Raw genomic sequence first — 72,089 nt, forward strand, 5'->3', positions numbered from 1 at the left:
TACACCCCAGAAATGCTCATCCACACAACAAGCTACACTTGTTTCTCTTCATCCTCACATTATCCATTCTTCCCTTTATATTGATTATTTTGAGGAAAACCTCTCATCCAATTTGAAAAATTCTGTTACACCCTCACCATCCTCCTATCCCTTCATTCCCTTCCCCTGATTCCCCACTGCTCCTAACATCTGTTTCTGATTTCCCCTCACTATGCTCCTGTTTATCTTATCTAGGAAGTGGAACCAATCTGTAGGGTTGCTGGACCCGCCTGCACCCAATGGTATCTGTTTTCCTTTAGACAGTAAAGAAGCTTGATTGTCTCCCCTTCTGCTTCCTCTCTTCCCTCTTCAATTTGTACCCCTGACTCTAAATCCTTTCTGTCTGCTTCAAGGTAGCAACTGTCCTACTAACCCTACACAGATCTCTTGGTTCAACCTAATAATCTTGCCAGCCTTCAGACTATTTCTCTCCCCCACCACTACTAGGAGAAATTAACCAAATAAAAAGGTTTTTAGGCATTTCCAAAACACCAGGTATATTGGTTCCAAGCATTGGTAGCTTGTTTCAGGCTTGAGCAGTGAGGATGGTGAAAGAGCGCCCCGATCCTCTAGCTCTTTTACATCTGGGAATGATCAAGAATCCACAGTTATTTGAGCGGAGGGATCTCAAAGGGGCATTTAGCTTCATTCGTTCCTTGAGGTAGGCAGGTGCATCATCGTTGATGCATTTATGAGTCAAGAAACGGGCCGTAAAACAGATTCTAGCTGACACGTTCAGCCAGTGAAGGTTCTTCCTAGCCAGGGAGAAATGCCCCCTCCTTGGAATGTCACATGCACTGCTTCTTTTTGAGGAATTTGGAGTCGGTTTATAGCGTTTTTATTTGCCCCAATCAAGAGGACACTGCAATAGTCCAGGCAAGGCTTAACAATGGCTCAGACCACAGTGTGATGATTGTTACGGGACATGTGCGTCAGAGCCAAGGGAAGCTTCAAAATATACTCCTAAAGTCTTAACCATGCCGATAGTGTTTATACAGTTTCCCTCAATGTACATGTGGGTATACTGTGAACCAATTTAGCTCTGGCTTGTGTAGATCCAAATGTCATCAGCTCCGTCTTTGCACTATTCAGCCACATACAGTTACTGGACATCCATCTTTTTACCAAACCATGATTGAATCAGCCTTGTAATCTCCACTCAACTCCATCAGAAGTTGAGTGGCGTCGGCATAGTTCATAAAATTGAGTCCCTGGATGGTTAAGAGGTTGCAAAGGGGCTTTATGTAAATATTGAACATGAGGGAGACAAACAAGCTCCCTGTGGACCACCACAATGTATAGGTTCAATGTCAGAAGAGTCATCGCCCGAGCATACCCGTGACTTCCAATCACACGGACAGGAAGCCAATTCACGTTCTAGCTTTTCCAGAACACTCACCAATGGTGGATTAGGTATCAATTAGATGTTTGTGGTCAAGCAGGTCGAAGGCCGCTGGCAGGGTTAAGAGTATCAGCAGCCCAAGCCCACTTTTTTCCAAAACCTCAAGCATGTGTGTCTGGATATCTAGTAAGGCAGTTTCTGTTCTGTGGTTGGCTCGGAAACCAGATTGTTTACGATGTAGATTACCCAAAGCTTGAAGATGTTGTTGGAGCTGGATAGTTGCTATCTTGTCCACCACTTCGAATAGAAAGAGGGTGTTTTTAATGGGGCGCAAAATGTTAGGATCTCCTGGATTCAAACCAGATTTGTTTGGCAGCGGAATAACCACAAAGTGCTTGGGGTCAGGGAAAGAACTATGGGTGAAAGAGTCCATAACAAAATGAGTGAAGAAAATGGAATAGACTCCAGGGTAGCACAGAATACGTTTAGTGGGAAGAATCTCACAGATGAAGCAGGAGGTACGCGTGGAGTTGAGGAAGGTATGTATCTCTGTCTCAGATATTGATTTAAAGAAAAAACCTGAGACTTCTATATATCCCACTGCCTGAGTTTCCTTTTGAGAGTCAGTGATCAAAGAATTAGATATTCTGTTATGAACAGTTGTGATTTTGTTAGCAAAGGCAAGTTGTACCCTTCTACAGTCTTCGTTGGATGGAGTAAATTACTGGATTTGGCACAGGTTTCCTGAGATTTCTGTTCATCTCAAAGAGTTTCTTGACGTTATTTCCAGCCAACTCAATTTCGTTGTTATAAAAATTCCTTTTAGCCTCATAGATTTCGCTTGTGTAAGCGTTTTGTAGGGTTTTGCAAATTGCCGTATTCTCAGCAGTTTGATTTTGAACCCAACAACATTCAGCCTGCCTTTTTTTCATTTTTTAAAGTGGCCAGGACTGATGCAAACGAAGACTGTTGGCATGACTTATTTCTGACTGTCTTAGATTTTAGAGGGACAACTCTGTCTAGGAGGCAGTTTATGTGGGTGCTATATACAGTTACCAGTGTTTGGGGAGGGTCTCTATCCAAAGTAGTATCCATAATTATTTTAAGACATAGTTCCAGGTCATTTGGGGTAATTTTCAGATTTCTGCTTACAATAGTTTTAGGTAGATTGAGTACTCTGAGATGTTTACTCAGAAAAAAATATTATGCACTCCACGAAAGAAGAGTCAGACCAGGTACAAGCCCTAGTGTCTGCAATCTTCATGGAGACGTTTCTAGAGGCAATCCAATCTAGAATATGTCTGCCTGAGTGGGTCGGCTCAGTGTTGTGAATTATGAAATCCGAGCTTATCAAGAGTTTTTCCAGGTCTAGCGATTCCTTATCTACAGGGTCTCTCAACCACCGATTAAACTCTCTGAGTAGGATGGTACAGCAGTTGGATTTATCTCGGGGGCTAAGTCATCATTAAAATCAGGCATATTATCAAGTAGTCGATAGATCATAATCAAATGTACAGTAATTGGTGATGCTGTCGGGTCACCCTGAGCCTGCAGATTTTGACTAATATTATATATCTGATTTGTCAAGTTCTGTATACACCCCAATGAGGTCATTAACAATTAAATCCTCAAATGATCCTTCTGTTTGAAGTTTATTATCATGTCTCAGCTGGCACGCATTTCGACACTAGGTCGTTTTCAAGGCCAATGACACATTCTTATTCATTGAGTCCCGTTCATTGCGTTTTTTTTTTCTTAATAGTCAGTCTTCCAATAAGTGTATCTCCTTGGGGTTTCTTCTTGTACCTTTAACTCCTTAACTCATTCAGTGGTCTCCAAAAACGGTCCTGTTTCTATCGGATGAATCCTTTGTTACGTGATACCAAGTATACGGGCTGGTCCCTGGTGCCACACGCGTGTTCTACATTGTAGATTCAAAGAAGTGCTGGTTGGTATTTGCTAAAATGTCCCCCCCCCCTCCAGTTTCATGTGCACGTTTTTTACTGAAAAAGCTAAAGCCTGGAGGGGTAGCCAGACTTATTCTGGGACCATTTGAGTCCTTAAGCCAAGTTTCTGTAAAACACATCACATCCAGGTCTTAATCCTGAATGTAGTCATATATGTTAATAGCCTATTTGCTTAGGGAGAGGGTGTTCAAGAGTGACAATGTAATGTCAGAGAGTTTTAGGGAGGAGGTAACACTCCCTATCTTAATCATATTAGTGTTATAAGAAGTACTAACCAGAGAGGTCAAAGATACAAGACAATCCGGGGGCTGATCAACTGGAGCCCGTAAAATTGGAGTATCGCACAAATTGTTTGTTTGAGAATCTTTGAGAAAAATTGGTACGGGCTCCCTATCTGCAGTAAGCAAAGGTTCCAACTTGCCCAGGTCAGCTGAGCAATTAGAACCGGTCACGGGGGCAGAGAAAAGCAGGTTAGGTAAATTGCCCTCATTTAATCTTGGGTACGTTATAGTGCTTAGCGGAACTTGGTGCGCTGGCGTGTCAGCACAACACAAATTGCAAATATACTTTTCAACAATCCTCTCGCGCCTCTGTCTTTCGGCAGCGAGAAGCAAATCAAGTTCGACGTGGCGACCCATGGTTAGAAAAGTTCAGACACTAGCAAGCCACTAAGGCAGAAAGAGACTTACCAGGAGCCAACGTTTGAGAAAAGGAAAGCACAGGGCAGCAAATGGCATGTCCGGCACGGACCAGCGAAAACCAGCTTGCCCAGAAGCACCTGAAAGATTAACAATTACTGCCCAGGGGATGATGGGGAATGTAATCCACCAGACTACTCTTGCAATGAAAGTCTGGACAAGTTTATGAAGTGAGAGTGCTTTTTCTCTCTGCTAAAAGCACACAGGAAGTAAAAGGTTTCTTCTATTTTTCTAATTATTATACACATTGTTTATGAATTTTATATACTTTATTAAATTATGGTTTTGTGTTAACTATTGGTACGGTATGGTATTGGTGTGGGATTGTACAATTTACTTGTATTACATGTATGAAAAATAATTACAAATAAATAATTTGTTTAATGAGTATTAAACAAGAAAACAAATAGCTATAAAGAAAATGCATACACGGCTAAAGTAATTGCAACAGACCGAATAATATAGGCACAGAGCACCCATTTTTGTATACAGGTTAGCAGACTAGCAACTGTTGTGGGACTGAATCTGGGATCCCTAATTTGAGTTATTGGTTGTATATGGTGGGTTCAGTGTCACAGGGCATATTCCTTTAGAAAGTAGCGATAGTAATTACTATGAGAGAAAGGTGAGATTGTGACATCATGGAAGAAGATATATGTTTGGCTTTCATGGATCAATATGTATTAGAATTCTTATCCACTACTTCTATACCAACAGATGAGAAAGAGGCCATGCATTCCACAATTTGGGGTAAGATTATCTAATTAGAAAAGAGGGTGATACGGACTGAATAGCATGGAACAAAATGCTTGAATATGTGAGAAGTAAGACATTACCACAAGGAATGCTGGTGAGTGATGAAACCAGACTATTTTTAGATAATAAACCATTCCAACCAAAGTGGAACTATATAGTAAAAAGGTATTTTAGGGACAGGGTAATGCGCATCATAGATACAGTGAAGGAAGTTACTAGACCATTTCAAAAAAGGTAGCAGGCGCTCCTCTCCAGAAAGAACGTGGATTATAAGCTGTTCTGAGATGAGAGTTTGCAGCACATGCTTTTTGCTCACTGTACCTTTCACAGATGGGAAATATCCATTTGCATATTAGTCTTTGTCCCGCCCACATGGGCAGTCCAGCACCGAAATGCTATGGCAATTCCTCTCTGAACAAGAGTACCAAAAGCAATCCCATACACGTGTTTCCGCCTTGTTGGGCCTCATCAGTGAGGTGAAGCTTTGTCTCTCTGAGCACAGTGAGCAGGGAGTCCACGTCTGGTTGCCCCCAGGTAACTCAGGGTGACCAACCCCAAGTTCCTTGCAAACATTTCAAAAAAGGTAGCAAGCGCTCCTCTCCAGAAAGAACATGGCATGATAACCTGTTCTGAGATGAGAGTTTGCAGCACACGCTTTTTGCTCACTGTACCTTTCACAGATGGTACCTTTGTTGAATTTGTTGAAGGAACTTGGGGTTGGTCCCCCTAGGTTACCTGGGGGCAACCAGACGTGGACTCCCTGCTCACTTTGCTTAGAGAGGCTCAGCTTCACCTCACTGATGATGCCCAACAAGGCTGAAACACGTGTATGGGGTTGCTGGTGGTACTCTTGTCCAGAGAGGAATTGCCATAGCATTTCGGTGCTGGACTGCCCATGTGGGCTGGACAAAGACTGATATGCAAATGGATATTTCCCATCTGTGAAAGGTACAGTGAGCAAAAAGCAGATGGCTGCGAACTCTCAATGTGGTTAACAACCACTGAACAGGTTATCATGCCTTGTTCTTCCGAGAGAGGGGCGCCTGCTACCTTTGTTGAGGTTACTATACCAATTTAGGATAAATTGGACAAATCAGAAAAAGACTACATTACTTTAATTCTATTAGAAGCATTTTAAAGGCACCTGGATTTTTCACAGCGATAGAATGTATTATAACCAAAAAGGATTTAAAATGTTGTACATGAGAAAAGTTATTAATATGTTAAAGAGGATCATAAAACAAGTATACGAGAGAACAACGTGAAAACCTGTACAGCTTATGTAGCACAAGGTGTTCAGGTTTAGAGATACTTCATATAGCATTAGTGAAATGAAGGTACTATAAAAGGTGATTACAATGAGATTGGAAAATTGTAGAAGGGTCATCCACATCCACTGCCCTGGTAGACAGATTATGAATTATCACAAGTGGAAATTCATGTGAAAATATATGTTTGTGCAGCAGTCTGTTATTGTGTGGCCTGGTCAATTTTAAATATAGAGTGTGACAATTTGGCGTGCCTTTTGCAGTATAAGGCCTTCTGCGGCATAGCGAAGGAACCTGTAGTAAAAGTGTGGTCACAAAGAGGTGTCAACAAACATTTCTTGCAATCCCATTGTTTTCTCGATGAAATTGGGACACACCTTGGCATGGACTTCAGTTGGTTATGAAAGCAGTTGCACTTTAGGAACCAGCACACCTAATATCTACCCCACTAGCTAAGAATCAGGTTAGTCTGAGTTTAGAGATAATGGATTTCCTTGAATGGCAGAATTATTCCCATAATCCATTTAGATCCAGCCACCTCCTTTGGTCATCGAGTACCATGAAGAATAAGGGAATTCCCATTTAGGTCAGTCTGACCTGGCCAAAATCACTCCTTGCAAGAAATTCCAAATCTTGTTCAACCCTCTTAATACTCACTTGCAACTTTACTTGAGACCCTTTTTGACTACAGCTCTACTGGCCTACCTGCAGTCTCAGCATCTTTCTCAGCACAAGTTGATAGCAGCCCGACCTTCTGGCTTGGGATCCCAGCTCCCACTGTCCTGTCTGTGATTCGGCTCACATATAACGGTCCCTTTCACAGCAACCTTCAAAGCGCACCCAGGCTTGTCAACATGCCTTAGGCTCCGACAACACAGTTACAGCTTGGCTCTCATACACGAGGAAAGCCTCTCAAAAATTGAAAAACACAGCCCCAATTTTTCTTTTTCATAATCAGAGCCTGTTGTAGCTAAACCCTGTTCTTTTATAAATCTCAGCAATGCGATGGACAGAGCAGGCTCTGTCAAACCCCAGGCCACAGACTTATGCAGAAAACCTGGATGAAAAGCGCCCCATGCAAAATGCACCGGCCCACAAGCCTTGTGGAATCAGCAACAGCCAACAACCCATCATGGAATGAGCAATAAGCAAAACGGTGAGCCTCCCAACTTGCAGTCCCTTATAATGCCTTTCTCAAAACCTAGCCCAGGGCCTATCAATCCTATGGAAACTGCACATTCTACCCACCTATCTGCAGATGTCAATTCCTTTCCACAGCTCCTTTTGACTAAACATGTGGCAGACCCTTCAGGAATATTGCAGAGTCTTGTAGCACCACCTCACCCCCTCTGAATTTTGGCAAGATGCACCCATCGCTACCCTCACTTGGCAAGACAATGTTGCATGCCATCCTTTCTTCCTGTGCTTGCTCTGCACAAACAATGCACATTTATTTTCAAGGCCCTCTCATTTTGCCACATGGGGAAAATTGCCCTTTAATTTCTCTTTTTCTATTTCCTGCTTTTTCTGAATCTAATACTTTCAAGCCATGCACATGCTGCATTGTTAATATGTTAAAGCTTGAAGCCCCCAAATCAACGTCCCTTTTGTTCACCTCAATGTTACACATCGGTACTAGCATACTAAATCACATACACAGATAGCATGTTTTACAATGTGAGCATCACTTGAGACTAGTGACATTGTTGAAATTAGTGCACTTGCTTTTTCCTTACATGGTTCACATTAATGAAAGAACATGATCCATTCCTATTGCTGATAGAATGTGAAGCTCTGATGCTTACAATTCTTCTGCATCAATACTTTGAAAATCAAGAATGTATAGCACCTGATTAATTTCACAGGATAATATAAGCAATTGGATTTTCGTGCAGCCGAAGAATGTGTCTTTCAGAATAAGGTAATACAGGCAGAACTTCTAGAATGCCAACCAGTCAGAGCCTTTAGAAATATCAGTAAGGCAGAAGCATTGAGGGATTTGATTAGTAATAAATCCCTAGTCATTCATAAACCTGATAAGGGTGGAGCCATAGTGATTTTGAATTGGCAAGATGGTTTGGAAGATTTTTTTAAGACAATTGGCTAATTCATCCTCCTGTAGCCCAATAGATGTAAATCCTACGTCAAAATTGCAAGAGGTAATACATTCAAATGTTATAACCTCTAAAAATATTGTCTAGACATCAAGTCAAGGAATTGATTATTTAATACAGTATTATCTGAGAATACACTTATTCTATAGGGTTCCAAAAATAAATAAACAGCTGGATAGACCTCTCTATCATCCATTAGTTTCAGGAGTAGCATCACTGCTGGAACCACCTCAGCAATACACATATATATTTCAAGAAGACTTATATCTTCATGATGTTATATGTGAAGAATACAACTCGCTTGCTCAATGTATTATACAATAAAGAATGTATTGAACTAATCATTTGCTATTTGGTTTCGATATACTATCCTTTTATACTGAGATTACTTAACTATCCACATTAGTAGTAGTAAGAGCTACATTGGATACAGAGATGGGAATGGAAGACCTATCTAAGGAATTTGTATACAGGTGTACAGAAATAAGTTTTAAAAGAAAAGTATTTACAATGTCATGCTCACTTTATAAATAGATACAAGCGACAGGGATGGGTGCTATAGTTTCTAGAGTTGTAGCCAATTTGTATGTGAAAAAGATGCAATGTAACTCACTGTACTTGATGACCTTCAATAAAATAATAGTTTCAAAAAGAACGTTTGATGGAAAAATTGTATATAATGAAACCATCCTTACAGAAGTAATATTGTAAAATGGAAATGATTGACAGTTGGCATCATAATTGTTTGGAAAGGTACAACAATGAGAACAGAAGAATCCATACAGAAGTAAAACATTCAAGAAAGTCATCTGTAATTTAATTCTAATATTAAAGATCATCACATTGATTTTTTTGGCTTAACTATATTTGCCCAGGAAGGAGTTCTGAAAGTAAAATCTTTGACCATAAAGACGCAAAGGAATACTCTGCATCACCAATAACAGTGTACAGATAATCTTCCCTTTTGACAACTCTAGATACTAAAAAGAAATAGTTGCTACTAGTCTACGTACGACAAAGTAGTCAACCAATTAATTAGCAAATTATGAGATAGAGGATATCAAAAGTATAGTCTAGGAAGTACAGTCAAAAGAGCATGGACTTGTATTAGACAGACATTACAAGAACCACATAACAGGAGTAGAGAAGATGTTAATGACAGTAATACGAGGTATGCAGTGATAAAATCACGGCAAAAATGTCGCCTGTACAAAAAATTGCGACAAAATTGCTGTGGTTTGACTCGTTAAAGATATACCCCATTACACCATTTAAGGGGAGCGGGCGTTTCCAGGGTGTCCCCCGCCCCACATAACTGGTATAATGGGTCTGGGGGTTGTGGCGGTGTCCCCCACATCCTTTACATGGATTGCGGCAGCAAAACAATGGCCTTTTTGCCACAATATTTTGTTTCCACAGCCATTTTTGCCGCGATTTTAACACATGGAACCTAATACGATTGTCTCTGTTAGTACTTACACTAATCTGTTGTGCAAGATCAAGAACTGTATTAAGAACTGGCAAATCTAAACATGCAAAACAGAAGCAGTATTTGCTTATTAAGTAGCAATGGCAGAAGAGATAACATAGTGCAAAATAACCTTAAGAGGCAAAGATGTATTGTACCCACACTTTCTAAAATGTGGGGATTACCAGAAGTGAAGGGTAATTACCCATGTGTGAGTTGTGTGATGTGTTCTCAAACTATAAAACAGATGAGGTAGATTTAGTACCCAAGGGGGTGTTTTTTGTTCAAATGCAAACAAATTGTGATATTTAAATAATATTTATTCAGCAACAATGATCAAAACTACTAGCTGCATAGTGAAGTAACTCTTCAAACTGGCCCACATTGGCCAGAAAAGTGGCACATTTTGACTGGCCTACACTAGCATTCTGCATTTTTGGTATGGTCATCGCACTATTGCCCTATAGGCCTGTCCAAGCCTGGCGGCTCATCCATAATGGGTAAGGGGGCATCCACCCACTGGCTCCCTCCCCATTATGGAACAGCCGAGGAGCCAGCCCAGTGAAACACTGAGCACTCCCTCCGCTGCTTTTTCCAGCTGAGGGAGTGCTCCTGGGCTGGCTGAACTGTCATAGGGAAACACTGTTTGCCTTTGATAGTTCAGTTCCCCAGCCGCACATGCTCACTGAGGCATGGAATGGTGGGGGCGTTTTGCTTTGCCAGCCTTGCATAGCTCATTGGAAATGCTGGCTGGGACACTGTATGTATGTATGTATGTATGTATGTGCGAGGGGGTGCTACTGCGCCTCCTCGCACACCACAGGCAGAGCAACCTGCAGCGGGGCATTTTAGCAACCATATGCAGGCCCCTGCAGAAGGTACGTTTATGGTGATTTATGTTTTACTTAAATATGTGTATGGATGTGTGTATGTTATGGGACTGTAGTGGGAGCAGGATGGGCGGGTGCTCTGGGATAGTGGTGGGAGCAGGGTGGGGAGAGCCCAGGTTCTGTAATGGGAGTAGGGTGCGGTGACAGCGCACAAAAGCTCATCTGGCACTTTTGGGGGGGCCCGGCTTGTCCAGATTTTGCTCAGGGGGGCCCAGCCCAAAAAAGTTTGAAGACCACTGATTTAGGATTAGAAATTGTGATGTTTTATAAATATGTATATCATAGGTCAACCTTCTAGTTGGGGCACGATGGCATCATAAATATGTGGTTTCAGAGAGTGCAGGTCGAGATCTGTCCATTTATATGCTGTTTTGATTGGCCCTGTATGTAAATAATCTGGCTTAGGGCACTATAGTGATCTTTCCTGTGGCCTCCCATATTGAATAGTTTCAGGGACAGCGGCGTATGGTTGCTCCCGTATGTACTCAAGACTTCAAGTCTTTTGTTTTGCCCCATAATTTCATTGATAAAAATATGTAATCAATTTGGGAGGTACTGTTAGGACCATCAAAGTTTATTTTTGGAAGCTGATCTTTTTTAAAGCGGACATTGCATGCTCTAAGCATAAAAGCATGGTGGCATGACTGAGACCAATCGGATAAGCTCTAACCGGTGTTGGTGGGGGTTAAGGGGCGGTATATCCCCGGCCTCATCCAAGTCATCCCAAGCCCCCTTAAGATCTGGGAGGGTTTTTGGAGGTTTAAATCGACTACTAGTATTATCTACTGGTCTTATTTGTCTGGGCACAATCTTGACTCCAATAGGTCCACTGCTAATTTGATAGCTTTAGCAGGGTCCTTATCGGTGGCTCGGTTGTACACATTAAAGATGGGTATTGGTGGAATGCTCAGAGAGCTCAGTACCATGTACTGTACATCACAAGAACCAGATTCTATATTGATAATTTGATAATCAAGGGCTGTGGTAATCCCGAGGGCAAGACCAGGGCAGAGGGCCTGACTTTCGGTCCCTTTATAGCCAGCACCCGAAAGACCTCATAACCCTGGAATTTGGTCAACTCCATATCCCAGGTTTCCTGAAAACAGATAATATCATGTGCCCGGACAAAGTCACACCAGTCGGTGTCTACCAGATGTTTCCTAAGACCGGTTATGTTTCAGGAGATCAAACTAATTTCTCCCTCACTAGTCTGGTCCATTTGTGCGGGGACTGCTTTGTGTCACACTATCGCTTCGAGATCCATACTGGCCCCACTGTGATTATATTCGTCCTCCTCGTCTTTGTGGAATTCATTGGTGGGAGGGGACAAGCAATGAACGTATGGTTGGTGATCTGACAGCCGTCCATCAGGCTATCAACCGAAGGCCTAATTGATTTTCTTGAGCCCATCAGTAGATATGTTCTAGCCTCTATGGATAATAGACCATTCACCAGCCATTCGTTTTTTTTTTAAACCCGCAATCTTGTCATCGCCATTATTAGGGGAGCTCGGTCTTATGCACTTTGTTATGTCACTTCTTATGACAGTTCAGCAGCTTCTTGTTGATCTAAATTAATGGGTCACCTTATTTATCAGATCATGTTGTGTTTCGTAGGACCCAGCTGTTGTTTTCCCCACATTGTGTAGGGTAATTGATGGGCATATCTGTTGGCACCTTGTGCCATTTGGCTTTGGTGGATACATAAGTCATCTCCCACCCTGGTTATAGCAGTACTCCCCCCCTAACTTGGGCCCCAGTGAAATGGTGTTGGGTTCTGAAATCCAGGGGTGTGTACTTGTTGGCCATTTCTGATTATGAAACAGTGATTAGCCCAACGTGGGCCCATGGTCCCTCCCGTCACCTCCCTCGACCCTCGTGGGGTGCCACTAGCCACGCTCAAGGGGCCATTCGGGAAGCAGAGCTCACTTGCCCATTCCCCCTGGTCCCCTAACATCCCCCTATGGTTACTATTCTCTCCCTTATTATATTTAACAGTGGTAAGGCTGTGGACTATTGAGCAATGTAATTTTAAGAGATTGGTCAATTGTGGTATTCCTACTTTGCAGGGGCCCTATTGGGGCAAGGATTATTGTCAGACTTTCTTTGATAAATGCTATGTCGGCTGCAAGCAATTTAAACTGTTCCTTGCTGAATTTTTCGAATTATAAACACCTATGTACAACATGGCCGCAGGCTCCCCCATATCCAATGGGTTAAAGGGAAGGATTCCCTCTGTTTATGTTCCTAAGTCTGTTCGATACTCGGTCAGGTCATCATGCCCTGTACCTTACTGTGGACACTTTTATGGTTTTCATCAGTAACACCACGGCCGATGTTGATCTTCCCTTTTCGTGGGTTGCTCGATCTCCAGAACTTGGAATCGATATGAGGTGTGGACTGTAACTTCTATCTCCATTTCCCTTTCTACCAGGTTGTGCCTATTCCCCCTTTCCATGTTGGTGGTCGGGGTTACCTCCTGTGTCTCTTGGGGCAGTGGGGCTTGATAATATTAGGAGGTCCTTGTTGGTCACATGTAATTCAATTACTTGGGCACGCACTTCTTCTTGCACAATATTCGGGAGGAAATTGTTATTTTCCTTCTCCTGCCCCTCATAAGTGCATCCCATGAGTGTCACATGCAGACTTTTTTTCCAATCCACAAATATTATTAAATAATAATATTTAATAATATTTGTGGATCTCGCTGCTTTCCCTGCAAAATTCTCAATTGCACAACTAGAATTTAAAAAAGTGTAACAAATGGTTGGCTCTGCTCTATATGCTTAGTCATCAGACAATTTTCAGACAAGTTATCTCTGTATGGGAGCCAATGGGTCACATGGTCTTTGCATTTGGGCTTTGACCTTAAAATGCACTACATGGAATGTTTTTACGGTTATATGTTTGTAACCCTAGATCAGTTTTTCCTAAATGCAGTGTCTTCTGTTAATGATATGCTCTCCATAATCCTTTATTCTAACATGTTGAGAGGTTATGACATTTGTCCTTTGACCTCACAATAATCGACTGAAAGGTGTTTTTTGTGTATTGTTGTACAACCGTGATATTGATTTTGACAAGTGATATATCTCCTCGAAAGACCTGATTTGTTCTTTTTAATTTCAATGTCAGGTAAGGTCTGTGGGTTTGACCTTTGACCATAGACTCTCCCACCCAAAAGTGTTTTTCGTTTTTGCTTTGCTACCATTTAGCACATTTATATAAGAGAGGTTTTACTGGAATGGTCATGTTGGATACTTTGCCTTCTAAGCATCAAGTAGGGTGCAGGGGGTATGACATTATACCTTTGACCTTAGAATGAGCATTTGCAAAGTGTGTTTGTGATTTCTCAGGAGCAATCTCAACAGAGGTGGCATATAAATGTATAATATAAATGACAGGATTTAGTTGTTGTTACTAACTCAGATTATGCCAGAAATAGCACTGTAGAATACCTCCAGGGGTGGGAAATGAGAGGAATGATGGCATGTAACAAAATACTCCTTAAGTAGGGAACACAAATTCAAGCTATTGGCAATCTTCTTGTGGAGAATGACATGCATATCTACTGGACAATGGAAACAGAGAACAGTTTAAAGTATGTGATAAAGATGTGGAAGGGAATGAAAAGACCGATCAGCTGGCCAAACGTGGTGCAGTAATGGCTTAAGAGTTCCCCACAGAACAATTCCTTGGTGATAAACAGCACTACATAAAAACAATGGCATACACATTGTGCAGAATGTGTAAACCATTGCAAAACCATACATTTACAACAGTTTACAGCAATGTTGCATCCCATTTGTAAACCTGATAAATATTTGGTGTTTACACAACATGTGGATGAGTGTACATTTTGTTTGCAAAGTGTTTACAAGAATGTAAACCTTAATCAAACTTTACATTTACTATGCTTTGCATATTCGTACATTAAAATGAATATATTGTTTTTTAAAGTTTGCTATGATTTTGTAAACCATAATAGCAAGGTTAACAAAAGTGTTGCAAACCATTTGCAAACTTTATGTGTAGTTGGTGTTAACACAATATGTGTAAGTTTGCAAAGTCCTTCTGTTTTCTAAACCAGGTGAAGGTAATATTTACAAAATGATAGAACTTAAAGTCCAAATGGACTTGCAGAACTACATGGTTTGTGCATTTGTAAACCCACACATAAAACAAAGTTTTACGATATAGCTTTCAATGCTCTCAACCATTGCAATCATATAGTTTGCATAGGTTTGCATGCATTTTACAAAATTACGTAACTCTAAATTTCATGCAGTGCACAGTGACACGCTCCAAATCACACAAGAGAGGTGATTTGACCACTGGCCAGGGGAGCTTTAGTGCTCAAAATAAAGATCCTGTGTTAGTGTTTTTCGATGAACACAAATTAGATTTGAAGAAGAACTTTATTACCTACCTGTACCTTTTATATGAAAGAATGTACCATGGATTTGAGATGACACCACATTTGTCTATATTGATTCACAGTTACAAGGCAAATACAAAAAAACGTTTAGAATGATTGTTATAAAGGTCAAAGGTCAATGATAATTATCACTTCACTTAAATATCCAATAATTGTGATAGTACATACCAAGACATTACTGTTGATTTCACACTTTTCTAAATCTATAAATGCGTTGTAATTATAAAACAAAGTCAAAAGAAAAGTCTGCTTTGACTATCTACCCCATTGATGAGTATTACATACAATAACCATTGTGGTAAAACCACACTCACCCAAATTAAATAAAGTGGATATGTGTGTGTGTGCCGTTCAAAATGAACGGCTTACTTCCCAACATGCTACAAACCTAAAATTTGGCATGTGGGTCGGTTCCATAGTCTAGACTATGTAAAAAGTATAAAATATAAATGTTTGTATTTTTTTTAAAGCTTCTTTTTATCGGTCTGCAATGCTTGAATATGTGTGTGTATTTTCGAAAAATGTTCAGCCTACTTCGCAACATGCTATAAACCTGACTTTTGGCATGTGAATAGGTTGCATGGTGTAGACAATTTAAAAAGTATACAATATGAATATAGGTTTGTCTATAATTTTTTAGTAGGAATTACCGTGCAAAGCATGGGTACAACTATTAGTACTACTAAATTCAAATGTAAATGGCTCAATAAAACAACCAAATGCAAAGTGAAAACTGATTCTTTTTTTAGTATGTGAGCACACCCCATAGAAGAAAATGGAATGCCCATTTTCAACCACAACAACAGCGAGACCCATTTGGTATTATGGAAGGGGCCATCACATTCTCTACCCGACAGGGCCATCTCGAGTTTTCGCACAGGTCATGAGTGGAAAGAGTGCCTCTAATGATGTCATATTAGGCAGGTTGGTGCAACGCACATGAGTAGGATTGGCGTGGATGCGGGGCCTTGGAATATGAAGTACTTGAGTAGCAAGGACGCGTGTGACAAAGACATACAAATGTGAAGGATATACACAAAGACCGACACCCATGAGGTGTATTCAAAGGCCACCATTTTTCCAAATGGCTCTTGATATTGCTCATCAAAGCTAGCAATGTCCAGAATACACCCTGACACCAGCACTGGCAGGAGAAATATACTCAATATATGTTCATACCCTGCTGGAATGTGCATCCAAGGTGCCTGCATACAGAAGCAACTCCTCTCCTTAACTTCTACTTTACACATGTATGTTTATGTGTGATATAATTGCTGACACCTATGAAAATGAAACTGTGTGTGCACCTGAAATCATCTGTGATGTCGCAGATAATGACATTGGTGATGCCACTGATAATACCTAAGTCAATGTCAACAGTAATATCATGATCATGCCATTTGCAAGGTCTAGAAAACTAAAATGATGCAGACATTTGTTATCCGGTCGGTCATAATACTGTGTTGTAGATTTTATAACCTGTCGCATGTCATCCCAGGAAAGGTTTGTGTTTTCTCAATACCTTGAGACCATAAATTATGAAGCAACATCGGTTAACAATTGCGCCTAGATTAAGATCAAAGCGTTTTTATCCTGATCATTAGAAAGTCATCATCCAAGAGATCAAGAGTGACTGATATCCATTATTCCAATATGTCATTAGTAAACTTGATTGATATCCTTCGACGTAAACGTAATTGGTAACCTCTGTTCAATTTCCAATAGATACGTGATCCATCACTTCAACCCGTGTTTCGCCACTTTGACCGTGCTTCATCAGGAGGTTTTGTTAACACAAATAACGAAATCCAAATTGTTCTTGTGGAAACAAAGATAAACAGATTTCTGTAACAACCTCCACAAATTCCAATGATAATACATTCTTTAGATCAAAGACGTGGTTAGTCATTTAGCGTTGTTGATACAAGTAATGCTACACATTAATGCCATGCTGAGCTGAATGAGATAGTTCAGCTCCATTGGCAATGTCATATGTGATGGCATGGGGGAGGCATTGAGCAGAGCACGGCTGGTAGTGTTACAGTTCTTAAAATAGGACATTTCCAGGGATTTGGGGTTTTGGATCAATATCTTAACTGAATCTGCTCAGTTATGATCATACAGCCGTTACTTTCTTTTGGTAGGAAAACTTAGGTTCTTGTTAGGTAAAGGGTTTTCAGCAATTCAATAAATACATTTAGTTTCAGGTAGCTGTGTAATATGCTTCAAAGAAGGATCTGTCTAGTTAGGGACTGCTTATGAATTTGGTGGCATGACCTCTGGTAATACTGTCAACATCTTTTACTGCTGACGCATGTGATAATTATGGTTGGTCAAAATGAGTCCAAGTCATATAGACCTACCTATTATTCAGAATTTTGGGTAATTCTTGCATGTGGTAATTCCTGCATGTGGTAATTACCACAAGTGGTACTGCTTTTGTTTAGAGGCAATTACCTCCACACAAAAGTAGGTGCAATTAAGAGTTCCAAAATCGAAACTCAGAGTTTGGCTGAGCGGTGAAACACCCGGTAATGCTAATTACCAAATGTTTCATCACTACCACCAAACTTATAATCATGCCCTTAGTACATTTTTCACCACAGATATACTCCTTTATGGACTGGACATGATTGTGAGCAAGGTACACAGAGGGATGCAGGCTTGGTGTACATGTTCTTTACTCATGTTGTCTTTTATGATGGAGCCCCAGTTTGAATCCTGCAGTTAGCATTGATTTAGATTGTAAAATATTGGCAGCTTTTTCCTTTGGGCTGCAGAAACATTAATTTTTTGGTTGTTTTCATATTGCTCTACTTTTGCGGTTAATCCTTTTCCTGGATGCTACACGGGCATCAAATGATATCCTTTTCGGATGTCTAACAAAATAACTACACGAAGAAGTTTTTAATTAACTAGTCTTTTCCCTATGCCAAACTGTTTGATTCTTGCGCAGCATACATTATATTTAACTTAAAACAATCCTTCCATCAAATTAGAAAATATCAGCATATATATTTCATAATAGATGTTTTAATTATTCACAATATGATTACATTATCTTTGGGAAAGTCATCCAATGTGACAGTAGATCACAAATCAACATCAACCAGGGATGCAGCCATAGCACATGAACCTCAGACTGCAATGATGAAGGTGTTGTTTGGAGGCCTTGTGTCTGTGAAGTCTCTTTATGTCCCCACTTACATATTCATGAAAATGCTAATTCAATGATGAACTTTTGTTGAGGGGATACTAGAAATGCTGAGAAATACATTTGCTTTTGATTGATCGTGAATGCCTTTTATTTCAGATGTTCCATCACGTATCTGATCTATTTGAAGAAGATGGTATATTTAATTGTACGTTAGCAGAAAATGGAACAGGAAAATTGAAGCATTTTTCAAAAACACTAATGGGAAATTACATACGCCACCACAAGCATTCTCAGCCATAATGAATGCATTAATATAGCCAAAGTTGTGATTCACAGAAAACATTCCCAGTGGCTCTTTAAAATTCTTATACAAAAAACAGATTTCATGCAACAAACACACCTTCTTCCCTCTGATAGATGAACACTTGTTTCATTAGTTAAATTGTCTTTGTTAACATTGAAAGTCATGTGAGTGAAGAAGATGATTTGAACTAGATTGGCTGTTAACGGCCTGGGTCTGAGTTAAATGCCTGAGGGATGTGAGGGCATTTAACAAGGGTATGAGGGTTCATAACACCCACTTCGGCCCATGGGATATGGTTTTAAGGATATTAGCACCCCGGGTTTTAAAAATGCATTTTCATTCAATGCACGGCATCACATTCCTGGAATGAAAATACTGGCACAAGATGGCCACCATGGATCTGGAAGGCGGGGCTCCATAAAGAGGAATGGGAAAAATAAAACATTAGGGAGGGTGGGGGGAAGATGGCTGTGCATGACGGGGCAAGCAGACTTCATGTTCTATGGAACATGGGCTGAGATTAGCAGTTTCATCCTGCAATCCAAGGAAACTGGTTGGCTGCTCCCGCCACCCTGGTGCTAATAACAATAGAAGTTGTTTCTTACGTGCTACAGGTTTTATGTTATGTGAACATTTAAAGGCAGTGCATCTACTATTTACAAGGCTTCCATGTGCTGATGGTTTTCTGGAGTAGCAGCAGAATGAAGTCTGCTAGTAGGAGCTTACTGTACATGAGAGTTCTATAAAAAGTTTGGAGTGATATCCTTCTCTCCATTGCATGACATTGACCCTCATCTCTGACTTGCTCTCCTCTGACACCATTCCAAGCTCTCCTACATCCTCATTCTCCTGGAACTATCCACTGGATCAACCATCCTTCTAACCTGCAAACCATCTATGACCTTAGAATCTAGGGCACTGCTCTCACATGGATTGACTCTTGCCACTCTGATCGTTCCTTCTGTATTTTCTGATAAAGGGCCCCTCTGATTTGACTTCTTTCCCATAGGTTTCTCTCAGTATTTGTCATGGCCGTTCGGTTTAAACCTTGCTGTGTGGCAAATGCATTCGTTCCTTTGGGTTCTCTTAACATTTCTTTGCTGATGATACCCACATCATCTTTTCTGTCTGCAGCTTAACCCATGACCACTCCCTGAGGATTTTTCTATCTGCCTCTCCACCATCCATGACTGGATGGTTCTTCACTGTCTTCTGCTCGACTCATCTCAAAATTAAAGTCATCTATCTTCCATGCTCTAATGTCCTTCCTCGCCTCCCCTAGTTCTTTTCCCCTGACATTCTGACACCTTCCTGCAAGGCATGTAACTTTGGGGTGCACTTTGAGGGTGACATTAAACTCCAACCCTTCATCACAGCCAGTGCCACCAGATTAAGACGACTCAAAGTCCACCATACCCACCCACTCCTCACCTATCACTGAAGCAAAACTCTTATTTCCAACCTGGTGCCCTAAGAAGGGGAGTAGTTACTGAACACCCGCTCCAGCTGGCCGGATGGGGTTTTATTGGTCCAGGGCCTGAGTTAAAGGCCGAAGCGAAGTATGCCGCAGAGGGTGTTCACGCTATTAACACCCCGGGTTGCCAATCCGGTAATCGGGGGTGCTGAGAGAGGTGTATTTAATTTGAATGAACTGTCCTAAGATGGCCGCCATGCAGATGGAAGGTGGGGCTTCTTGCTGATGCCCTTTTCAATTTCCATGGTGACCTATTGGGAGCAGGCTGTTCAGAACGCAGGTGGACATTAGCAGTTTCAGCCAGCGTTCTGCGCAATCTGCTTGGTTGGTTCCCCCACCCTGGATGCTAATTGCCTATAGAACTGATATTCACATTCAGGGAAGTAGTGGCTCTGTGTCAAATAAGGATGTCACAAAGCTTCAGGTGCAATTCTAATATAACATCCTAACACAGGCTGTGCACTTGACAGATTAAATCTATGGGACAGAAAAAAAAACGAAAACAAAACTGAAAGAGGCATTTTAACATAGCAGAATAGCTGCGTCGAACTTTGTCACAGATCCAAAGGCACAATGGAGTGTTTTAGTGGCTAAGGAGGTCAAAGAAAAGGTAACATTCACTTCCTCCATCTTGAAAGGCAGGAAAACGCTGGCTGGGGTTTCTTGTTGTTCCAATCGTTCGTCAAAGCAAATTTGGATGAGTGGCAAAGAACAAATGCTATCACAAGGGTAGGTAAAATGAGGCAGTATGGAGCTAGGGACCAAAGGGGCTCGGTCCTGGTATAGAAAAGGCACAGGAAAGGCAGCACCCAAAGGGGTCGTTTTAAAAGGTGATCATAGGAGAAGCAGGGTCTTTTCGCAGGATTTGACTTGATGATAGTGCTGCTCCTTGGAAGGTGGGTGGGCGAGGCCAGTCCACAGGCATTTCATGGAAAGAAAGCCCTTTTGCCTGGTTCCAAGGCCGCAGACAGTTGAGGTCTACAAAAGGGTCATAAAACACTGATGGAATGTAGAGAGTTAGATGTGCTCCGCTTGTGTCATTGTGTTTCTTTCTTTAGTTGATCTGGGACAGCAACCATTAGAACTCTTGTGGAAGCGAGTGTATGATGCTTATTCATTTTCAGTATGCAATGCACTTAATCAATGTTTGCACTTTACGAAATTGACTAAAATGATGATGGAAGCTCTTCTGCCTTAGTGATGAATTTGGAATAAGAAGCTCAAGGAATTGGTTCTTTCATAGGTTTTAGATAATATTTGAGGGTGTTATTATTTTTTTATAAGTGCACGAAAATTTGAAATTGCATGATTGTGAACATTTATAATTATTTATTGTAAAGATGATGTTTAATATGAAATGTGTAAGGTTTTATATAAACCTTATGCACGGTATTTTTTTTAAAGGGTAATTTTCTGACATTGAATTTTGTATCACCTCCAACAATCCCAGGTCTCTGACAGCTGGTAGCCTCTATGGATATCTGATTTTTCCCCAAAATTATGATTATTTTAAGCTAAAAGAAAAGATAAACATAATCCTTCAAGTACAGAAATTGCTTTACACTGCACACATGTACTGTGAGCTTTGTGTTTTTTGTATCTTCCTAAGAGTTGCATCAAACGCATGTGCCTCTCTCTCATTGTCTCCCCGTTTCCGAGATCATGCAACATTTTAAGTTCATTTGATTTCTCTAGCTGCTTCTCCCGCTACGTTTTATCATGGTTCTACACTCTAAGAAATGTTTTGAGGTTGAGAAAAAAACATTTTGTTTTATCATTTGTTCATCCACAGAGATGTGTTGAAAGGTTTTTCTCTTTTGCCTTTTTATTTTTCTGCTTAATTCTGAACAGGATTTTCCTAGGACATGAAATCAGTCACAACTATAAACTTGCAGTTGTTGGTAATATTTACAGGTTTATTTTGGGAAACATAAAGAATAACTATACATATTAGAAGAGTGTGTGGGTTATTGTGAAGTGTATGCTGTTTTTCATTAATGATTGCAGAAGGCATAAGATATGCCTCATAAGCTGGTGGATTCCTTGATGGACATTAAGTCTGCAACATGCAGCTGTGGTTCCAAAGATATAGACAGAATTGGGATACAGAAAAATCCCTACAGATCAGATGTCCACTCTGTACTTGTAGATGATCTAATTACCGTCAGCACCAGGTAATGTGCTAACTATGTTATACTTGCCAATTGTTTTGTAAGGCACTTGACTAGAAGACTGCACACCCTAAGTCCAGTGTTTAATGATATGATATGATATGATATGATATGGCATTTAAAACGCACCTCTACACAAATGTTTCAAGGTGCGAGGAGGCAAGGGATGGGGAACAGAGGGAAGACAAAGACAGTGATCTTACTAGGCCAGGTGAATTGAGATTGTGCAAGTGCGGGGGAGGGTGCAGTGCAGTACATGGGATCAACAGTAAAAAATAAATAAATAAATACATTAAATAGGATAAATAAGGAATAATTAAAAGTGCGGCCAGCTGGTGGCAAGTGCAAGGGTAAGTGCAGACATCAGGTGTCAAGTGCTGGTAGGGGACTGTAGGGATACAGAATACGGTCCCCAAGTGAGGGGGTTGCCAGGGAGGCAGTGCAGGGGTGCAACTGCCAGAGGAAGGGACATGGGCCTGGGATCGGAGGGTGGTCAGGTGACCAGTGCAGTTTCAGTTTCAGCCAGGAGTTCAGCAATTGTTTCTTTTCATGACACATGTCCTCTTTAAGAAATACAAAATTCCAATAAACACAAGATAATATTCTAACAGAAATTTCTCATCCAGAACAAGGATATGCCTATGAGGGGAATCATAGCTGTGGGGTTTGCTTCTTGCAATTTGTCCCAGCGCTCATGTGCGTGTGTGAGGGCTCAAAGTTGTCTGCGTGGCTTGATGGAGAGGGGGTGCTCTGTTAGGGGGGCATCTCATTTGGCTGTGGTGTGTGGGTAGTATTTTCCTTGAGGCCTGGGTGTAGGTGGCAGGGGTCAGAGAGAACATTTGAGATGGGCAGTGGGGGTTTAAGATGTCAGATATATGTGTTGCTAAAGGTAATCAAGGTGCCTGTGGGGAGAGCCTGGATGTCCTTGAGCCTGAAGCTTTTCAGTAGCCAATGTCATTTGGCCTCACAGCAAGTTTGGTGGTAATTTGGTGATAAATCTGAGAATTACCAACACACTTGATTGCCGTTACTGCCACTTAATCCTATGGGTTTACCAGGGGATTACAAGTGGAATGGCAGTGTCATTTATGATCTTTGGAGCCCATGGGATTCCATGGGGATTGTTGGCAGATTTACCGCAGCTAGCTGCTTGAGGTAAATCCTCCACTTTACTTCCAAATATATACTTTATTGTAAAAAATGGCTATAATTCCAGGCTCGGGAGGATAGCTCAGGGGCAACATGCTCGTCTTGGAAGCAAGACAACATGGAGCAACACAGGTTCAATCCCCGGGTCCGTGCTTAGAAACCTCTGGTATTAAGCGAGTTATGAAAAAAACGATCATATCATATCATTACTGTCAAAAAAGAGTTGATAACGGAATTACCACAACTTCTTTCCTGCGTCGCTGAACTTGTAAGATGCCCATTGGCTTCCTGGTAGAGGTCATTTTGCGGGCAGAGAATTTCAACGTTTTTGACTGGCTCTTCAATGGGTGTGTGTACAAGCAAGGCCCATCAGCAGGCAACGAGGCATTCATACGGCTTTCAGCATGAGCCCTTTTAGAAAAACCTGGCCACTATCCTGCAGCCCAAGACTTCCCTTAAAGTACCACAATACTATCACACCACTGTTTCTCTTTTACAAATTATTGGCTTCAAAAGGAGATCTTACAACAAATAATGATTGATGGGAATCAGTTTGCGCTAACTCGTGTGTACGCACCAGTCTATGAACAGTATTCCCCAATAGAGTTCACCAGTTCAGTTACTTTTTTTTGCCATGGTTGGAAAAACATGCTTGGCAAAAAAACTATCACACAATGTTCACGCACGAATGTGCACACATCTGTAATGCTTTAGTTTCAAGTATTTTGCTTTTCTATACATGTTCTTTGAAATGACTTTAATTAGAATGGTGTGTAAAGAGTCTACCGAAGCATGAACAAACACTTGAGGCATGGTGGGTAGAGCATGCAAAAATCTAAAATCTTCCCATTACACAGCGTATGGCATTATAGCCTTAGAGCCTGCACTCAGTATAGCCCATCAGCGTCGTTTACAAGCCGATTAGTACCTCATCACTCCTGCCAGAATGCTAAAAGCACCACCAAATGCTCACAGACAGCAAAGCCGTATCAAAATGGCTACCACACGACATGGAAAGGGGCTCTACATGTGAAGAGATGGTGCCCCTTTCTATTTCTGTGGCAGAGTAGCAGGAACTCATGATCCAGCTGGGTATTAAGACACTACAACTGGAAAAAGAGAGAAACGATTCCCGAGGTGAGCAGTGGGGACTCGGCAAGGCGAGTGATGGCAAACAATACAGGACCCTCTCAGTGGGTCTAAGAATTCAGTCTAAAACGTCTCATTTCGACCCTTCTGATTGGCCTTTCTGATTGGCTAATATACACTTGAAACACTTGTGTATTGGCGCGTTATGAATGCCATATCATATCATATCACTAATGGGGTGCTAATAGATATTACATCACATGCAATATGAACAATTACATGAGATTAGTGATTTTATATCAGAGGATATCAGGAGTGTTGGATGACTTTCCTGTTACCTGTCTTCAGCAACAGCAGAACACATGGCATAATCAAACAGTTACAATTGCTTCGAATGAGCACATAGGACATTGTTTACAAGGGAATAGAGGCTCACAAACTGTTAGAGTAGAAAGCAGTCTTATACTAATTAATTCAGCAAATTCCATATCCCCCAATTTATAATGCTGTTCACAGTTCTGTGAAATTCCCAAACTTTCAAGTGCACTTGAAGGTAAGTTGTGTCCAAGGTATATCATATTTCCAGCTGTTACATGAAAAAGGTAGTAAAAATAATATTGATATGGACCCAGGATTCTGATTATGTGTAATTCCATGATTGGTCTGCGGATGTACGGCCAAACAGGTTTAAAGGTACCACCATTCAGTCTCGAGTATTCAACACTATATTGCAAGTGGTGGTAAGGTGGTTCTGATGCCTGTTTCTGGATACCAGAGACTCAGTGGGCTTCTGGCAGACTTATTTCCAATTTTGGGAGGAAAAGTGAAGGACTTATTTACAGTTTATGTGGTGTGATGACTCTAATGATGCCATCAGTTCTTTCCCGGAGGTGGCCTCTCCTCATGTGGCCAGGGGAAGCCAGCCGTTACCTGATACTGACCCTGTGGTGGCTATGCGAGGGAGGATCACATGAGGGCAGGCGGCCCTCAGGGAGATGGACAGGTGTCCTTGGGTGAGATATGGTATCCCCTTTCCTTTTCGGGACACCCCCTACATTCCCTATGCCTACATGGTATATTGTGATAAGTCCCTACAATATTCTGCATAAGCTTCTGGCAGAACATGTAAACATTCTACACATAGTAAAGTAACATCTACTGAGACGAAGAAGAGGACTGCCATGAGGGAGAGCGTGAACCATAATGCGCAATCTAGTGTTATGAAGAACATGATTGGCCCAAGACATCTTCCAACCTGGAGGCTGGAGTGTAAATCAGCTGCTCTAGGGAAAATGGAGAGATCTTCCTTGTCCAAGAGTTAACTTGGAAGACTGAACAGAATGCAGGTGGCAGCGCAGAGCAGGTGGTGTCCCTGTCCGGGAGAGAACCCCGAAGGCAGGCAAGTGGAGGTGGTGAGAGAGGGAGCTGACCCAAGCACTCATGGTAAGTCTGACAGACCACGATGCAGAAGGGACCAAGATCTCTAGCCACTGAGCATTGCCGGTGAGGAGAGAAGCAAACAGACGAGTTCCAGATCAGCTGCAAGAATTGCCGGTCGACCATGTAATCCCCAGGCGAGGTAGAAGGAAGTCGTAGCAGGAACTGAAAGCCACGACAGGCTTCGTTCGGAAGCAGGGAACAAGAATGTTCCTTGTCTCTGGCTGGGGAAAGCTGCTCAAGTCCTTCAGATACCGAAGCGAGTACCTGAACAAGAACAAATGTAATGAAAGAATCCATATGCTGTTGGTAAACCCAGAGAGAAGAATGGGGACACCGAAATTGAGGCAAAGAAACCCTGAAAGGGAAAATTGATTTCCGAAAGTGGGGGAGAGAATAAAACTCTTTAGAATCAGTGTCATCTTCATAGTCACAGTATTTTGCCATGAAGTAGCTTGGGTACGACCCAAACCTCCTCGCCCTGTCTGAGAAATAGAGACTGAAAACCGAAAGTCCTTGCAGGAGAATATACCGGGCGGACTGCAATGAATCTGGAATTCGCAGTGATAAGGAAATGTACAAACAAACCTGGCAGGAGAGTATACCAGGTGTTTTGTGAGTGTGGGACCTGCACCCAAGTTGTGTTGTGTTGGAAGGAGAATCCCAAGAAAGACCCATGCCCTTAGGATTTGAAAAGTACTAAATCACATAAAAAGCCTGGGGAAGGGAGCCATTTGCCCTGCAGTGAACTGCGATGCCAAGAGGAAGGATTCATACTTTTGGGCTGCTGAGAACTTGCTCATCCCTTTGGAATCTTTTCTTTTTCTGCAAAGAAAGTGATGGGATTAATTCCCTGAAACTGTGAATATTATTTAATTGGAATTTTTTTGGGAGTTATACCTTTTGTTGAACTTGAACATTTGCACACTTTCAAGGGAAGAGACATATCCTTCACATCTTAGAGTGAATTCTTAGAATGAGAGGGCTTGGACAGGATTTTCAGACAGAGGACATTTTTGCCTTGGACATCTTGACACCCGACAGACCCTTAGTTTTGGTTGATGTTAGGAAATACCTCTATATTAGGGATAGTGAGGCATTTTCCAACCCATTTTGTGTTTAATAAAAGTGTACACCAATAACTCTGAGTCCTCTGTGTCCGACTGTCATTCCTGGTTCCTCACAGTGGAATTACTGCCATAATTCACTGCACCACCAAATTCGTAATGAGGCCCCAAGTAATTAATTCACTAGAAGTACAGTGAATATACATAAACACACTTCAATAAGGACCTTTACTAAAGGGGAAGATTGGTCAGAGCAATGTAGGTGAGAGTCCTTTTGAGTGGTTAAGCAAGTCAAGATTTGGAAGATATAATGAATTTAATGTGAAAAAAACATAAAGACATTTCTACAAGAGAGGGAGTCAAGGTTTGAAGACAATGCTCAACATTTAGAGAGCTCTTGCTACTCACATTTTAATTACAAGCAGAAAGATAGGCATTTTTCAACGTGGCAGGCTGTGTTTGTCTGAAAGAACACCTGGCTTTAATTATCAGGGAAGGTTCTATAAATAGGCATGGAACTGATGGCTAGTTTCCAGTGGCTACAGATGTTAATGCTGTTGAACTGCCTGTATTCTGAAAACTACTTCCAGAATTGTCTGATGTACTAGGTAGCCAGCGACCTCAGTCAGCAAATTGGCTAAAAGAAGCACTATCAGTGAAATAAATGGCAGAGCAAATGAGTTAGCCACCGAACTGCAGCATGATATGCGTCTACCATATACAAGGTCAGCTCAGTCTAGTAGAAGTGGGGCTCATGACAAGCATGACAGTGCGGGAACAAATTGACAAATTAACAGAATTACTGCCACTTTTGCTGCACCGCCATAATACGAGAATTACAGCGTCAGTAATTTCGCCACGGGTAATTACGCCGAAAAAGCTTCATGGAGTCCAATGGACTCTGAAAAAATTGGGATTCACTCCACCATCGCCACTTGCAATGTGGCATTAATTCACCGGACCAAGTGGCGGTAACAGTAATTCTGTTGGGCTGTATTGCAGCAGATTTACCGCTGAAATACCGCCCAACTCGTAATGAGGCCCTTAAATGTTTAGTTACAGTATATGTTGAACAATATTTTAGTAAAAGCAACTGTGTTGATATCAAGTGAATTGACAAGGGGCATTCAGGCCACTGATTATATGGCAGCAATGGAAAGACTTCATTATTCAGAGGGTGAGTTACCTGCTGGACAAGGATGAATGTCCTCTTGCACAGGTGAGCAGAATACCTCAATGACTTCCACACCAAACCCTACTTTCCATACCTAACCGTCCCCCAAGAGAATGTTGTGATGACTGAGATGTGTTCGGTATTTCTCCACCCAGTGCAGCATTGCAAGACCTCTTCGGCACCGCTGATATTAAGTCCAACTCTCTCTCCGTACAGCAGGAGTGGAAAAAATGTCCTTTAACAACAAACCACAGCATCAGAAGGTCTAATGTCAGTATACTGGCCACACAATCCTTAATCTCGATGCCCGTAAATTACAGCTGCTTGTGATGATGAAAAGGGGGCATGTTTCTTTTTCACTTGCTCAATAAGTAGCACTGGTAGATTGCCAAACAACTGTGCCAAAGAATGTCTGGGTGCTGATATGTTGCTTATCTTTGTAGTATTATGAATAGCAAGGACTGATTGCAGAGGGGACATATGTGTGGCAGTGTTAGACATATGTCCTTTACTAGACAAAGGGACAGATTTTCAAAACTTACTGCACATTAAAAAATGCTCAGAGGATGCCTTTGCTTTACTTGCTGTAGTTTAAAAAATGCACAGGTCTCCTAGCTTTCAAAGGAGATCTGTGCATTTCAGCAGGCCCATTTTACAGTGCAAGAGATGCATTGAACAGCGTGTTTGCATCTATTAGTTTTGAGAACCCACTCACAATACCAATCTATTACTGGATCCCACACCCACAAGACTGCTAGGAGTGCATGTCAGTCAGCGATTGTCAACCTGAAATTTGTAAAAAAAAAAAAAGAATATTTATTGCTGTATAAAATATAGAAATGCAATGGGATGCCAATGGCTCAAACTGCTGCTGTTCTGCTTCAAGAGAGATGCATTGCTGGATGAGGAATCCTGCACCTGAATAATGCACCCCAATCCACCTGTTCCATACAGGACCAAGGGAATTTCTTTATTTTGAGATTGTAGACATGGACCTTTAGCTCCGCCCCTTTACCCAAATTAGGCCCACCTCTAAAATTAGTAAGTGCGCCTTTTGTCCATAAAGCAAGTTTATTGTACAACGGCCGATAGAGGGCTAGGATGACATCTAACAGTCACACTACCCCTGGTCTGCCTGAACCACACAAATAACACATATTATGCAACAGTTAATACACTCCCCCATATACTGTTACAAAGGCATCCCTCCCAAACATGATTGGTGGCCGTGTACAGAGAAATCTAAAACCCGCAGACTTCATTGGACACCGGCATTATATTACAATTCCCATAACATTATAATGACAAGGTTTACATTTTCAACACACCCCTTCCCAAAAACCTCTCCATATTTGGTGGCAGCCTTACCTCTTAGTTACGAAATAACAGAATTCCTATGAATGATCCACATGGACCTGCACATGAAGATGAGAGAAAGACACGTAGATTCCCTTTGACCTATTTGTGTTTGCTAACCGCATTGCCCAAACCTGACCGGTGTCCAATTTTTATGACTATTGACCGTTCCTATTGACACGAGTTCTGCCTACTCTCTGACAAAACAACTTCTCTCCTGAAATGTATTACTACTGATCTCCGTAAGTGTTGTGGGTGAAGCCATCTGTTCAAACAAGCCTGTGGGTTTCACAAATACTTATCCCTTACAACAATGAGCACTCCTGTTTACCAGAAATCATATCTTCCCTTCGCCCTCCAGCACTTTAGCCATCTGCAAACTGACCACAGCCACCCCATTGACCACCTTGCTAAACCTGTTCCCTAACTGCTGATGGGCCTTTGCCATGATTCGCGAAAACACCGAAAACAGAAGTAAGATTCCATTATACCCCAGACTTAAATAGCATATGTCAGGATTTATTTATGGCGTGCTTTTAGGCTCTAAACCTATTGCATGTCTGTTTTGACAAGTACATTCTGCTCTGATCAATTCATCATGTAATGCTTTATGTGTTGACTTTGGTGTACATAGTGTGCGTGTTCCTTATGACACAACTATGTAGCATTCTTTCCTTCCTGTGGGAATTATGTCGAGCATGTGCAATAGCCAAAGTTGAAATGCATATTGATAAATTGAATGCCCCAATGGTTCAGAAGTTAGCTCAGTGTGTTAAGCACTCATCGCAGAGATATGAGTTCATTTCCAAAGATTAGAATAGCACATTCCTGCAAGGCTGGGTGAGCCTTTCCTATGCCTGAAGTTTATAAACCGGCCTGCATATGTACTTGGTTTTGCAGCACAACAGGTGCTATTATCAGCAATGTACCTGCACCAGATAGGGGTTGCTACAAAAACGAACTTGTCATCCATACGGTGAAGCTCTAGAAATTGGTTCAGATGGGATGTTGTAAAATCTAGGCAATCACCTCCAACAATGAGCATACACTGTTAGTCCCAGAGGTAAATAAGTATCCAAATTCAAGACTGTGGAACCAAAGCGTTCATGGCTGTATGCTGGCTTTGCCAGCAGACAATTTAGTGATCCTGGTCAAATCATCTAATATCGTTTGCATTACTGTGCTGTCTTCTGTGAGGTTTGCCTTCTCGCATATTGGTAGCATTGTTTAGCCCACCACTTGATCTTTCTTCTTATGTACGCCATTTGAGTGGAAGGGGTGGTACACAGAAGAGAGCGGACAAGATGTTGCAAGCATATTTTAAGGACTGCTCTTTGACACAAAAAAGGTTTTTCTGCACATTTATAAATTACGATTTCGCAAGCCAGTGTGTTGGTAGTATTTAAAGCTTTAAAGTACAAAAGAAAGACAAACACAGATTAAATCTGTTAAATCACATCGATTGGTATGCTGGTACTTATAAACTTCCTTTGATGATGGAGAAAATGAAGCTAGAATCATTCCCATTGTGCGCAACACCATTCTATAATATTTTGTTTTAAAAAATTGTCATGTTTGGTTATGTGATGTGTGTACTTTCCAAGTTAGTTGTATAAAATGCGATGATTTTAGTTCATGTTAAATACTGGAAAAATAAGTGTTCAAATGCCAAAATTGCAGAGTTGGCAGAGTTGGCACAAATCCCAGCTTCACCCCTTAACCAATGTGTTATCCTGGGCATTTCATTTAATCTTGTATTGCCTAACACCGCAAAATTGCAAGCCCCAAAACCTTTCAGAATTGTCAGCCTTTTAGAGTGATTTCCTTCTCAGGGTATGATCTTCAAAAAAGCCCCACTCATGGTTTCACTGGCTATGGTGTTGCTTCCACTATAATAGTGAGCATTGCTAAATTGCACACCACAGGCAATTACTTGTTGCTTTGATCTCTAATGGCAACACAATTAGAAAACCATGTCCCTCTAATCTCAGTCTGTCTTGATACTGACACCTTCCTGGAAGCTTCTAATCTGCATCCAATATCCATGCTAGGACCTGTGTAGCTTTCTCCTTCCTTCCAGCTATTCATGCTTGAGCCCTTTTGCATTCTGTGAGGCAGCTAATGTGAGTTTTCTGTCTATTGTGGATTACATGTACATTTTACATGCGGCCCAGCATTAAAACTACAGGTTGCATACCTTCCTGGATGCTATTGATAAAAAGTATTCTGTATCTATACTACAACAGAAGTAAGCTCTTTGTAGACTAGTAATGTTGGCCTTCAAATGCTACTTGTTTTTCATTCTGATTAATACAAGAATGAAGAGGGTAAGGGGACTTAAAAGTAGTAAACATGCTTATTTTAAATGCTGCGAGGCAGGATATTAACATATGGGTTGTGAATGCGCCGAGGGGGTGGGGGGCATGACCAGATATTTTGGATCACGTAATTGTTTGGTTTGATGGAGGGGGGCCTAAAGATGTTGACATCCAGGGCCCCAAAAGTGCTTGAGATGGCCCTCATCCCATTTACCATTAACATTGTAATATTTGCAGCAATTTCCAAAAGTGACAGAAATTCAGTCAGTGGTATGCGCACGAAGTTCGAACTTTTCCAATTTCCCAACAAGATGAACACTAAAGTCCGTCTCACTTGTAAATATAGGATGCACTTTAAAATGCACAGAAATACCACCTGATATGTCAAAAGGCACTAAAAGTGACACTAAAAGCATCTCCACGTGTGCATCATTAGTGGGCACATTCAAATGTCCTTCTAGAATAGGGTTCATCATTTTTTGGGTGCAAGTTATTGGGTCCAACTGATACATAAAGTTTGTTTAGCCAGTCAAAGTTCTTGAATCACCTAAAGGAAGACCAAGACTCTGTAAAAGTCCTAGCCTACTTCCTGTTAAATTGTGGTGTTTGCAAGGCTGTGAGAGAAGGTGTGATAGAGGCCAGGCTCGGAATTGGCAGATACTGGCAGAAATTTAACCAACTGTAGTTCTTCATTATTTTGTTCCGTGTAGTTTGGTGTGATTCTGAGAGTTGTTGTGTTCTCTGTTTAATGTGTTGGTACCTCCTTGTTTATTTAGTGTTTAATTAGTGTTTAGTTATTTCCTACTGATGTTGCATTTGCCTTTTATTTCCCACCAAAAAGGTCTTTACCTTTTCTCAGTTTCCACGTGTTGTCTTTGTCATCGCCCCATGTGTTTACTGTGTTGTTGGTCATTCTTTTTGTGTCCATGTGTAATTAATAGGTAATGCTGTAGTGTTGTTTTCACTTCTGTTCGGTAGCTTGGCCGCAGTGCCTTGGGTGTTGCATTGGTTCGCTGGGTGGTTTTGGTCCTCCGATATGGTGTTCACCACTAGTTTTCGGTTTCTCTTTGTAGCAGGCGGTGTTAAGGAGGAGACTGGATGTCTCTCAGCACTAGGAAGAAAAGAATCTGGGAGAAGGAGGAGGCGCAGAGCTTCTCCCAAAAGTAGGAGGAGGATTCCCAAGGATTGATGTTGAGGGTGGAAACATTTTGCTGTTTGTTGGCACCGGCTCATGGGTACAGGCGCACAGCATCTGTGGGCTTGGTAGTCGGCAGGGGAGGCTGGTGCATTGTGAGTGCAGTCAGGGGAAGAAAGAGGAGTGGAACAAGCAGAAGTAATTAGAGGTGGCTTCACCTTGGAGAAAGAGAAGGCAGGTATGTGGTGGAGGACCACATGGAGGCAGATGGAGAAGGGCCCGTGGTGGAGGACACCCACACAAAGGCTGGAGAGGCAGGCTATGTGGTGAAAAAGGAGGGCATGCTCAAATGTACATGATGAGTACATGGGCGTTATCCTTCTGTTGCAGGAGTCGGTAGCTCTAGGAGTTCACAGAGAAATGTACTGTTTGGGTGGGAGCCATTGTAAAGGAGCTGATCTTCACCCTGCGGGGCGAGGCTGCAAAAGAGGTAGAGCGCATTCCGGGCGAGCATCATTTCGTGGGGGAGACTCAAGGGCAGCACCATCATACCTGAAGGCAAGGAGGTAAAGGAGAGAGATGACAAGGGTAGGGTATCGTGGTGGATGAGCCATACCCTGTGCCTGCTCGTTGGATAGGGGGAAATTCAGGCACAGGAAACCAACCCAGGAAGCAAAGGCCTTTCCCCTTCACACAACCCTCGTGATCCTAGGCATGGCAGTACTTCAAAAATACACTAGGAAAAACTGTAAAGAGTGATGAGTGAAATAGTGTCCACAAGATGAACAGATGTGGCAAGAAGGGAAGGTTGTGGGAGAGAATAAGAGGCAGCACCCTGGGAACAATGGCATGCAGAATCACATTTGCCAGTGTCGCAAAGAAATATACAGGGCAAATGTGTCCCCTCCTCTACTGGTACCACTTGTGACCTGGCTGCCAGAACTGAAGATGAGGGTGGTAGCATTTCCCAGAGCCAGAGTATAGCACATAGTCAGACATGTAGTTCAAATGGAGCAGGTAATCACAGCATCTACCACGCCTTCCCAGTTAGGATCAGTGGCACTGGTGACTCCATTCAACAATAGGTCTGTGTTGCCCGGCTCACCCTAACCAACTGTTGGAGGCAGCATGCCATGCCAGTGCCAGCATTGGGGTAGAATCTGCGGATCTGCTGATGAGGAATGAAGGCCTTGACTTCTTGCATTGCTCATTGATGTCTCAGAACCTGCTGCGATAGGACTCATGGTGAAGAAGGCTGCCACGAAAGGGAATATGCTCCCTCATTAACCTTTTCACATGTAGGTGGCTGTGAATTGGGGGATGCAATGAAGCAGCCATGGGCAGTCACTGGCCTCTCAGAGACACTTGTCACACATGAGATTGGCCGCGCTTTGTGGGTGGGTCCATGGGAGAGCCTGTGAACATTAAGGGGTGGCTGTGCTCTGTGGGAAAGCCCACAGTGCTGGGGGGGGGGGTACTGTGCTGTGAGTCTGAAAAATACAGGGGTTGGCAGCATGCTCTCAAAGAACCTGAGGGAGGAAGGATAGGTCAGGGGCAACGCGTTTGTCATGGAAATAAGATGATGTGGCGCGACACAGGTTTGAATCCTGATCCCGGGCTTAGAAACCACTTGCTGATATTAAGCATGTTATAAATGAACAATAACAACAAAAAATAATAATACATTGAAGGGGTGGCAGCACTTTGTTGGAGAACCTGAGAATCTTTCACAAGTGGTAGTTTGTATTGTGATAATAGAAGGACTAAAGAACACAATTGGCACAAATGCAATGGCTTGTGGTCCGGAAATGACCTGGGTTTATCCTCACTACTTGAGTCTGAGATATACAAGTGAACACGTCATCACCATCATCCAAGCTGGCGGTACTCCTTGCGTCACCTGTGTCATTTGCTAATTTCAGTCACTCACACCCTCTACCCACCCATTTCCTTGCTCAACTATTATAACTGCACTCAAGTTTATTGACACTTCTCTAATTTTCCTAAGACTGCCTTCAGCAACAGCTTCATGTATTTATGAAAGGAGACTAAGACTGAACACAAACCCCAAATATGTCCAACCTTTTGTAGACATGGTCCAGTGCCCTGACATTTTGGTGATTTGAGGTTCTATGAAACATGTTCATTCAGACATACATATGAATGCATTGAGCATAAATTGCGCAGATTAGAACATGGCTTCTGTGTAAGGTGGAGGGAAATATGCAAGGAAGTTACTGAATGTGAAGAAGAAAGCTTTATGTCTTACATTTGTAGCGAATACACATAACACTCAATAAAATGCTCTTCCTTTCAAGAGACATCACCTTTCCATTCGGACGCAGTTTAAAATAGTAAGTGATGTGAATTGACGTTCACTCATTTTTAAGAACACATAATTCCTCTGGTTAGAGATGAGGTTCTTTTAGCTTGGACCACTGGAAAGAAAGTAAATAATGGAATATATGCTCTTAATGTGATCACACTGTACAAGACATTTACTATAACAGTAAAGAAGGATGGGAAACACAGCAAGAAAATGGCTGCACACGGCCATTGCCCACAATGCATTCACAGTGTGTTGGAATGCCTCACATAGCTTTCTGTCTGAGTTGGGGAGAGAGTGAAATGTGAACTGGAGATTCAAATTGCGCACAAATGTAGCCACTATTTGCATCAAAAAGGGTTACAGTTTGTGCATTCCCAGTCCTGAAACTAAAAAAGGTGTGAGGTACAGACAGTGCTAGGTAATTATAATAAAACTTTGGTTCACAAATATTTTAAAGTAGAAATCCCATAATAATGAAGTGACAACATCTTGTGTAATATATTCTCTCACAGTTTGTGCACTTCCCTTTTTGTGTATAATTTGGCATGATTACAAAACCTATTGTGCCAATAGCGGTTCCTAACCATAATATGTTATGAGTGAATTAACTCAAACATCCTTTCTCTGGCAATGCCTTTGTCAAATGCACTTTGGCACGGATGGCATAACAACAAACCAAGGAACAAAATGTAAAAGGCATCATTGAGATGGCAGTGAACCATGTGAAGTACTGGGAATTATTTTGACTAAACTTCTACCTCAATCATGCCAACCCAAGGAGAAACACGTTCACAGCCCACTGAGCTGCGTGCCTGGCATGCTGTACCACTTACAATGTGTTTAAGCAATGTTTGAGGACACGAAAAATGTAAACCCTTTCTGACTTGAGACAGCTTGCTTGGACAATGTGCAAAAATATGTTTTGTTTTGCTCTCTCCCACTTAAGGACTGATGTAGTGTTTGGATGTTGGCTTCCAACAAAGACAGAAAAGAAGCGAGGGCGTGTGTGGCCAACACACCATGTCTCAATTTAGATGTGATGACGATTGCATAGTCACGCCATTTTACTTATGTTGTTTTTATCTTGCCGGGTCCGCTCGCTTTGACATCTGTGCAGAGCCTGCTGACGCAGGTTCGATTCCCGGCAGGGCCAAACTCAGCCTTTCATCCTTCCGAGGTCGATAAATGGGCACCACACACTCTGGGTAATAGCGCTATATAAATGCTAAATTATTATTATTTGTCTGTGCAGCCATTCCATTTCAAATTGTGTGTTGTAGCTGTACCATAGATGTCCTAGAGCGGTGCAGGAGCTGTAGTGAGTCTGTCACACGCACATAAAATGTAAATTCAAATCCATTATTACAAAGAAAGCACATCAATGCATAACCTAATCACATACTTCATATGAACATGAAACACAGCTTTGTGACAGCCTCACACACACACCTTACTTCCCAGCTACAACAGCTTTTTTGACAGATTTGTTGACAACCTCTACCAAAGTTTAGTGTCAGTATCAGGGTTCAAGTCCTAAAAACAATTGTGGGGGGACTCTTTAACATATGCAGTGGGGTGTGACGTTGCCAGAAATTAGCATATCCCACCTGTATCAAGGTGACATATGCAAATGTCATTCAATTGGCTTTCCATAACCATACAAATTGCACAGAATGAATAGCATTTGCCTTTCACAAAATCAACACCCACCAAAAAGGAAGAGAGAATATTTTCTTATAATGGTGTTTGAAAATGTTAAAAAGGTGTGTATGGTTTTAATCTCCAAGAATCAATACCAATGTTTGCCCTGGAACAGCCAGTACCAAAATATGTCATTTCAATTTTAGTTGTATCATATTTTTTGTCAGGTTATATGGTGCAATGGTGAATTTCCTGGCCTGCGATCCTGGTAACTGTGGTTTGAATCCCCAGGTCGTCATAAATTCAAAGAAGACAGTCAAATGTACTCATTTTACACACAATCTATAAAATACCCATGGGGGACTGGGTCCACCGTCTGAACAGCGTGGGTGGACTCCGTCCACCCGCGTGTACCCTCGACTTGAGCCCCATTTATCCCACACCCCAGCCACCCTTTCAGATGTGGAACAACTTTATTGGTATCCTCCACTACATTTGAGTGACAACTTATTATGGTGCCATGGTCTAAAGAGTAGACTTGTTTTCCTCATGCGGCAGTATGAACCAACAACTCACACTGCTGCATTAAAATGCTGCACATCTGCAGTGTGTGAGAACATGTTTAGCATACTATTCACCCTTAACAAAGCTTACCTCAGGCAGCTCTACTATGTCCATACAGTAGCTTCTTGCATTGAAATAAGGGGCATTTTAAAAGTGAAAACTTATTTTAAATGGCAGCATTCAAAACGTGCTTACATTTGTAAAGTACCCCAGTTTCTAGAGAAGCACATTGATACTTAGAGTGGCATGTGCTATTCAATGCCGGGAACTACGTTGGTGACTGATCACAGCAAAGCTCTCTGAAAAATGGTGTTTCTAGAGGCCATCCCCCTGTTGCCTTATTAGAACACAACCTCTGGCTGCATATTGTCAATACTATTTGGATGTATTGCAAACCATTGATTCACACAGCCATAGTGAGAGATTAAGGGCCCGATTCTTGGAATGATTTGCGCAGAAAATAGGGAACTTGCGCGCCAAACTGCGTGCATAATCCTGTTAATCTATTCATGGAATCGAATGCACAGGAATTTCCTTGGACTTGCATGGATTTTGCAGCAGCCCAGCACGCACCAGTGAGCGGTCAAGTAACTTGCGCGAGACACCACGCAGAGCATGGGCGTGGCTTGCACAGAGGGAGAGGAAGGGGGTGGAACACAGAAAATGCGGAAGAGCATGCAAAAAAGTGGGCATTGTGAGTGATGGGCCGCAGGCAGTCCATCACATGCCCACTATTGCGCAGAATAATATGTATTCAGGGATCTGACCGTGCAACCGCCCTGCAGAGAAATGGCCACGCAAAGCCCTCATACTATCTGCCACCCGATGGCAGGTGTACAGACACTTGTGCATATGAGTCAACGCGCAAAGGTAAGATAGGGTGTCTGATTTAGGGGTGCGTGCATGGAGCCGGGGATCCAATCTAACTTAGAGGTGCTTGTGTGCAGTGTAGCGGAGTGTAGGATAGGTTTATGGGTGTTTGCACGCAGATTTTCCAAGTTTTACCTGAGTTACGAGAAATTGTAAGCATGTTGTCAGAGTGCCAGTAATAGTCACGTGAACCCCGCGTAGGGTCCCTGAGATGCAGGCTTGCCTGCAGAGGACCCCATGCACTATTTTGAGTGTGCATGTATGCGCACCCAGGCGGCACACAAAGGTGGCCTTTTCTGGCTGTTTTAGATTTGCGTGGAGGCGTGTCTGGGATGTACTGGCTGAGACTTGCATACACGGTTACTTTGCGTGAACAATTCCATGAATATGTGGAGCGCGCAGAAAAACGTCTGCATGCAGGCTCGCGCATGATGTTCTCAGCGCACGGGCATTGCAGGATTTCTGCGCACTTTTCCATGAATCGGTCCCTAAAGCCTTAGATGTAGATCTCTTAAAAGTGGTACTCCAGACATTTTTCAAAACACTGTAGGAGACCAAACCGACTAAATAAAGTGCATCTACTCAGAGCAAGTGCCCACCATCACCAACAAAGTGGCGTTCTATGTTACCAGTCTGATATCACAGAAAGTCTCTGCTAAACTCTGAAATCCCATAGCAGAGTTTCTTATGGAATGTTATGTCACTGGATATGTGTACAGCACCGTTCTGCAAGTGGCATTGCTTTGAATCACTCTGTGATGAGAGACCCTCCAGCAGACCATAGTCTGAACATACATGTAAATAAACAGAGAATTACAATGCATTATACTGTAGAAATAAAATAACAGGTGTATATCAAATTATTAGCAGAGATGACTAGTGTAACCATAGTATGGAAAATATTCAGTGCAGTGTGGATTGCTCTATCAGTGAGTATGTGAAAGCTTGTGTTTGTGAGACTCAGCTGTATTATATACAGCACAGAGCTAAGGCGGAGCGCTGGTAAGTATAAGTGGGTCGGTTAACCCTAAGGGCAACTATGTACAGTTTAGGGTTTTGAAATACTATGCATGCAAATCACATGTACAATATAAAACATGCAATCGTATGCACAGAACATGGACAATTGGGAGATATTGCAATGCATGCTCATTCGTTGGGCCGAAGCCCTGTCCCACTGTATTACTTTTAAGTATTTCCATACAATAGATATATGAAATTTCCAGATCGCAGAGGGAAAATCTGGGGGAGACAGAGGGGCTTGAGGGTATTGGAATGAATCAGGAGTAAGACTCGGACACAGGGATTGTTCTGGTGGTTGGTATAGACTTTTATTAGAGAATAAAGAAGGGTTGGAGAAAGACCTATTTCACCCTATCTCTATGAGGGGTTTCCTATCTCAATGGAACTAAAGGATGTCAGTGTCAGAATGTCCAAAAAGAAAATAGTTCTTTGTCCTGTGTCCAAAATCCAAACCAGACCTTTACAGCTAAACTCAAATGTAAGTGCAGCTGATCATCTATAGCTTTCTCCAATGTTTCAACATAAAGTTCCAACATGGGTGCAGAAATAACTAACTAATCAAAGTTCCACCAAGTTCCATAATCCTCACGTGGCGGGGGTGGGGGGAGGTTCCCTACCCCTGAGTTTCTCAGATACGCCTCAGTTTATTCTCCCAATTCTCAGTAGATGTGGCTGGTGAGATCTTCAACCACTTCATAGTTCATAAATGTAATAGTGAAAGGGGTATGGTTCCTCCCTTACTTTAATTTCTGTAATATGTTATTTCTCAGTTCAGGGGGTATGATTCCCTTTTCTCCTAATTTCCACACCTTCAACTACTTGTCGACTTTCTTACTTTCTTATAGACTTGCACCTGCATCTTAGTCTTGCAACCAAATCACCTAGTATACTTTACTACCAAGACTTTCTTGGCTTCTACTATATGTTGTTTCCAATTCAGGGAGGATGGTTCCCTTCCCCTAGATTTCACGTAAGTTCATCACCGTCACACTTCTTCTTCCCTGTCAATGCAATTTATGTTATCCGGGGTATGGCTACCTTCCCCTACATTTCACACACTCTACAGATGTTCTTCTTATCTCTCTTAATGTTATATTGCAATTCGATGCAGGTTCAAAAATCACAGCATGTTGCCTGGTTTTCTCTCCCTGCCAGGGCTTCCAGACAATTCACTTTATCTTTTGGGTGCGGGTCTCTGACTCCCAATCACACTGTCTGGTATTCTCTCTTGCCAGGGCATTCACACAATTCACTTTATCTTTTGGGTGCATGTCTGTGACTCGCAATCACACTGCCTGGTACACTCTCCTGCCAAGGCTTGCACACAATTCAGTTTGTCTTTTGGGAGCGGGTCTCCAGACTTGCTATTTCTGGGTGCAGGTCTCTGACTCACAATCACACTGCTGGTATTCAGTTTGCCTTTTGGGTGCAGGTCTCCAGACTTGTTACTACACTGACTTGTATACTCTCCTGCCAGGGATTTTTATAATGTTCACCAAAAAAGGGATATGGTTCTTCTCTTTTTACCTTCACGCAAATGTTCTTGCCTTGTTTCCCACTTTTCTCATCACTGGGACTTATGCAGCTTGCAGGGGGGCTAAGGGGTATCTTGCTTCCCCTGGTTCCCCTTCAGACTCTGATGCACTCTCCCGATGTCCCAACCCTTGTTCAAAGGGCTCACCGGTTATGCCTTTCCTGCTCTTATGCAGGTCGCTCAATGGCTCTCGTGGCTTAGGGTTCCACCCGAAGCGTCTCGGTGTCTGCGTCCCTCCCAGGCTCACCTCGCCAGCTTTGAACATCTGCTTGGCCTCCCTTGGTCTGCTTGCCTTCTGCCATGGCCTCAGAGCTCTCAGGGACACGTCACAGGCTTACACACTGACTTCTCTCCAACTGCTGATCTCACCAGTGGCACCACAGTGCCCACACCACTCACTGAACTCCAAGCCACAGCTAAGAAGAGCAGTCTCCTCCTCCTTGTGTTGCTGGGATTTTAAATGTCTCAGCATCTTTTGGCTTTGACCAACCACTAGAGCGCTCCACAAAGTTCGTAGCTTCAGTGCTCTGCATTACTCCTTTATTTTTACTTGTTCCAGTCTGTTTGCAAAATGGATTAAACAGAGTCCTATTGACCATACAAAACCGTTGGACTGGGTCGTTATTACAATAGACCATATATGTTTGGGAATCCAATGAGTTATGATACCCTAAGTAGGAAGGGGATATCATGTTCCTGCCATGTTGCTAGAGGGGTTTGCACGAAGGATCAAACACACTTCACCACACCACATCTCACAATTAGGAACCTCCTCTACCGCTATCACGGCCCATTCAGGCACTTCCTCCTCTTTTGTGTCCCTGCTGTATGCAGGGGTATCCGCCCCAACTGGTGGTATAGGTGGAAGGGTGCGAGAGGCTGGTTGGGAACCAGAATTTAAGCGGCTCATTTTAGGTTGTAACCCCTTGTTAAACCTTGGAGTGAAGGAATTTGGTATGTTTAGCAAAGAATTAAATGCATTAAAAAAAAAGAAAAAACCTTTGAGCCGAGTTGATGCGGTTTACAAATACCGTTTAAGTGAGATAATTGGGCACTGCGACCCAATAGCATTCTGCATACCACAGCTGTCAGTAAGGTACGTCCCATTGCCTGTGCAAACATGAACTAGTTTGTTGCCCTGTGTGGCAAACAGCTCGCAGGATAACAATCTTCAGGTTGTGGCAATCTGGAAGAATTCCCTGGCTGGTGTTAACACTGAGGCCCCCATATGGGCTTGCAAGGCTCCATTTTAAGAAAGATGTCGATTTTAGAGGGTGATGCACAAACAACAGAGGTTCAATTCTGACGGGCACAATGACAGAACTATGGCACACGGTTCAAGTGCTGTGCCTTTGAGCCTGGGGATTGGGGTTCTTATCCCGCAGTCGATCCACGTTTGAAACGTAACATGATGACAGTTTTCAGCATTTTATGGACCATTTGCAAAGGATTGGTTGAATTAAAAAGAAATGTATTTCACACATCAAAAACCTAGTAGTTCGCCGGTTCTACCGAGTGCCAGTGTTATAAGGGAATCTGCAATTAAGGGTGCAAATACTCGCAGTACTGAATAGGTCATCAATTGCGTTACACAAAAAAAGCCCATACAGCATGAATTGCTATACCTTAATTTCCCTTATATAACTGACAAATAGGCATTTGTCTCTAAGGTGTGAACAGGGCCAAGCAGAATCATTTACAAAAGGCACGTTGTCATAAGAGTTCATTGCAATTGGTGCGTTTTGCAGAGCATGGCTTTCTTTCAGACGCAAGCCTGGCTGGTTATCACAGTGATATGCACCAACTGAGACCTTTCATTGTTCAGGTAAGTACATAAAAACACAGTGTGGTGAATCTGATGTGGCCAGGGGACGGCAGCCACTATTTGATCCTGACCTTGGTGGTGGCTAGGCAAGGGAAGACCACATGAGGGAAGGCTTCCTTCAGAAGGATGAACAGGCATAATCAGATGAGGCTTGGCATCCCCTCTTTCCTTTTAGGGATACCCCCACCATTTCTCCATTCCTCATGCCTTGATGGCATATTGATGGCATATTGTGAAAACTCCCTACAATATCCTGCAAAGACCGATGACACCTAGTAAAATAACATGTACTGAGACAAAGAAGAGGACTGCCATGAGGGTGAACGTGAACCACAATGTGCAGCCAAGTGTTGTGAAGAATATGATTAGTCCAAGACATCTCCCAGCCTGGAGGGGGGAGTTGAAATCGGCCGCTGTAGGAAAATGGAGAGAGCTTCCTCTTCCAAAAGTCATCTTGGAAGACTACGGGGAATGCAGGTAGCAGCGCAGAGCAGACTGTGTCCCTATCTAGGAGGGAACCCCCAAAGGCAGGCAAGTGGAGGCAGCAAGATAGGCAACCGACCCAAGCACTCCTGGCCGGTCGGGTAGACCAAGAAGTAGAGGGGACCAAGAGCCTTAGCTGCAGAGGAAGCGTTGCTGGTCAACCATGGAATCGCCAGGCGAGGAAGAAGGAAGTTGCGGCGGAAACTGGAAAGCAGGATGGGCTTTGTTCCAATGCTGGGAGTGAGAACTTTATGTACCGTTGACTGGAGAAAGCTGCTCGAGTCCAGCAAATAGCGAGCCGAGTATTCAAACAAGAACAAATGGAATGAAAGAATACATATGTTGTCTGTCAACCCAGAGGGAAGAAGGAGACACTAAAATTTAGGCATAGAGACAATGAAAGAGTGAATTGATTGCCGAAATTTGGGGAGAGAGTAATCCTCATTGGAACCGGTGCCATCTTCATAGTCACAGTACTTTGACAAGAAGAAGCTTGGAGAAGACCCATATCCCCTGGCACTGTCTGAGGAAGAGAAACTGAGAACAAAGTTCTGGCAAGAGAGTTTACCATGCAAACTGTGAAACTGGGATTTGCACCCTTAAGGAACTGCACACATAAACCCAGAAGGAGAGCATCCAAGGTGCCTTACAAGTCTGGGACCCGCACCCAACTTATTTTAAATGGCAGCAAGTTGTGTGAAAGAACTATATGGAAAGAACCTGTCAGGGGAGTATACCAGATGTTTTGCAAGTCTGGCACCTGCACCCAAGCTGCGTTGCGTTGGAAAGGGAATCCCAAGGAAGACCTTAGGATTTGAATAATACTAAATCTGATAAGAAGCCTGTGGATTGAAGCCATTTCCCCTGGAGGGAACTCTAATGCCAAGTGTCATGAACCGTCGTCGACGTCCTTTCTGGACCCCCTGGTCCCTGACTCGCAGGGGATTGCATGCAGTTATCCTTCCAACATGGCCGCCCGGAACAGAATGCTCCGGATCAGTCTATGCGTTCCACGCTGCTCATCCTACAAAAGAGACACGCCCCCGCGTCTCAACGCTACCGCTACCTGTAGTCGGACGTGCTTAGCCGGAGTTCGATCGGGGCTCTTGCTTGATTCCTTGTTCTCAGTCCCTTGAATTCCCTCCTGTTCCCTTTCCTCCCCAATCTCCTGGAAAACCTTCTGTGCTCGATTCACGGTCCTCTGTGCCTCCGAGCGTACCTTAATTACTTTTTGGAATTACCCTGGACATTTGGAACGCTCCCGGAAACTGAACCGCTACTCTCACGCTGGACGCCGAAGATCGGCGTTCGGGTCTATACAAATCCCGGACCGTAAAGAAGAAGAAATCCCAGAAGGTTGCAAGTACACAACAGAAACAGGTGAGAAGGGGAGAGACTTGTGACAGATTGAGACACCATAAAAACGATATAGATTCAGAGATGGAAGCCGCCGTTCAAGACCTCATGCGAGGCATGCAGGAATTAACAACGGAGGTACAGAACTTCAAGGCAGAGAACGCCGCATTAAAGCAGCTAGTTCTATCATGTGATTCCGCAACCAAAGAAAATGTAATATTGGGTGGAATAGTGGACAAGTATGACGGTTCTTCCAAGACTCTCCGCGCCTTCCTTGATTCGTGTTCAGTTCACTTCACTTTCAAGCCCTACTACTTCTCCACTCCTAGAGCAAAGGTGGGTTTTATGATCTCACACCTCACTGGAAATGCATTGACTTGGGCAACCCCCCTAGTCAATACAAGCGACGCTCTCCTGGATGACTATGATGGCTTTGTGAGAGCCCTTAAGGAAATGTTTGATCCCCCAGAGCAGGTGTATAGTGCTCAAGAGAGACTACTCGAGTTTCAACAAGGGTCCCAGGATATGCTCACCTATGTTACTCGTTTTAAACAACTTGTGAAAGAAGCAGACTGGTCTCCAGAAGCTAGTTTTACACTCTTCCGAAGGGGGCTGAACGAAGAAATAAAAGATGAGCTTGCTAGGGTGGCCCCCCCAAGCTCCTTTCAGGCTCTTATGGATCTATCCTTACAGATAGATTTCCGAATCCAAGAAAGAAGACCAGAGAAGAGGAAGTTTAAGGAAAGTATCCAAAAGACCATCATGGAACATGCCCCTAGAGCAGAGTCTACTGTTCCTTCTACCCCGGACCCAGAACCTATGCAACTAGGAGCCTTTCATGGACCCATTACCCCTCAGGAAAGGATGCAACGAATCCATACTGGTCTATGCATGTATTGCGCCTCCGATAAACATCTTGTGAGAGAATGTCCCATTGCTCCTCCACGGCATTCGGGAAATGCCAGCTCCCCATCCTAGATGGAGCCCAGTGTCGGGAGAAAGATGTTTGATCCACATCAATTCCATCCTTGAACTCTCCTGGACAAAATAACCTTGTGGTTCTTCAGGCCCTACTATCGCCTTCCAAGACAGAATCCTACCCCATCCTGGCATTAGTTGACTGCAGAGCTATGGGCGTATTTCTAGATCAAGATTGGGTCACTGCTCATAACATTCCACATGAAAGCCGAGTTACAATGCAACCAGTAGAGGCAATTGATGGAAGTCCTCTTTCCTCAGGACCCATTACCCTTCAGACTAAAGAGATTCTACTTTCTATTAATCACCATCAAGAGAGAATCAAATTTGACCTCATTAAATCAGCCCATTATCCGATGGTTCTTGGAATGCCCTGGCTGCAGAGGCACAATCCTTACATCAACTGGCAGCCGGCTCACTGTTTCTTGGATCTGAATATTGTATGACTCACTGCCTATCCCTGGATGCCTTACCAAAGCCTTTTAGAGACTTTCAAGAGAACCAACAAAGTCCAGTCACCGTTTCTAACATCATCCAGATTCCCAGGGCCTACCAAGCCTTTTCTGATGTTTTTTCGACCGCGATAGTCCAAGCACTCCCTCCTCACAGGCCAGAGGATTGTGCCATCGATACCGAACCCACAGCTGTGATTCCTTTCGGCAGAATGTTTATATTATCTGAACCTGAAAACAAGGCTCTCCGAGAATACCTGGATACTAACCTGGAAAATGGCACTATACGCCCGTCCAAATCTCCAGCGGGTGCTTCATTGTTCTTCGTTCCAAAGAAAGATACCAAAGCACTCAGACCATGTCTGGACTACCGTGGTCTAAATCAGTGCACTCACAAGGACCGTTATCCTCTACTCCTCATTATCCTCTACTCCTCATCTCGGATATCCTGGAAGCATTCAGAGGTGCAGTAATCTTCACAAAATTAGACCTAAGGGGTGCTTACCATCTCATTCGTATAAAGGAAGGTGACGAATGGAAAACAGCCTTTAGAACTCCCTTCGGCCATTTTGAATATCTGGTCATGCCCTTTGGACTTGCTAATGCCCCAGCAGTTTTTCAACGTTTCATGGATAGGGTGTTCTCGGACATGCTGTTCCTCTTCGTTATCGTCTACCTGGATGACATCTTGATCTACTTCAAGGACCTTCTAAGGCATGAAGAGCATGTTAAGGCAGTCTTACTACGATTACGTGAACACAAACTCCTAGCTAAACCCGAGAAATGCCTGTTTCACGTCACTTCTGTTCATTACCTAGGATTTTTCCTTAGTCCAGAAGGAATTGGAATGGATCGTTCAAAGGTAAAGGCCAGACTATCTTGGCCGTCTCCCACATCCGTGAAACAGATTCAATCGTTCCTGGGACTTGCCAATTTTTACCGAAAGTTCATACCGTCCTTATCTGGAATTGTTCAACTGATCATTGCTCTCTTGAAGAAAGCTGCTTAATTTCTCTGGTCTACAGATCAAGACAAGGCATTCCAACGATTAAAGACAGAGTTTACTCAAGCCCCCATCCTGGCTCAACCCGATATTAACCGGCCATTCCTAGTGGAGACGGATGCATCCAATTATGCCATGGGAGCAGTACTAAAACAGGAATTTGAGGACAAATTGGAGCACCCCATTGCTTAGCTTTCAAGAACCCTGACGTCCAGTGAGACTCATTATTCCGTCTTGGAAAAGGAACTGCTAGCCATCCGCCAAGCCTTCACAGAATGGCGACATCTACTCCTGGGAGCTAGCCATCCAGTCCAGGTCTGTACGGACCATCGAAATCTTCAAGTTCTACAATCTTTGGAGTGTAGGAACAGTCGTCAGGGCCGTTGGGCCTTCTTATTTGCCCAGTACCAGTTCCACATCCATCATGTCCCTGGATCACAAAACATAATTGCCGATGCCCTTTCCAGACGTCCTGACTATGAAAACTCTGAGGATCGGACCTTTCCAAAGATGTTTCCTCACACGATCTTTGTTGCCCAAGCACTCACCCTCCTGGAGAATATCCAAGGCCAAACTCGACATTCGGACCTCTGGAAGGAGCACAAGAGAAATAACAGATGGAATCTCACAGCTAAGGACGGGTATCTATTCAAAGATAATCGCTTAGTCATTCCCACTCCTGGACTGAGACAAAGGATCACAAGTCTATGTCATGATACCTTACATTCGGGACATCGTGGGATAACTAACACTCTCCATCTAGTACAAAGACAGTTTTGGTGGCCCAAGATGAAGGATGATATTAGGATCCATGTCCAAACATGCACGGTTTGCAATCAGAACAAACACGATAATAAGCCAGCCGGACTCCTACTGCAACCAGCCATAACAACAAGACCCTGGGAAGTCATTGACACTGATTTTATCGTGGAATTACCACCCTCTAGAGGCTACACAACAATCATGGTCACTATTGATTTGTTTACTCATTTGGCTCATTTTACACCCTTATCCAAACTACTTTCCTCATCAGACCTTGCCGGAATTTTCCTGGAACACATATTCCGACTTCATGGGTTGCCTTCCAAGATAATTTCAGACCGAGGACCTCAGTACATATCTCAGTTTTGGAAGCAAGTATGTCGTATTCTGGGAATCCAACGTGCCTTATCCTCTGGCTACCATCCACAAACCAATAGAGCCACGGAGCGTGTGAACCAGACTCTCGAACAATATCTACGATGTTTCGCCACCAAAGTTCAGGACGATTGGTCACTCCTAATACTTTTGGCTGAATTTGCCTATAACAATTCAGATCATTCAGCTATCAAGACCAGTCCCTTCTTCTATAGCCAAGGATCAGATCCATCTGTTCTACCCTCCGTACTCCCACATCCTACTCCAGTACCTGCAGTAGATTCCTGGATTGAAAACCTCATCACAGTACAAAAGGAGGTTAAGGAATACCTAGAACGGGCCAGAGAAGATGTCAAACGTTATGCTGACTCTAAAAGAAGACCTGGACCTTCCTATTCAGTAGGAGATAAGGTTTGGTTATCTTCGAAGCTCCTTCCTCGACACCTGCACCCCAATAAACTGGCTCCCAGATACTACGGTGCCTTTTCCATACAAGAAATTATCAACCCAGTGGCCTTTCGACTTCGGTTACCTGAATCTTGGAAAAGAATCCATCCAGTCTTTCACACTTCTCTGTTAAAACCATACATTCAGTCATCCCGAACAGCTTCTAGATCTACCCCTGTTATTGTAAATGATCAACTGGAATACGAGGTTTCCAGGATTTGTGACTCAAGATATCGACGTGGTCAACTACAATATCTGGTTGAGTGGAAAGGGTACCCTTCCAGTGAGCGTACCTGGGAACCCGTGTCAAACATGAATGCTCCCAGATTGGTTCGACGATTTCATCTGATCCATCCGGGCAAACCCGGAGGAGCTGGTTTCCAGAGGAGGCATACTGTCATGAACCGTCGTCTACGTCCTTTCTGGACCTCCTGGTCCCTGACTCGCAGGGGATTGCATGCAGTTATCCTTCCAACATGGCCACCCGGAACAGAATGCTCCGGATCAGTCTACGCGTTCCACGCTGCTCATCCTACAAAAGAGACACGCCCCCGTGGCTCTGCGCGTCTCAACGCTACCGCTACCTGTAGTCGGACGTGCTTAGCCGGAGTTCGATCGGGGCTCTTGCTTGATTCCTTGTTCTCAGTCCCTTGAATTCCCTCCTGTTCCCTTTCCTCCCCAATCTCCTGGAAAACCTTCTGTGCTCGATTCACGGTCCTCTGTGCCTCCGAGCGTACCTTAATTACTTTTTGGAATTACCCTGGACTTTTGGAACGCTCCCGGAAACTGAACCGCTACTCTAACGCTGGACGCCGAAGATCGGCGTTCGGGTCTATACAAATCCCGGACCGTAAAGAAGAAGAAATCCCAGAAGGTTGCAAGTACACAACAGAAACAGGTGAGAAGGGGAGAGACTTGTGACAGATTGAGACGCCATAAAAACGATATGGATTCAGAGATGGAAGCCGCCGTTCAAGACCTCATGCGAGGCATGCAGGATTTAACAACGGAGGTACAGAACTTCAAGGCAGAGAATGCGGCATTAAAGCAGCTAGTTCTATCATGTGATTCCGCAACCAAAGAAAATGTAATATTGGGTGGAATAGTGGACAAGTATGACGGTTCTTCCAAGACTCTCCGCGCCTTCCTTGATTCGTGTTCAGTTCACTTCACTTTCAAGCCCTACTACTTCTCCACTCCTAGAGCAAAGGTGGGTTTTATGATCTCACACCTCACTGGAAATGCATTGACTTGGGCAACCCCCCTAGTCAATACAAGCGACGCTCTCCTGGATGACTATGATGGCTTTGTGAGAGCCCTTAAGGAAATGTTTGATCTCCCAGAGCAGGTGTATAGTGCTCAAGAGAGACTACTCGAGTTTCAACAAGGGTCCCAGGATATGCTCACCTATGTTACTCGTTTTAAACAACTTGTGAAAGAAGCAGACTGGTCTCCAGAAGCTAGTTTTACACTCTTCCGAAGGGGGCTGAACGAAGAAATAAAAGATGAGCTCGCTAGGGTGCCCCCCCCCAAGCTCCTTCCATGCTCTTATGGATCTATCCTTACAGATAGATTTCCGAATCCAAGAAAGAAGACCAGAGAAGAGGAAGTTTAAGGAAAGTATCCAAAAGACCATCATGGAACATGCCCCTAGAGCAGAGTCTACTGTTCCTTCTACCCCGGACCCAGAACCTATGCAACTAGGAGCCTTTCATGGACCCATTACCCCTCAGGAAAGGATGCAACGAATCCATACTGGTCTATGCATGTATTGCACCTCCGATAAACATCTTGTGAGAGAATGTCCCATTGCTCCTCCACGGCATTCGGGAAATGCCAGCTCCCCATCCTAGATGGAGCCCAGTGTCGGGAGAAAGATGTTTGATCCACATCAATTCCATCCTTGAACTCTCCTGGACAAAATAACCTTGTGGTTCTTCAGGCCCTACTATCGCCTTCCAAGACAGAATCCTACCCCATCCTGGCATTAGTTGACTGCAGAGCTATGGGCGTATTTCTAGATCAGATTGGGTCACTGCTCATAACATTCCACATGAAAGCCGAGTTACAATGCAACCAGTAGAGGCAATTGATGGAAGTCCTCTTTCCTCAGGACCCATTACCCTTCAGACTAAAGAGATTCTACTTTCTATTAATCACCATCAAGAGAGAATCAAATTTGACCTCATTAAATCAGCCCATTATCCGATGGTTCTTGGAATGCCCTGGCTGCAGAGGCACAATCCTTACATCAACTGGGCAGCCGGCTCACTGTTTCTTAGATCTGAATATTGTATGGCTCACTGCCTATCCCTGGATGCCTTACCAAAGCCTTTTAGAGACTTTCAAGAGAACCAACAAAGTCCAGTCACCGTTTCTAACATCATCCAGATTCCCAGGGCCTACCAAGCCTTTTCTGATGTTTTTTCGACCGCGATAGTCCAAGCACTCCCTCCTCACAGGCCAGAGGATTGTGCCATCGATACCGAACCCACAGCTGTGATTCCTTTCGGCAGAATGTTTATATTATCTGAACCTGAAAACAAGGCTCTCCAAGAATACCTGGATACTAACCTGGAAAATGGCACTATACGCCCGTCCAAATCTCCAGCGGGTGCTTCATTGTTCTTCCTTCCAAAGAAAGATACCAAAGCACTCAGACCATGTCTAGACTACAGTGGTCTAAATCAGTGCACTCACAAGGACCGTTATCCTCTACTTCTCATCTCGGATATGCTGGAAGCATTCAGAGGTGCAGTAATCTTCACAAATTTAGACCTAAGGGGTGCTTACCATCTCATCCGTATAAAGGAAGGTGACGAATGGAAAAGAGCCTTTAGAACTCCCTTCGGCCATTTTGAATATCTGGTCATGCCCTTTGGACTTGCTAATGCCCCAGCAGTTTTTCAACGTTTCATGGATAGGGTGTTCTCGGACATGCTGTTCCTCTTCGTTATCGTCTACCTGGATGACATCTTGATCTACTCCAAGGACCTTCTAAGGCATGAAGAGCATGTTAAGGCAGTCTAACTACGATTACGTGAACACAAACTCCTAGCTAAACCCGAGAAATGCCTGTTTCACGTCACTTCTGTTCATTACCTAGGATTTTTCCTTAGTCCAGAAGGAATTGGAATGGATCCATCAAAGGTAAAGGCCAGACTATCTTGGCCGTCTCCCACATCCGTGAAACAGATTCAATCGTTCCTGGGACTTGCCAATTTTTACCGAAAGTTCATACCGTCCTTCTCTGGAATTGTTCAACTGATCATTGCTCTCTTGAAGAAAGCTGCTTAATTTCTCTGGTCTACAGATCAAGACAAGGCATTCCAACAATTAAAGACAGAGTTTACTCAAGCCCCCATCCTGGCTCAACCCGATATTAAACGGCCATTCCTAGTGGAGACGGATGCATCCAATTACGCCATGGGAGCAGTACTAAAACAGGAATTTGAGGACAAATTGGAGCACCCCATTGCTTACCTTTCAAGAACCCTGACGTCCAGTGAGACTCATTATTCCGTCTTGGAAAAGGAAATGCTAGCCATCCGCCAAGCCTTCACAGAATGGCGACATCTACTCCTGGGAGCTAGCCATCCAGTCCAGGTCTGTACGGACCATCGAAATCTTCAAGTTCTACAATCTTTGGAGTGTAGAAACAGTCGTCAGGGCCGTTGGGCCTTCTTATTTGCCCAGTACCAGTTCCACATCCATCATGTCCCTGGATCACAAAACATAATTGCCGATGCCCTTTCCAGACGTCCTGACTATGAAAACTCTGAGGATCGGACCTTTCCAAAGATGTTTCCTCACACGATCTTTGTTGCCCAAGCACTCACCCTCCTGGAGAATATCCAAGGCCAAACTCGACATTCGGACCTCTGGAAGGAGCACAAGAGAAATAACAGATGGAATCTCACAGCTAAGGACGGGTATCTATTCAAAGATAATCGCTTAGTCATTCCCACTCCTGGACTGAGACAAAGGATCACACCTCTATGTCATGATACCTTACATTCGGGACATCGTGGGATAACTCACACTCTCCATCTAGTACAAAGACAGTTTTGGTGGCCCAAGATGAAGGATGATATTAGGATCCATGTCCAAACATGTACGGTTTGCAATCAGAACAAACACGATAATAAGCCAGCCGGACTCCTACTGCAACCAGCCATAACAACAAGACCCTGGGAAGTCATTGCCACTGATTTTATCGTGGAATTACCACCCTCTAGAGGCTACACAACAATCATGGTCACTATTGATTTGTTTACTCATTTGGCTCATTTTACACCCTTATCCAAACTACTTTCCTCATCAGACCTCGCCGGAATTTTCCTGGAACACATATTCCGACTTCATGGGTTGCCTTCCAAGATAATTTCAGACCGAGGACCTCAGTAGATATCTCAGTTTTGGAAGCAAGTATGTCGTATTCTGGGAATCCAACGTGCCTTATCCTCTGGCTACCATCCACAAACCAATGGAGCCACGGAGCGTGTGAACCAGACTCTCGAACAATATCTACGATGTTTTGCCACCAACGTTCAGGACGATTGGTCACTCCTAATACCTTTGGCTGAATTTGCCTATAACAATTCAGATCATTCAGCTATCAAGACCAGTCCCTTCTTCTATAGCCAAGGATTCCATCCATCTGTTCTACCCTCCGTACTCCCACATCCTACTCCAGTACCTGCAGTAGATTCCTGCATTGAAAACCTCATCACAGTACATAAGGAGGTTAAGGAATACCTAGAACGGGCCCGAGAAGATGTCAAACGTTATGCTGACTCTAAAAGAAGACCTGGACCTTCCTATTCAGTAGGAGATAAGGTTTGGTTATCCTCGAAGCTCCTTCCTCGACACCTGCACCCCAATAAACTGGCTCCCAGATACTACGGTGCCTTTTCCATACAAGAAATCATCAACCCAGTGGCCTTTCGACTTCGGTTACCTGAATCTTGGAAAAGAATCCATCCAGTCTTTCACACTTCTCTGTTAAAACCATACATTTAGTCATCCCGAACAGCTTCTAGATCTACCCCTGTTATTGTAAATGATCAACTGGAATACGAGGTTTCCAGGATTTGTGACTCAAGATATCGACGTGGTCAACTACAATATCTGGTTGAGTGGAAAGGGTACCCTTCCAGTGAGCGTACCTGGGAACCCGTGTCAAACATGAATGCTCCCAGATTGGTTCGACGATTTCATCTGATCCATCCGGGCAAACCCGGAGGAGCTGGTTTCCAGAGGAGGCATACTGTCATGAACCGTTGTCTACGTCCTTTCTGGACCTCCTGGTCCCTGACTCGCAGGGGATTGCATGCAGTTATCCTTCCAACATGGCCGCCCGGAACAGAATGCTCCGGATCAGTCTATGCATTCCACGCTGCTCATCCTACAAAAGAGACATGCCCCCGCGGCTCTGAGCATCTCAACGCTACCGCTACCTGTAGTCGGACGTGCTTAGCCAGAGTTCGATCGGGGCTCTCGCTTGATTCCTTGTTCCCAGTCCCTTGAATTCCCTCCTGTTCCCTTTCCTCCCCAATCTCCTGGAAAACCTTCTGCGCTCGATTCACGGTCCTCTGTGCCTCCGAGCGTACCTTAATTACTTCCTGGAATTACCCTGGGCTTTTGGAACGCTCCCGGAAACTGAACCGCTACTCTCACGCTGGACGCGAAGATCGGCGTTCGGGTCTATACAAATCCCGGACCGTAAAGAAGAAGAAATCCCAGAAGGTCGCAAGTACACAACAGAAACAGGTGAGAAGGGGAGAGACTTGTGACACCAAGAGGAGGGAGTCCTCCTTTCAGGCTGCTGAGAAATTGCTTATTCCGTTTGAAACTTTAGTTTTGCTGCCAAAAAACCTGCGTAAGGGAGTCATTCCCCAGAACTGTGACTACTATCTACTTTTGCTGGAGTTGTACCTTTTGTTGAACTTGAACATTTGCACACTTTCAAGGCCAGAGACATAACCTTCACATCTTAGAGTGAATTCTTAGAATGAGAGGCCTAGGATAGGATTTCAGACAGAGGACATGTTTTCCTTGGAAATCTTGACGACACACGACAGACCCTCAGTTTTGGTTGAGGTAGGGAAATACCTCTATATTAGGGATAGTGAGGCATTTTCCAAACCCTTTTGTGTTAATAAACGTGTACACCAACAACTCTGAGTCCTCTGTGTCCGAGTCTTATTCCTGGTTCCTCACAACCGCTAATAGACTCCAGGTAGTACTGCATGTGTAGTCCCCCATAACAGGAAATAAAACAATTAATACATTATGTCATGATCTGTAAGACTATTTGCTAATTATGGAGCAACACTGAAATGCTTCTATATATTTTCACTGCAATATAATGGGCCACAGCGTTTTAAGTTAACACGTCAATTGCCACGTGTGCATGATGAGATAGCTGATTACTCAAATAATGTCCTAGCGCTCCTTTTGATCCAGGTGCAGGGTTAGTACCCAGAACTGATTTTTGTTGTGGATGGGATTAAGGTTCAGGGTGTTCCCTGCATGATCTTCTTCAATTGGTGGGCCATGCAAGCCCAACCATGCACACCATGCATTGCCACAGTGCATGGCCTCTTGTTGGGAAACTACCTCAATTGTCGCATCTCGAAACAACTTTCATCCACACACTCTGAAGGCAGCGATGCCACACTCACTAGTGAGTTGTGGTGCATGACACAACATCAGTGCAGATGTGAGTTGCCATCAGCCATCATGCTACAGTAGTCCACATAATAATTTGCAGCTCCACCGAGGACACCGTAGGTTTAGAGTCACCTTTGGGTTATAAGGCAAGAGGTGAAATATGCCTTGTGGTAGTTAAGAGTGGAGCAGTCCTAGCTCATTCAATGCTAAATGACATTTCTGGGCAATGGAGAGCATAAGTTGCTGCATGGAACAGACTCCTGCTGCCTCTTGTTACCTGCCATGAGTTGTAAACGTTGCATGCAAAACAGTCCAGAGGCCGATGTGCATTTAGACATTTACCTCAAAGATAAGACAATTTGCCCTTGGAATACAAAAGTGTTGCTGGACGTATCATGCATTGGCTGGCGAATTTAAAAGGAAAATAAAAAATAAATGGAGGGGTTCAGACTCAATAGTACCTGTGGGACGTTTGAAATGGAGTATGAAACAATTGTGTACTTGTGTATGAGCGTGATATGAATAGAATATCATATCATATCATATGATACGGGCCGCTCTTCATTCAGGCACATGCCATCGGTCGTGAAGTACATAAGCATGCAGTGTGTTTTGAAGGAAAGGACTTCTCAGTGCACACACCATGGTGAAAGTCTGGAAACATGATTTTTTGGAACCAACCATATGTGAATTTATACACGGATCCAGCGCCGACACACACAGGGTTTGTCCCATTTGTCCTTTCTCTAGATATGGGAATTTGCAAGCTTGTCCCCTTCAGACCCTGTAAACAGACTCCAAGAAAAATTAAAAACACAAGAGAACCTAGCGAGCACAGGGGTTCGCCATTCCTATTAGCTCGCAACCATGCATGGTGAAAGCGCATTTCCGCCCTTGCAGTATTGTCAAAAGCAGGCGCTCTGAGCCCCTCAGTTAACCCTTTCAAGCAATAGGTAGCCCTTCTGTGCACCTCCAAACCCTCTTTTTCTCCCACAACATGTGATGAGAGTGGTAGAGCACAAAGTTGAGTAAAGGTGGGTGGCTTGAACGATTGTGTCATAATGACTACTATAGGGTATGTGTTACCTGTATTAACAATGAGTATATGATCAGAGGATTTAAGATATTCAATTACAAAGAATTGTTCTAACAAGTGAAAACTCTACAGGAACCCTTTAAAGTATTACAGATTTCTCCAATAGAATTTGCCAGCCGAGTACTTTGATTTGTGGAGAGCAATGGCAAACCTGCTGGGTGGAATAAAATGAGGTTGCAGCCAGGCAGGTCCATGGGCAAGGTTTACAATGGCACCTGCAGGGCTGAAGGCAACAAATGTTGGAACAGGTTTGGGTCCTCTTCAGGCTACAGTTTCTGCAGGCTGTTCGCCACTCCCAAGGGGCTCTATCTATGTGCCCTGTCAGGGTCAGTGATGTCAGGCTTGGAGGAAGGATGGCAGCTGGCATGGAATAAGTAGGATTACATGAATTTATTTAGTAGTCTTAATAAAAAAAAAAATCTAAAAGAAAAACATCAAAAAAAGAAAAAGCTCACATTTCAAAGTGTCCAGATGCACAGCTGACAAACAGTATCTGGGAACAGAACATAGTATTCTCCGCTTGACTATAACAAGGGATATTTGCTAAGGAATGGAGTCGGGTCATTAAAAGCATGCCAGTTTTGGGGACCTAATAAAGGGGATTTTCTATTTTTGGGTACAGGATCCAGAACACGTGATTTACACCACCATAGCGGATACGCCAGCACGCATATTTATTTTCATATATTCTTCCCTACAGGCAGGATAACCCGGACACAGGCAGCAACCAGTAGATGAATTGACCACCTTCCTAATGCTATTTGATAGGTTCATGAAAGAGGGAGTAAAGCATCAGCTGGTCAAGGAAGAAGGCCTAGGATGTAGTTTGGAAACACTGTACATGTTTCTTTTGACCAAATTGCACCCATCATTAACAATTGGCGAGTGAAAATTCCCTCTGTCCTTTAAGAAAAGTTGTGTTGTCCTCAGGAGAAGACTTGGCGTTTATATTAAGGGTGAAGTGGATGATAAGCCTGGCTAGTAGTTTGCAACTTGATAACCCCCCCGCCAGGTCCCACATTAAGCAATATAAAGGACTTAATAGGGGACACATGAATGAAATTGGAACACTGCCTACAGATTATTTGTTCACCCTCATGATTTTCTATAATGCCAGTCATCAGCATCTCTTAATGGCATTGCCACTTGAGCATAGCGATTCATTGATTAGACCGGTAGATAGGGCAATGGGCTACTCCCAGGTTCGACCACAGCTTCCTTTACCAAAGGGCAAGTGTCTATGGGTAACAAGAAGTATGCTGTTGTCCCTCGCTGCGCATGTTACCATTATACAGCACAAAGTTAACTTTTGCCCCCAAAAATTATATATAATAATTTCTTGATAGTGGATTTGGATATTGATGACTTGATGCATGAATGGTTTGAAGACATGTCTACTGTTTGAAGTGTAAAATCTTGAGTTCTCAGGCCGATTCCAAACAATACCTATGCGCTTCGAAGTGTCCTTGAATTTACACATCACAACCCATTTCCACAGACAGAACATCCCTTGGCACAGACTGTAACATTCCTCTGTATCACATGTGTTTCCTTCAATTACATGTTAGCGCTTATTTGAGTCCTAGCTTGGTCTACGCTATATATATATATACTCTAGCAGAAGTACCTGTTCTCTGAACGCATTCAATAGACAGACATAATAACACTGATCCTGTAGGTCTCTGTGCTGATTTGCTTATCTCTTGATGTGCTTTGTACACTGAAGTAAACTGCACATAGGATGGGCGAGTGTGGCTTGCTAGCATACGCCGGAGAAGAAGTTGGGGGGAGGCGAGAGGTGGTGTGCTGCTGCATACTGGTACCTTCTATGCTCTCTCCCCACTTCTCGCCTCAGCCTGGCGTGGTGCAGTTCATTCCAGTGAATTGTGGTGCAAATATCTTCGAACCTGCGCAACCTAGGCCCTGGAGTTTGAGTTTTGTTCCTCGTGTCGGGACCAGTCCTTCTTCAACCACATTGATGTTTCGCCGATTCCAGGCAGCCGTCTCATGTGTGAAGGTGCTAAAATCCAGGAGAAAAGGGTGGAGTGTCCAAATGGCATATAGCTAGTAATGTCCGGAGTGTCCTAACAGGTAACTATGTAAGGTTTGGTGGAGATAGGTGAAACGGTGTTGAATTGTATAAGAATAATGATTTGCCAAGCCACAAACCCACAAACAAATGTTGACTTGTGATGACGGGGTGAGGTTGACGAGGAACGGGATGAGGTGTACAATTGTCATGTAACCAGTAATGTCCACAGTGTCCTAATAGGTAACTGCAAAATTTGGTGCAGATTGTTGAAACAGTTTGGAATGGTATAATGAACAACCCTTTACCAAGCCACAAATTCACAAACACATTTTGACTTGTGCTGAAATCCAGGAAATGTGGTGGGGTGTCTAAATGCCATGTAGCTAATAATGTCCAGAGTGTCCTAACAGGTAACTATGCACAATTTGGTGCAGATTGGTGAAACGGTGTGAACATATATAAGGAACAATGCTTTGCCAAGCTACAATCCCACAAACCCACAAACAAATGTTGACTGTTGCTGAAATCCCGGGAAAGGGGAGGGGTGTACAACTGTCATGTAGCCAGTAATGTCTGAGGGTCTTAACAGGAAACTGTGCAAAATGTGGTCCAGGCTGGTGAAACAGTGTGGAAATGTATAAGGAACAAACATTTGCCATAAACCCACAAACTCACAAGCACATTTTGACTTTTGCTGAAATCCGGGGAAAGTGGTCGGGTGTCCCATTGTCATATAGCCAGTAATATATAGAGGGTCTTAACAAGCAATTATGGTGAAAGAGTGTAGAATTGTATAAGAAACATTGCTTTGCCACAAGTCCCTCACGCATTGCTACAGATAAGTAAGCCAGCTCTGCCCGTGCCAGGCGCTGGTAATTCTGATTGATGAGGTACGGGCAGGGCAGAGTGTTCTGAGGCACGATCCTGCAACGGGCGGTGGTGGTGAGCATTATCCAGGACTTCAGCTACACACGCGGTCAGCGTGGGGGAATGTCCGTCACTGCATACAGGGAACGTGGGTTAAGCTGGCTACTGCATTGCTATTTCAAGGCTCACTAGCAACTGCTCGGGGAGTATGGGAAGTGCCCCGAGCCTAAGATAAGTACAGTGGAGCATGTTTTCTGGAATTTCATTTTGAGTTTTCTCTTCATGATGCACCATAGCTCCTGTGGAGTAAACAGGAGTTCACTGAATGGTCAGCATTGACATTGGGTCATGAATGTGTTAAGCAGCATGTTTGCTACCTGCGCAGCAGCTTGAAACAGGGAATTTAGGGTACACCTCTTAGCATTTCTACTCCAAGGCACTATCTCTGTGGAACTGTCTATCATATGTTTTCCTGTTACTCATAAGTTTCTGGTTTGTGGCTGTTTCCTCAGCAATTCATGTAGTCATTTCAATCTGCATTTTTTAAACTTGTCCTTCATGCCAGTATTATGTGTTCTGTGTAACATGTTCCATGATATGTTAATTGTTTAGGATAATCATTAGGAGAGTCCAGGGAGTAAGTCAGGCAGAATCATTAGGGTTAGGTGCAGGCAATTGCATAGTTTGTACGATGAAGTGTATGCTGTACTTTTCCCCTAACATACCCCTACCTATCCATTCAAGAACCCTAACCACTTCTCCGGTTTCCCTAAATTCCCACTTCCCATCCATAACTTCTCCCTAACCCTCTTCACCCCAGTCGCTGGCTTGGTGTGTCCTGTTATTTCCAAATCAGGCATCCGTCTCAACCACAGTGGGAGGGTTGTACTCCATTCAGCTTCCGTGGATTGGCAGGAGTCGTATATCCTCCCTCAGGCTCTATGTAACTGTTCAGTGCTTCAGCTACACAGCTGACCGAGGTCTCTTAATGGCTAGTCTGGGTAAGCATGGGAGCCCTTACTGGAGACTGACAGGGCTTGGCCCCCCTGGCTCCGGACCACTTACAGCCCTGCATGGGAGTGTATGTATTGTGTCATATGGATGCACAGAAGGAAGGCCGTTCTGCAACAGTGTGGTTGGGAGCAGATCTGTCTGCCCACAGGGTTCACATAGGGCTGGCTGGTGAGTACATTTACTGTCGAAAGACTTTTTACAAACAAGTGCCAATCTTTCTTAAATGTAAAGTCAAGCAACAACATCACACCAAAACCTAATCGTATCATTTCTGTACATATCCAAGACATCTACACACGTCTCAAAAAACAGAATTCATATACACATCCATGAAAAAAAGCTTTTCCACCTTAACCCCAATACAACCGCTTCTGAAATTCTCTCCGTCGGTTCAATCATTTCACATTTTGGACTCTGCTACCTATTGCAACATTACTCAATCACCGGCTTTCCAACACCTCATACGTATGTAATGCTGTTAGCTAACTAGCTATTCTCTACCCACCTTCATGTGTGGATTAAACACACACAAACTAATTAAAAAAAAACATATTCCACACATAGAGATGATTACAGTGAGAAATACAGATGCATGGATATGAATGGATGAAAAGTGGTGCAGATTCTATCACCCGTTGTTTGAATGTTGGCATATAAACCTCCTTTAACAAACATATGTTATGCAATGCATACTGCTGTGTATCGTTATCAGCAACAGATGCTGGAGATGTAAGTCATGTCCGAATCGCCTAAGGCATGAGACGTCACTATGACCCCAGCCCAACCAAACCACCACTGCTATCCACTGCAGCTACCCTACATCCTAGTTCTTTGTACACTATACCCTCATTATGTGACCAATGGCCATTATCCATGGCTTGCAGCCATGGCCAGTCTCCACACCAAAAGTGGCTTTGATCCTAATGAGAAGGAAAGGTGCAGGGTTACTGTATGTAGAGGGAGCTTTTTACAGCTCGAAAAAGGTTCCATGATCATGTTTCTCTCTGCCGCTATCTTTACTTCCTGTCCCCTCCACTTCCTTTAGCATAAGTACTTTGGGTGTGATGTCAGAAGTCAAAGTACACTTATTCTGTGAACAGGGATGGACCTGTAAAGCAGGCTAGATTTACCACAATCACCTGTGGGCTTTTGCCTTTACAATAAGGGGTTTTCCATTCCTTCTTTGATTCACTCATGAACAAAAACCAGAGGAAGAAATCATTGGACCTCTTTTGGGGAATTTCATCTTCCCAAAATGTTCTCCATCAGTGAGGTGGAACCTTGAGTGTCCAAGGCAGAGGCGAGCTCTGTCTCTAACCAGCCCCAGGGTCCAGTGAGGGTGAACCACTGTTGAGACAAGATCTGTTTCTCTTCCAGCCACAATGGTACCCAGGACCTCATTGTATTGAGAGGCACCAAAAGTTGTGGTCCAGCCTCCCCTGTGTGTGGGAGCAAGAGAACAAGGACTCAAATGTATCTTTGAGTCCCTGGAGTTGGACTCACAGCAACCAAGAGACAAGGTATCCAGTATCCCTGTGTTTTCACCACCGAACCAATTGGAACCAAGCACATTCGACTGCATTGAACCATCAGGACCCTTAGGAGATGCCATTGGCACAGACCCACTAGCCAAACCGCTGAACTACACATTCAAACCTGTTTTTCCTGCACTGTGCTAGCTAAGTGGTTTGATGCTCTGGCTCAAACTTGGAGCTCATCATTGCACCCACCTCCTTCGAACTGCCAGCATCTTCATTGATTATCTTCATCGACAGTCCATCAGACCCTAGGGAATGCTTCAAACTGTAACCTTTGTATGCCACACTGCAGCCAATTGACTGAAACTGTGTATCCAGTCACCAGCCTCTTCACCATGAAACCGACACTGGTGGCCCAAACAATCCGCTCTTCTCCGAACATTGCCTTCAAACTGCACAAGCTCCTGTTCGACCGCTGCTCAAAATCCACTTCCCATTTAGAACAATGTGAAAGTTGTACCTGAACAGCTGCACTGCACGTTGGAACCTGTTCGCTGCTTCACAGCACTAGCTGAGCGTGTCATTGCCTTGGCTTGAACTACAAGCTCTTTATTGCATTTGCTGCCTTCAAACTAACGCCGGACCTGCTGGAAACTTCACTGCCGATCTTCATCACCCGTCGAACCACCTCTGGTGGATCATCGAGCCTCGACCTTTGAATGCTGCATGAAAATGCTTGAACTGGACTGCACATCCAGTCTCAAGCCTTGAATCGATCCTGCTACCCCTCAAATTCCACAGCCCTTCGAAAGCTTCATTGACCTGATCCAGTAAGAACTGTACATCCAGTCACCTGTACCTTTGCAGTAGAACCAACTGTTGAACTGACCCCGGTGGCCCCCCAATCGGCCATTCCTCAAGCATCACCTTTGAAATGCAGTAAGTTCCTGTTCAACCCCTAAACGACACCATTCGCCGGCTAGAACGTTACCGCTGCACCCAAACCTCTCTGAACCAAAAGAACAGCACCATGAAGCCTGAATTGATGCCATCAAACCATCAAGAATCACAGAAGGTATTGCTGACGTCTAGCCACCTTTGGGTCCTAGAGACTGCTTAGGTCACCTTTAATCCCTTTTTGCACACAAACATATCCTTCAACAAACATTGTGGGTTTTACTTGCCTCAAACCTCTGATTCACGATCTAGAGTGCTACATCTTTCTACCTATACAAATTCTGCGTTCTTGTCTCAGGGGTGGGAATTGTGTAGTGTTTTTCTAATTAGTTATTTTTACAGATGCTGAGTTTATTTCCAGTATGTCTATTTTTATAGAACCTTGATTGGAAATTCCCTTTATTTTGTACTATTGTACTTTTGCTGTATGGGTTGCCAATGAGTCACATTCACACCACCTCTTCAGAGTACAGCCATCCCTTGGTCCACATTTCTACAAAAAGCGAAGGAGGTATATTTCTTAACTGTGCCTGTTTTACCTTTATGATTTGGATCACTCTTGTTTTGTAGCAGTTTGAGGGTGGATTAGGCGTTTTTAGCCACTACGTACCCTTGTACTCATGCAGGGCAGACCTTATTTCATCACAAGGATGTCTTAAGGATTGTAATACATATCTAACCCTTACCTTGTATGGAAACACTTTCCTTTCCCAATGCCTCTTGAAACATAACATCCACAGGAATCCATTTGGTTTCTATGCTTTTGCAGTAAACTACTTCTTATGAGGAAGACTAGAGAGTATGAATGTTTGAAACCAGTGCTTAGTCCAATCAATCTACCCCCCTACTATTTACATGACAATTGTTGTGTGACCCATCTGTCACAGATAGGCAACTGCTTGCTGCAAGAAAAATATGGAAAATGTGAGGGGTTCAGTTATCTATATATTTATTCTTCTACTTTAAGAGTCATGTGCTTCTTAAACTTCTTTTGCTGGCTATTTATAATGGCAGTTTAATATAAATATTCGGTTATTCACTACACAATAAAACTGCACATGTAACACTCTCCAAGGATTCCATGTGATAATGTCCCTGCAAAAATGTTGCCTGTCAAAAAAAGTCACCCAAAAATTGCAGTTTTTTGCAGGGAATTTTTCTCACATGGAGCATGCAGCAGACACCCCGCAACCCCCAAAACCTTCTTTTTTTTCCAAGTGGAGCTGGGGACAAGCCGGCATCCCCCGTACACATTGACCCCATATATATGGTCACCATATATAATGTCACCACAACCTTTTTCTGGCGATAATATGTATGGCCACCATATTTATGGGCACAATATTACCAGATACCTCTCCAAGACCCTTCCACACTCCACATTGGATAAGCCTGTTGTTGAATTACATTAGTCAGGTCTTCATGACATGGTTCCAGTTAGAATAGAGCTGTGTGAGGAACATTAGGAATATATCAGAAGAGGAGAACCTGGTGTGCACCAATCACATCATTTCATTTACTAGCTTTTAGTAGCTTATAGAAGGACTGAGGTTCCAATGGAACGGTAGCCAGTTGGCTTCCTCAAACACCACCATGTTTACCCTTGCAACTAGATCAATGGGAAGTGACACAAGGAAGCAGTGGTGACCCCGTCCAGCATGATGTCTTCCACTAAAGTTTGCCCAATCTCATGCGCCAGTCGATGAAAGAAACGGAGGCACGTGAAAATGATGTGATACGATATGATGGGTTATTTATAAAGTGCTTAATACCCAGAGGTTTCTAAGCGTGGACCCGAGGATCAGACCTGTGGTGCTCTGTGTCATCTTGCTTCCAAGGCGAGCACGTTGTCCCTTAGCTATCCTCCCGAGCATCCTCACGGATGCTTCTTCGCCATACTTTCACCACAAATACACCAGCAGCTTGTATCTGTTTCTTTTGCCAAACCACCGGACAACCTAAACCTGGTAGTAGAAGCTTGGATTAAATGCAAGAGATTTAATCTCATGGAATCTTGGACAGTTGGCCAGAAGCAATTGCCACCTCATTTCAAATACATAATTCAATTGCATGATTTTTACATTTTAAGAAACGTTTAATTAATGCGAATAAACAAACATTCAGGAAACCTGTTTGGAGCAGTGTACTCAATGTTTAGAACATGAATAAAATGCTTCTGGAAGTAAAATGCTCATGAACGTTTGGGATCTATTTATTAAACAATCCATCTGCTTGATAGCGACTTGACACATATTAAGAAATCATTTTTGTTTCTCCACGTTGTGGTGCGGATGGAAAAGCAAATGTCCAGATTACTAGCAATGTCAAACTGGGAGTTTACTAGGAATGTCAAAACATGACCCTAGTGGCGGTCAAAACTTGCACGTGAAACATCAAGTTCAGGGACAAACACCGAAAAGGAAACCAAAAATCAAGAAGAAGAAATGACTCCAAGTACCTCAGGGGCAACAGGTACAACAGAAACATCAGACAGTAACAGGGTTCCTTTTTTAGACAGAGGAAGAAGAGAACAAGAAGGGGGAAAAGAAAAGCGAAAGGGAAAACCAAACACAAGATTTCAAAAAAAAGAAAACATAGTGATAAATTTGTCCTCAAGGTACTCACATCAAAAGAGACTCAAACTCTACAGAAAGGACTCAGTTTTGTTCCAACTCATGACAGTACCCTCATTGAATCCAAGATTGAATTGTACAAATTAATTTGCAAGATGAAGCTCAAAGTGTTCTTTAGTGAATTGGAAGAAAATTACCAAGCAGATGACGATCCACTTGATCTCAAAGAATTCAGGGGCAAGAGTAACTTCATTCCACCTATCAATGTACCATCCATAGAGACTTTTCAGAAGCAAGTCACCAGAGATCTTGAAAAGATCAAGTTTGGTCACTCCAAAAACAGCAATATTAAACCACATGGATTTAGACTAATCATAGATCTATATGGAGACAAATCTATAACAATAAGATCTGCGGATAAAGGGGGCAGTCTTGTGCTACTGAATAGTCAAGATTATGACCAAGAATGTGTAAGGCAGCTTAACGACACCAACACCTATGCCCGACTGGAGACTGACCCCACGGAGGAGATAAGAAATAACCTTGAAAAACTACTAACAAGAGCAGAAGAACTGGAATGGATCAACCATAATGCTAAGAAGTTCTTGTCCAAATCCCATCCACAAATTCCACATTTTTATATCATACCAAAAGTACATAAAAATCCACTTAAGCCACCAGGAAGATCGATTGTGGCCGGTATAGACAGCATTCTTGAACCACTGGGGAAATACATTGATTACTTTTTACAACCCATCATCCAAAAGACCAGCACATATATTAAAGATTCCACCCATTTTTTACAACAACTAAAGGCTATACCATTCAATCGCAATAACATTGTTTTCACCAAAGATGTCAAGAGTTTGTATACCTCCATCCCACATAACCATGGCCGAGAGGCAGTTGAATGGCTACTCTTGCAAGAAGATACAATTCCATCACAAAAATAATTTATAATGGCACTTCTTGAGTTTATTGGTAACAACTCTTATTTTCAGTACAAAAACTCATATTTCCTTTCAAGGTGCAGATACAGCCCTGGGAGCCACTTGGCGCCGTCATACGCTAACTCATTAATGCATACTTTTGAAACAGATTATGTATTAAAGAACCCTCAATGGCACAAGAACCTGGGATTATGGATCAGATACATAGATTACATCTTTGGCATCTGGATAAGTACGGAACTTGAACTTTTTGCATTTTTCAACTATCTCAATAGTATAGATCCCAGGATACAGTTCACCCATGAACATTCTGATAAAGTTATACACTTTCTGGATGTTGAAATAAAGATCACAAACCATGAGTATCGCACCACCATTTTCAGGAAGAGCACAGATCGAAATAACCTTCTACAAAGACTGAGTTTCCATCAACCCAGCTTGATCAAGAATCTCCCTTATAGTCAAATGCTTAGGGTCAAAAGAATAGTCAGCGACCCATCAGACTATCAAGAAGCAGTAAAATAGATGGTTGAGAAATTTTTGAAGAGATGTTACTCCAAGGAAGAGATAGATGCAGCTACTGCTCGGACAGCCACAGAAGACAGAGGAGAATTGCTAAAATCTAAAACCAAAACAGCTAAGACACCTCCTTTGGTCTTTGTATCCAAGTACTCCAGACAGAGCAGCTGGATCAAAACTATAATTAAAAGGAATTGGAATACTATTACTTGTGACCAAAGAATAGAACATCTATTTAAGGAACTCCCCACTTTTGCATATAAACGCAGCCAAAATCTGAAAGACAAGTTAGTGAACACTAAACCACCACGAAAAAAGAAGTCAACAGATCGCACTGGCACATTCCTGTGCTTGAACTGCAGTAATTGCAATTACATCATGAAAGGACCTACAGTGAATCATCCATACTCTGGAAGCAAAATCAAACTGAAAGATTATGCCACATGTGACACACAAAACATCATCTATGGGATCAAATGCCCCTGTGGGCTCTTCTATGTTGGACAGACACAACATACTGCCAAGCTTCGGTGGAACGAGCATCGTTCATGCATAAGAAACCGCACAGCCAACTCGGCAGTAGCCAGACACTGGCAAGAGAAACATCACAATTTGGCACAAATCAAATTTGTGATTCTTGAAGTGGTTCAAAGACTGAATAAACATGAAGACTTAAAAAAGAAACTCGATCAACGGGAAACCTATTGGATTGATCATTTGAACTTGCTTACCCCCAAGGGTATAAATGAAGAAATAAACTATATGTGTTATTTTTGATTACAGATAGAAATTGCGACTTACTTATAGACTATGTGGGATTCCAGTATCTTCAGTTTCTTTTGTTTTGAATAACTTGACTTCGGCACCTTTTTGGATAAGATATGAATGTTATGATAATGATCTAGAAAATATCATTAGTCACTGATGTACCTATCACCATAAGCTGTTGTATTATGCTGATAGATCTGTTTCAGTGAATGATTGTACTAGAGAACTTTGAACTCCAGAAATGTTGCGCTTTGACACATTTTACTTGTGAGATTGACCTCAAGTACGCCTTGATTGGCCGCTTACTTGGAAGTTTACATTACTGTCTACATTGCTGATAGTGATCACCATAGCTTGCCATGAGAATTGTACTGGATAGTTACATGAGTGTAGGTATGGATGTAATTTTCATACCTTACACCTTTTGCCTCTTACTTTGCGCCACTTGCAAAACTATTTGTTTGGAATATCACTCTTCTGTGACGTTTTGTCTTGGTTTGAACACAAGGTAGTCCGGGTGGGTGCAGAAATGGAGGGCGTCGTTTGGACACTGGCCTTCTCTTACGTCAATGATTTACCTATCATTTTTGTTATTTTTAGAGAACCACGTACACCACGTTTGTGGGTAGCCTTTAATGATAGAGCTCCATTGCGTAGCCTGTGCAGGCTCGGCTGGAGTTTTCCCCGCTTTAGTTTCAATTTGAATGTTTACTTGCTGCCATGGTGATAGTCCCACCTCCCGTGTCTTCCTGAAGGTGGGACCCAAGGCGTATGTGCTACGGCGCGACGCCTTGAGGTCACCATGGCAATGTATAAAATCTCTTGCTGTCATTCGCGCTCGCGCCCGTGCGAACTCGACAGCGTTTAGATACGGCGTTCTTGGAATAGCAAGGTAAGCTCTGTTCATTCAGTCCCTTTGATATTGGTGCAAGTTTTGACCGCCACTGATTAGTTTTCTTTGTGGCATCAACAGGAGCACATTCTACAGCTTTATCGTTCTCCACGTGAGTTGAGGAATTATGTAAATCATAAGGTACATTCATTCTTTACGATCTTATACACATGGCTAAACTAATTGAGTTAAGGTTACTGACACTTGTTTTCTTTTTTTCTAAACATGTTGGGACACCTTGGTGCACTTTTGAAATGGTATGTGTATTTTCTCAAATTATGCATTATGCATTGTTCTAAATCATATTGTGGCTATTTACTTGATATTGTATGAACAGAATTGTTGGGATTATTACAACATATTATGTACCGCCCTGATGAAGGTTTTTTTAAACCGAACATGATACCCTAGCCATTATTGGCCTGACCTCATTGAATATGAAACATGAATATTCGACAAAAGAAATATAAAGAGATGTGATTAAACATTTCTTTGGAAAACCAAAATATTGTCACAAAGATATATGAGATTCATTTTGTTGTATTTTTTTTTAAAACTTGTGTATTTAACAGTGCAGCCCCGCTCAGGGCCAACTGAGAGCACCAGTTTTTATAGAGTGGATCAACTCTATTTTCTTTCCTGTTGTATATTCGGTCCTTATGCCATGGGACCTCTTTATAACTGGTAGCCCCAGGCTAAAACCTTTGGAATTTTTACTACTCTTTACAGATTAGTGGATTAACATATACTACAAGGTAGTGCCCACCTTTTCCTTCAATTTTTTATCATCTCATCACATACCATGATTTGGTATACTATGACTTGTCATGGCACATCTTGGCATGGCACATTAATATCACCACAAAAGATATCATGACAGGATCTGGCCTGGCATGGCGTAACATATTACATGCATATTATGACAGAACAAGGCATGACATGTGTTATAATGTCATAAAATGTAGTGTAGGATGGCTTGACATAATATGACTTGGCATCCCTGCCTGACCAACCACCCATAGCCCGGTTACCTGGAACTTCCTGCTAGAAACTCCCAGATTGTCCTTCTTCGAACACAACCTCTCTCCTACCACCACTACACCTACAGTTCTGTCCAGCACCGACCTTCAACGCCTTCAAGCCGATCCCGAGTGATTAATTCCATAAACTACTGTCCAGCAGTAGACCCTCCAGATCCCCCTTGCCTTGCCTCCTTCCTCAAAGAAATCTTCTCCTCCACCTGCACTGGAGAACAGGCTAGAACCATACTCAATCACTCCTTCACGTCTGGCTCCTTCCCAGACCCCTTCAAAGTAGCGCACATCCAACCCCTTCTCAATAAGGCAGGTCTCAACCCCTCCAACCATCCAATTACAGGCCCATCTCCAACACCAGATTCCTGGCAAACCTCATTGACGGCTCTGCCTACTCTCAACTCAACCTTTCTGCTGAATCCAACAACTTATTAGACCCCACACAGGCTGGCTTCCAGTCTCGCCATGGAACTGAAACCACAGTGATCTCAATCTGGGACAACTTCAAGGTCACGACAGACTCTGAAGGCTGTGCTGCTCAGGTTAGCCTTGATCTCACAGCTGCCTTTGACACCATAAACCACTCAATCCTCCTAGACCGGCTCCACTCACTTGGATTCCAAGACTTGCCACTCAACTGGATTGCTTCATTCCTTAAAAACAGGAAACAAATCACTATCCTCTCCCTTTTACCTCTTCAGCTCGACTAGTGAACCCCGGAGTACCCCAGGACGCTTGCTTCTCTTTGCTTCTTTTCAACCTCTACATGAGCCCGTTACCAGCGATCATTCACTCTCACAACATCACCTGCTACATTTATGCTGATGACACCCAAATCATCCTGAACATTCCCAAGACAAGCTCTGATCACTCCCCTGACCTAGCAGCTTGCCTCAATGATATAGACCTATGGATGTCTAGAAACCACCTCCTTCTCAACCCAAGAAAAACTGAGATCATGGTATTTGGCAACACAGCTCTACTCCTGCAACCACTCCCATGGCCTAGCTCCCTCAGCATACCCCCCGCCACCTCCAACACAGTCAAAAACCGTGGCTTCATATTGGACTCAGACCTAACCCTGTCCCACCAGATCAACAATGTATCCCAATCCTGTCACTGCCACCTCAGACTTCTAAGACGCATCTCCCCTTATCTCTCCTTCCCCAACAGATTGACTTCTATTATGTCAATTGTCATGTCCAGATTAGACTATGCAAAATCCATGTATCTGGTTCTCCAGCATACCATATTGACAAACTCCAAAGAGTCCCATACGCAGCCACTAAACTCCTACTTGCACTGGGATGAAGGGACCACATCTTGTCTGCTCTCTGCACCCTCCACCAGCTACCTATTGGACGAAGAGCTACCTTCAAAATCCTGTGCATCACCCACCAAGCAGTGCACAAGGGCGGCCCATCATACCTCCAAGAGAAGACTATGCGCTGCTGCCCACCACGAACCTAAGGTCAAGCACGGCCTTCCTACTCATGATCCCAGCCTCCAATTCTGCCAGACTTGGAGGGTCAGCCTAGTCTACCCTTGCACCAACTCTATGGAATTCGCTACACCCTCATATTTGGCACAACCATGTCTACATGGCCCTTCTGTAAAGTGGTAAAAACATGGCGTTTCCCAAATCCTTGAAAAGGTCCGCCTATGGCCATATACCCATCCCCTTCTGGGCATTGCCCTGTGAGAACAAAACATTGTAGGCGAATATCCCAATAAGCACCCAACAACCCAACCCAAAATCCCTAGAGTGCCCCTGAAAATGGGCCCTCCAAATACAATAACAACGCGTCTCAAAAAGGACCACCCATGGCCAAATACCCATCCCCTTACGGCCAATTTCCTGTGAAAATCACCACTAACCTGAAACAAAACATCACTGCAGAATATCCTAAGAAGCATTCAACAACCCAACTCAAAGTCCATGCAAGGTCCCTGAAAATGGGCCCTTCTAGTCCAACCACAGAGCGTCTCGAAAAGGACTGACCATCCAAAATAAATGATCATGCCCTCACCGGCCAGGAGGCACCCACCGATAACCACAGTCATTCATACCATTATACTCACTCTCCTCTTTGCATCAACAAACAATAGAACGCAGCTACACCCCCCTATCAATTCGGCCTAGTTTATCACATACCTACATCGCTTATAAAACATCTCAACAGCCTGGTAGAGCACAGCTATACCCCACGAAAAAATCAGCCTAGCTGCACAAATATTCTTCCACACATGCCTCATGACAGCAAGAATGCACACTCGGAAACCACCCCCCTTGCTGCGCCCATTACACTGATCTCTCACATCCACTGCACCACACTTAGCATTAGAATGCAGCCAACCCGCGAAAACCACTCTGGCTGCTCACATACCAAATGCACCTAAGCACTATATGCTACACTACTCTTTCAACTGATATGAACCGCGGTCCTCGAGGGCGTTCAACCAACAGCGCTTTGAGATCATACCAATGGTACATAAAGCACTATACAAATGCACTATAATCTAACATAACATATCATAAGATGGTATATCATGACTTATGACATGGCGCATCATGACTTGATGTATCATGACAAATGGCACTGCATATCATGACCTTACATATAATTTGACATGTGACATATCATGGCATAACGTTTTATGAAGTACTATGGCATGGAAAATCATTGCATATCACATTAGATATCGTGGCATATCATATCATGACAGATGATAACATATTATAATGTGTCATGATATTCCAGGGCATAATATGCCATGAGCA

The sequence above is a fragment of the Ambystoma mexicanum genome, chromosome 12 (genome assembly GCF_040938575.1).
Source record: "Ambystoma mexicanum isolate Mex_15411 chromosome 12, UKY_AmexF1_1, whole genome shotgun sequence".
NCBI classification, from domain to species: Eukaryota; Metazoa; Chordata; class Amphibia; order Caudata; family Ambystomatidae; genus Ambystoma; species Ambystoma mexicanum.